Genomic DNA, 71,596 nt, shown 5'->3' with positions numbered 1-71,596 from the left:
GCCCAGACGTGGGTCTCGGGCTCACTGTGCCACTGGAATCAAGCTATCCTGGCTGAAGAAGGGTGAAACCCCGAAACCGGTCCTAGGATGCTTGTTTCCGGTCCAGGGAGGACCTGGCTTAGCAGTTTGGGCTGGACTGTTCCCATGAGGCACAGGGTCAAGACTGATTTGCATATGGCCTGGTCTAAACTGGAGTGGCATGGTGAGGAAAAGAATGATGGATTTAACCCAGATCTCTTGACTGTGGGTGAATGTTTTGATTTGTTCTGCATTCCGTCCATCAATTGTGTCTTTTGCTTTCTCACCCTAAGTGCGCCGGGTATGCCCAGACGTGGGTCCTGGGCTCACTGTGCCACTGGAATCAAGCTATCCTGGCTGAAGAGGGATGAAACCCCGAAACCGGTCCTAGGATGCTTATTTCCGGTCCAGGGAGGACCTGGCTTAGCAGCTCGGGCTGGACTGTTCCCATGAGGCACAGGGTCAAAATTGATTTGCATATTGCCAGGTCTAAACTGGGGTGGCATGGTGAGCAAAAGAATTATGGATTTAAGCCAGATCTCTTGACTGGGGGTGAATGTTTTGATTTGTTCTGCATTCCGTCCATCAATTGTGTGTCTTTTGCTTTCTCGCCCTAAGTGCGCCTGGTATGCCCAGACAGGGGTCCCGGGATCACTGTGCCACTGGAATCAAGCTATACTGGCTGAAGAAGGGTGAGACCCCGAAACCGGTCCTAGGATGCTTGTTTCCGGTCCAGGGAGGACCTGGCTTAGCAGTTTGGGCTGGACTGTTCCCATGAGGCACAGGGTCATGACTGATTTGCATATGGCCAGGTCTAAACTGGGGTGGCATGGTGAGCAAATGAATGATGGATTTAACCCAGATCTCTTGACTGGGGGTGAATGTTTTGATTTGTTCTGCATTCTGTCCATCAATTGTGTGTCTTTTGCTTTCTCGCCCTAAGTGCACCGGGTATGCCCAGACGTGGGTCCCGGGCTCACTGTGCCACTGCAATCAAGCTAACCGGGCTGAAGAGGGGTGAAACCCCGAAACCGGTCCTAGGATGCTTGTTTCCGGTTCAGGGAGGACCTGGCTTAGCAGTTCAGGCTGGACTGTTCCCATGAGGCACAGGGTCAAGACTGATTTGCATATGGCCAGATCGAAACTGGGATGGCATGGTGAGCAAAAGAATGATGGATTTAACCAAGATCTCTTGACTGGGGGTGAATGTTTTGATTTGTTCTGCATTCCGTCCATTAATTGTGTGTCTTTGCTTTCTCGCCCTAAGTGCACCGGGTATGCCCAGACGTGGGTCCCGGGCTCACTGTGCCACTGGAATCAAGCTAACCTGGCTGCAGAGGGGTGAAACCCCGAAACCCGTCCTAGGATGCTTGTTTCCGGTCCAGGGAGGACCTGGCTTAGCAGTTCGGGCTGGACTGTTTCCATGAGGCACAGGGTCAAGACTGATTTGCATATGGCCAGATCTAAACTGGGGTGGCATGGTGAACAAAAGAATGATGGATTTAACCCAGATCTCTTGACTGGGGGTGAATGTTTTGATTTGTTCTGCATTCCGTCCATTAATTGTGTGTCTTTTGCTTTCTCGCCCTAAGTGCACCGGGTATGCCCAGACGTGGGTCCCGGCCTCACTGTGCCACTGGAATCAAGCTAACCTGGCTGAAGAGGGGTGAATCCCCGAAACCGGTCCTAGGATGCTTGTTTCCGGTCCAGGGAGGACCTGGATTAGCAGTTCAGGCTGGACTGTTCCCATGAGGCACAGGGTCAAGACTGATTTGCATATGGCCAGGTCTAAACTGGGGTGGCATGGTGAGCAAAAGAATGATGGATTTAACCTAGATCTCTTGACTGGGGGTGAATGTTTTGATTTGTTCTGCATTCCGTCCATCAATTGTGTGTCTTTGCTTTCTCGCCCTAAGTGCACCGGGTATGCCCAGACGTGGGTCCCGGGCTCACTGTGCCACTGGAATCAAGCTAACCTGGCTGCAGAGGGGTGAAACCCCGAAACCGGTCCTAGGATGCTTGTTTCCGGTCCAGGGAGGACCTTGCTTAGCAGTTTGGGCTGAACTGTTCCCATGAGGCACAGGGTCAAGACTGATTGGCATATGGCCAGGTCTAAACTGGGGTGGCATGGTGAGAAAAAGAATGTTGGATGTAACCCAGATCTCTTGACTGTGGGTGAATGTTTTGATTTGTTCTGCATTCCGTCCATCAATTGTGTGTCTTTTGCTTTCTCGCCCAAAGTGCGCCGGGTATGCCCAGACGTGGGTCTCGGGCTCACTGTGCCACTGGAATCAAGCTATTCTGCCTGAAGAAGGGTGAAACCCCGAAACCGGTCGTAGGATGCTTGTTTCCGGTCCAGGGAGGACCTGGCTTAGCAGTTTGGGCTGGACTGTTCCCATGAGGCACAGGGTCAAGACTGATTTGCATATGGCCTGGTCTAAACTGGAGTGGCATGGTGAGCAAAAGTATGATGGATTTAACCCAGATCTCTTGACTGTGGGTGAATGTTTTGATTTGTTCTGCATTCCGTCCATCAATTGTGTCTTTTGCTTTCTCGCCCTAAGTGCGACGGGTATTCCCAGACGTGGGTCCTGGGCTCACTGTGCCACTGGAATCAAGCTATCCTGGCTGAAGAGGGATGAAACCCCGAAAGCGGTCCTAGGATGCTTATTTCCGGTCCAGGGAGGATCTGGCTTAGCAGTTCGGGCTGGACTGTTCCCATGAGGCACAAGGTCAAAATTGATTTGCATATTGCCAGGTCTAAACTGGGGTGGCATGGTGAGCAAAAGAATTATGGATTTAACCCAGATCTCTTGACTGGGGGTGAATGTTTTGATTTGTTCTGCATTCCGTCCATCAATTGTGTGTCTTTTGCTTTCTCGCCTCAAGTGCGCCTGGTATGCCCAGACGTGGGTCCCGGGCTCACTGTGCCACTGGAATCAAGCTAACCTGGCTGAAGAGGGGTGAAACCCCAAAACCGGTCCTAGGATGCTTGTTTCCGGTCCAGGGAGGACCTGGCTTAGCAGTTCAGGCTGGACTGTTCCCATGAGGCACAGGGTCAAGACTGATTTGCATATGGCCATATCTAAACTGGGGTGGCATAGTGAGCAAAAGAATGATGGATCTAACCAAGATATCTTGACTGGGGGTGAATGTTTTGATTTGTTCTGCATTCCATCCATTAATATTGTGTCTTTTGCTTTCTCGCCCTAAGTGCGCCGGGTATGCCCAGACGTGGGTCCCGGGCTCACTGTGCCACTGGAATCAAGCTAACCTGGCTGCAGAGGGGTGAAACCCCAAAACCGGTCCTAGGATGCTTGTTTCCGGTCCAGGGAGGACCTGGCTTAGCAGTTCGGGCTGGACTGTTTCCATGAGGCACAGGGTCAAGACTGATGAGCATATGGCCAGATCTAAACTGGGGTGGCATGGTGAACAAAAGAATGATGGATTTAACCCAGATCTCTTGACTGGGGGTGAATGTTTTTATTTGTTATCCATTCCGTCCATCAATTGTATGTCTTTTGCTTTCTCGCCGTAAGTGTGCCGGGTATGCCCAGACGTGGGTCCCGGGCTCACTGTGCCACTGGAATCAAGCTATCCTGGCTGACGAGGGGTTAAACCCCGAAACCGGTCCTAGGATGCTTGTTTCCGGTCCAGGGAGGACCTGGCTTAGCAGTTTGGGCTGGACTGTTCCCATGAGGCACAGGGTCAAGACTGATTTGCATATGGCCTGGTCTAAACTGGATTGGCATGGTGAGCAAAAGTATGATGGATTTAACCCAGATCTCTTGACTGTGGGTGAATGTTTTGATTTGTTCTGCATTCCGTCCATCAATTGTGTCTTTTGCTTTCTCGCCCTAAGGGCGCCGGGTATGCCCAGACGTGGGTCCTGGGCTCACTGTGCCACTGGAATCAAGCTATCCTGGCTGAAGAGGGATGAAACCCCGAAACCGGTCCTAGGATGCTTATTGCATGTCCAGGGAGGACCTGGCTTAGCAGTTCGGGCTGGACTGTTCCCATGAGGCACAGGGTCAAAACTGATTTGCATATTGCCAGGTCTAAACTGGGGTGGCATGGTGAGCAAAAGAATTATGGATTTAACCCAGATCTCTTGACTGGGGTTGAATGTTTTGATTTGTTCTCCATTCCGTCCATCAATTGTGTGTCTTTTGCTTTCTCGCCCTAAGTTCGCCTGGTATGCCCAGACGTGGGTCCCGGACTCACTTTGCCACTGGAATCAAGCTAACCTGGCTGAAGAGGGGTGAATCCCCGAAACCGGTCCTAGGATGCTTGTTTCCGGTCCAGGGAGGACCTGGCTTAGCAGTTCAGGCTGGACTGTTCCCATGAGGCACAGGGTCAAGACTGATTTGCATATGGCCAGGTCTAAACTGGGGTGGCATGGTGAGCAAAAGAATGATGGATTTAACCTAGATCTCTTGACTGGGGGTGAATGTTTTGATTTGTTCTGCATTCCGTCCATCAATTGTGTGTCTTTGCTTTCTCGCCCTAAGTGCACCGGGTATGCCCAGACGTGGGTCCCGGGCTCACTGTGCCACTGGAATCAAGCTAACCTGGCTGCAGAGGGGTGAAACCCCGAAACCGGTCCTAGGATGCTTGTTTCCGGTCCAGGGAGGACCTTGCTTAGCAGTTTGGGCTGGACTGTTCCCATGAGGCACAGGGTCAAGACTGATTGGCATATGGCCAGGTCTAAACTGGGGTGGCATGGTAAGAAAAAGAATGTTGGATGTAACCCAGATCTCTTGACTGTGGGTGAATGTTTTGATTTGTTCTGCATTCTGTCCATCAATTGTGTGTCTTTTGCTTTCTCGCCCAAAGTGCGCCGTGTATGCCCAGACGTGGGTCTCGGGCTCACTGTGCCACTGGAATCAAGCTATCCTGCCTGAAGAAGGGTGAAACCCCGAAACCGGTCGTAGGATGCTTGTTTCCGGTCCAGGGAGGACCTGGCTTAGCAGTTTGGGCTGGACTGTTCCCATGAGGCACAGGGTCAAGACTGATTTGCATATGGCCTGGTCTAAACTGGAGTGGCATGGTGAGCAAAAGTATGATGGATTTAACCCAGATCTCTTGACTGTGGGTGAATGTTTTGATTTGTTCTGCATTCCGTCCATCAATTGTGTCTTTTGCTTTCTCGCACTAAGTGCAACGGGTATTCCCAGACGTGGGTCCTGGGCTCACTGTGCCACTGGAATCAAGCTATCCTGGCTGAAGAGGGATGAAACCCCGAAAGCGGTCCTAGGATGCTTATTTCCGGTCCAGGGTGGACCTGGCTTAGCAGTTTGGGCTGGACTGTTCCCATGAGGCACAGGGTCAAGACTGATGAGCATATGGCCAGATCTAAACTGGGGTGGCATGGTGAGCAAAAGAATTATGGATTTAACCCAGATCTCTTGACTGGGGTGAATGTTTTGATTTGTTCTGCATTCCGTCCATCAATTGTGTGTCTATTGCTTTCTCGCCCTAAGTGCGCCTGGTATGCCCAGACGTGGGTCCCGGGCTCACTGTGCCACTGGAATCAAGCTATCCTGGCTGAAGAAGGGTGAGACCCCGAAACCGGTCCTAGGATGCTTGTTTCCGGTCCAGGGAGGACCTGGCTTAGCAGTTTGGGCTGGACTGTTCCCATGAGGCACAGGGTCATGACTGATTTGCATATGGCCAGATCGAAACTGGGGTGGCATGGTGAGCAAAAGATAGATGGATTTAACCAAGATCTCTTGACTGGGGGTGAATGTTTTGATTTGTTCTGCATTCCGTCCATTAATTGTGTGTCTTTTGCTTTCTCGCCCTAAGTGCGCCGGGTATGCCCAGACGTGGGTCCCGGGCTCACTGTGCCACTGGAATCAAGCTAACCTGGCTGCAGAGGGGTGAAACCCCGAAACCGGTCCTAGGATGCTTGTTTCCGGTCCAGGGAGGACCTGGCTTAGCAGTTCGGGCTGGACTGTTTCCATGAGGCACAGGGTCAAGACTGATGAGCATATGGCCAGATCTAAACTGGGGTGGCATGGTGAACAAAAGAATGATGGATTTAACCCAGATCTCTTGACTGGGGGTGAATGTTTTGATTTGTTCTGCATTCCGTCCATTAATTGTGTGTCTTTTGCTTTCTCGCCCTAAGTGCGCCGGGTATGCCCAGACGTGGGTCTCGGGCTCACTGTGCCACTGGAATCAAGCTATCCTGCCTGAAGAAGGGTGAAACCCCGAAACCGGTCCTAGGATGCTTGTTTCCGGTCCAGGGAGGACCTGGCTTAGCAGTTTGGGCAGGACTGTTCCCATGAGGCACAGGGTCAAGACTGATTTGCATATGGCCTGGTCTAAACTGGAGTGGCATGGTGAGGAAAAGAATGATGGATTTAACCCAGATCTCTTGACTGTGGGTGAATGTTTTGATTTGTTCTGCATTCCGTCCATCAATTGTGTCTTTTGCTTTCTCACCCTAAGTGCGCCGGGTATGCCCAGACGTGGGTCCTGGGCTCACTGTGCCACTGGAATCAAGCTATCCTGGCTGAAGAGGGATGAAACCCCGAAACCGGTCCTAGGATGCTTATTTCCGGTCCAGGGAGGACCTGGCTTAGCAGCTCGGGCTGGACTGTTCCCATGAGGCACAGGGTCAAAATTGATTTGCATATTGCCAGGTCTAAACTGGGGTGGCATGGTGAGCAAAAGAATTATGGATTTAACCCAGATCTCTTGACTGGGGGTGAATGTTTTGATTTGTTCTGCATTCCGTCCATCAATTGTGTGTCTATTGCTTTCTCGCCCTAAGTGCGCCTGGTATGCCCAGACGTGGGTCCCGGGCTCACTGTGCCACTGGAATCAAGCTATCCTGGCTGAAGAAGGGTGAGACCCCGAAACCGGTCCTAGGATGCTTGTTTCCGGTCCAGGGAGGACCTGGCTTAGCAGTTTGGGCTGGACTGTTCCCATGAGGCACAGGGTCATGACTGATTTGCATATGGCCAGATCGAAACTGGGGTGGCATGGTGAGCAAAAGAATGATGGATTTAACCAAGATCTCTTGACTGGGGGTGAATGTTTTGATTTGTTCTGCATTCCGTCCATTAATTGTGTGTCTTTTGCTTTCTCGCCCTAAGTGCACCGGGTATGCCCAGACGTGGGTCCCAGCCTCACTGTGCCACTGGAATCAAGCTATCCTGGCTGAAGAGGGGTGAAACCCCAAAACCGGTCCTAGGATGCTTGTTTCCGGTCCAGGGAGGACCTGGCTTAGCAGTTCAGGCTGGACTGTTCCCATGAGGCACAGGGTCAAGACTGATTTGCATATGTCCAGGTCTAACTGGGGTGGCATGGTGAGCAAAAGAATGATGGATTTAACCTAGATCACTTGACTGGGGGTGAATGTTTTGATTTGTTCTGCATTCCGTCCATCAATTGTGTGTCTTTAGCTTTCTCGCCCTAAGTGCACCGGGTATGCCCAGACGTGGGTCCCGGGCTCACTGTGCCACTGGAATCTAGCTAACCTGGCTGCAGAGGGGTGAAACCCCGAAACCGGTCCTAGGATGCTTGTTTCCGGTCCAGGGAGGACCTGGCTTAGCAGTTCAGGCTGGACTGTTCCCATGAGGCACAGGGTCAAGACTGATTTGCATATGGCCAGGTCTAAACTGGGGTGGCATGGTGAGCAAAAGAATGATGGATTTAACCTAGATCTCTTGACTGGGGGTGAATGTTTTGATTTGTTCTGCATTCCGTCCATCAATTGTGTGTCTTTGCTTTCTCGCCCTAAGTGCACCGGGTATGCCCAGACGTGGGTCCCGGGCTCACTGTGCCACTGGAATCAAGCTATCCTGGCTGAAGAGGGATGAAACCCCGAAAGCGGTCCTAGGATGCTTATTTCCGGTCCAGGGAGGACCTGGCTTAGCAGTTCGGGCTGGACTGTTCCCATGAGGCACAGGGTCAAGACTGATGAGCATATGGCCAGATCTAAACTGGGGTGGCATGGTGAGCAAAAGAATTATGGATTTAACCCAGATCTCTTGACTGGGGGTGAATGTTTTGATTTGTTCTGCATTCCGTCCATCAATTGTGTGTCTATTGCTTTCTCGCCCTAAGTGCGCCTGGTATGCCCAGACGTGGGTCCCGGGCTCACTGTGCCACTGGAATCAAGCTATCCTGGCTGAAGAAGGGTGAGACCCCGAAACCGGTCCTAGGATGCTTGTTTCCGGTCCAGGGAGGACCTGGCTTAGCAGTTTGGGCTGGACTGTTCCCATGAGGCACAGGGTCATGACTGATTTGCATATGGCCAGATCGAAACTGGGGTGGCATGGTGAGCAAAAGATAGATGGATTTAACCAAGATCTCTTGAATGGGGGTGAATGTTTTGATTTGTTCTGCATTCCGTCCATTAATTGTGTGTCTTTTGCTTTCTCGCCCTAAGTGCGCCGGGTATGCCCAGACGTGGGTCCCGGGCTCACTGTGCCACTGGAATCAAGCTAACCTGGCTGCAGAGGGGTGAAACCCCGAAACCGGTCCTAGGATGCTTGTTTCCGGTGCAGGGAGGACCTGGCTTAGCAGTTCGGGCTGGACTGTTTCCATGAGGCACAGGGTCAAGACTGATGAGCATATGGCCAGATCTAAACTGGGGTGGCATGGTGAACAAAAGAATGATGGATTTAACCCAGATCTCTTGACTGGGGGTGAATGTTTTTATTTGTTCTCCATTCCGTCCATCAATTGTATGTCTTTTGCTTTCTCGCCGTAAGTGTGCCGGGTATGCCCAGACGTGGGTCCCGGGCTCACTGTGCCACTGGAATCAAGCTATCCTGGCTGACGAGGGGTTAAACCCCGAAACCGGTCCTAGGATGCTTGTTTCCGGTCCAGGGAGGACCTGGCTTAGCAGTTTGGGCTGGACTGTTCCCATGAGGCACAGGGTCAAGACTGATTTGCATATGGCCTGGTCTAAACTGGATTGGCATGGTGAGCAAAAGTATGATGGATTTAACCCAGATCTCTTGACTGTGGGTGAATGTTTTGATTTGTTCTGCATTCCGTCCATCAATTGTGTCTTTTGCTTTCTCGCCCTAAGGGCGCCGGGTATGCCCAGACGTGGGTCCTGGGCTCACTGTGCCACTGGAATCAAGCTATCCTGGCTGAAGAGGGATGAAACCCCGAAACCGGTCCTAGGATGCTTATTGCATGTCCAGGGAGGACCTGGCTTAGCAGTTCGGGCTGGACTGTTCCCATGAGGCACAGGGTCAAAACTGATTTGCATATTGCCAGGTCTAAACTGGGGTGGCATGGTGAGCAAAAGAATTATGGATTTAACCCAGATCTCTTGACTGGGGTTGAATGTTTTGATTTGTTCTCCATTCCGTCCCTCAATTGTGTGTCTTTTGCTTTCTCGCCCTAAGTTCGCCTGGTATGCCCAGACGTGGGTCCCGGGCTCACTTTGCCACTGGAATCAAGCTAACCTGGCTGAAGAGGGGTGAATCCCCGAAACCGGTCCTAGGATGCTTGTTTCCGGTCCAGGGAGGACCTGGCTTAGCAGTTCAGGCTGGACTGTTCCCATGAGGCACAGGGTCAAGACTGATTTGCATATGTCCAGGTCTAACTGGGGTGGCATGGTGAGCAAAAGAATGATGGATTTAACCTAGATCACTTGACTGGGGGTGAATGTTTTGATTTGTTCTGCATTCCGTCCATCAATTGTGTGTCTTTGCTTTCTCGCCCTAAGTGCACCGGGTAACCCCAGACGTGGGTCCCGGGCTCACTGTGCCACTGGAATCAAGCTAACCTGGCTGCAGAGGGGTGAAACCCCGAAACCGGTCCTAGGATGCTTGTTTCCGGTCCAGGGAGGACCTTGCTTAGCAGTTTGGGCTGGACTGTTCCCATGAGGCACAGGGTCAAGACTGATTGGCATATGGCCAGGTCTAAACTGGGGTGGCATGGTGAGCAAAAGAATTATGGATTTAAGCCAGATCTCTTGACTGTGGGTGAATGTTTTGATTTGTTCTGCATTCCGTCCATCAATTGTGTGTCTTTTGCTTTCTCGCCCTAAGGGCGCCGGGAATGCCCAGACGTGGGTCCTGGGCTCACTGTGCCACTGGAATCAAGCTATCCTGGCTGAAGAGGGATGAAACCCCGAAACCGGTCCTAGGATGCTTATTGCATGTCCAGGGAGGACCTGGCTTAGCAGTTCGGGCTGGACTGTTCCCATGAGGCACAGGGTCAAAACTGATTTGCATATGGCCAGGTCTAAACTGGGGTGGCATGGTGAGCAAAAGAATGATGGATTTAACCTAGATCTCTTGACTGGGGGTGAATGTTTTGATTTGTTCTGCATTCCGTCCATCAATTGTGTGTCTTTGCTTTCTCGCCCTAAGTGCACCGGGTATGCCCAGACGTGGGTCCCGGGCTCACTGTGCCACTGGAATCAAGCTATCCTGGCTGAAGAGGGATGAAACCCCGAAAGCGGTCCTAGGATGCTTATTTCCGGTCCAGGGAGGACCTGGCTTAGCAGTTCGGGCTGGACTGTTCCCATGAGGCACAGGGTCAAGACTGATGAGCATATGGCCAGATCTAAACTGGGGTGGCATGGTGAGCAAAAGAATTATGGATTTAACCCAGATCTCTTGACTGGGGGTGAATGTTTTGATTTGTTCTGCATTCCGTCCATCAATTGTGTGTCTATTGCTTTCTCGCCCTAAGTGCGCCTGGTATGCCCAGACGTGGGTCCCGGGCTCACTGTGCCACTGGAATCAAGCTATCCTGGCTGAAGAAGGGTGAGACCCCGAAACCGGTCCTAGGATGCTTGTTTCCGGTCCAGGGAGGACCTGGCTTAGCAGTTTGGGCTGGACTGTTCCCATGAGGCACAGGGTCATGACTGATTTGCATATGGCCAGATCGAAACTGGGGTGGCATGGTGAGCAAAAGATAGATGGATTTAACCAAGATCTCTTGACTGGGGGTGAATGTTTTGATTTGTTCTGCATTCCGTCCATTAATTGTGTGTCTTTTGCTTTCTCGCCCTAAGTGCGCCGGGTATGCCCAGACGTGGGTCCCGGGCTCACTGTGCCACTGGAATCAAGCTAACCTGGCTGCAGAGGGGTGAAACCCCGAAACCGGTCCTAGGATGCTTGTTTCCGGTCCAGGGAGGACCTGGCTTAGCAGTTCGGGCTGGACTGTTTCCATGAGGCACAGGGTCAAGACTGATGAGCATATGGCCAGATCTAAACTGGGGTGGCATGGTGAACAAAAGAATGATGGATTTAACCAAGATCTCTTGACTGGGGGTGAATGTTTTGATTTGTTCTGCATTCCGTCCATTAATTGTGTGTCTTTTGCTTTCTCGCCCTAAGTGCGCCGGGTATGCCCAGACGTGGGTCTCGGGCTCACTGTGCCACTGGAATCAAGCTATCCTGCCTGAAGAAGGGTGAAACCCCGAAACCGGTCCTAGGATGCTTGTTTCCGGTCCAGGGAGGACCTGGCTTAGCAGTTTGGGCAGGACTGTTCCCATGAGGCACAGGGTCAAGACTGATTTGCATATGGCATGGTCTAAACTGGAGTGGCATGGTGAGGAAAAGAATGATGGATTTAACCCAGATCTCTTGACTGTGGGTGAATGTTTTGATTTGTTCTGCATTCCGTCCATCAATTGTGTCTTTTGCTTTCTCACCCTAAGTGCGCCGGGTATGCCCAGACGTGGGTCCTGGGCTCACTGTGCCACTGGAATCAATCTATCCTGGCTGAAGAGGGATGAAACCCCGAAACCGGTCCTAGGATGCTTATTTCCGGTCCAGGGAGGACCTGGCTTAGCAGCTCGGGCTGGACTGTTCCCATGAGGCACAGGGTCAAAATTGATTTGCATATTGCCAGGTCTAAACTGGGGTGGCATGGTGAGCAAAAGAATTATGGATTTAACCCAGATCTCTTGACTGGGGGTGAATGTTTTGATTTGTTCTGCATTCCGTCCATCAATTGTGTGTCTATTGCTTTCTCGCTCTAAGTGCGCCTGGTATGCCCAGACGTGGGTCCCGGGCTCACTGTGCCACTGGAATCAAGCTATCCTGGCTGAAGAAGGGTGAGACCCCGAAACCGGTCCTAGGATGCTTGTTTCCGGTCCAGGGAGGACCTGGCTTAGCAGTTTGGGCTGGACTGTTCCCATGAGGCACAGGGTCATGACTGATTTGCATATGGCCAGATCGAAACTGGGGTGGCATGGTGAGCAAAAGAATGATGGATTTAACCAAGATCTCTTGACTGGGGGTGAATGTTTTGATTTGTTCTGCATTCCGTCCATTAATTGTGTGTCTTTTGCTTTCTCGCCCTAAGTGCACCGGGTATGCCCAGACGCAGGTCCCAGCCTCACTGTGCCACTGGAATCAAGCTAACCTGGCTGAAGAGGGGTGAAACCCCGAAACCGGTCCTAGGATGCTTGTTTCCGGTCCAGGGAGGACCTGGCTTAGCAGTTCAGGCTGGACTGTTCCCATGAGGCACAGGGTCAAGACTGATTTGCATATGTCCAGGTCTAACTGGGGTGGCATGGTGAGCAAAAGAATGATGGATTTAACCTAGATCACTTGACTGGGGGTGAATGTTTTGATTTGTTCTGCATTCCGTCCATCAATTGTGTGTCTTTGCTTTCTCGCCCTAAGTGCACCGGGTATGCCCAGACGTGGGTCCCGGGCTCACTGTGCCACTGGAATCAAGCTAACCTGGCTGCAGAGGGGTGAAACCCCGAAACCGGTCCTAGGATGCTTGTTTCCGGTCCAGGGAGGACCTTGCTTAGCAGTTTGGGCTGGACTGTTCCCATGAGGCACAGGGTCAAGACTGATTGGCATATGGCCAGGTCTAAACTGGGGTGGCATGGTGAGCAAAAGAATTATGGATTTAAGCCAGATCTCTTGACTGTGGGTGAATGTTTTGATTTGTTCTGCATTCCGTCCATCAATTGTGTGTCTTTTGCTTTCTCGCCCTAAGGGCGCCGGGTATGCCCAGACGTGGGTCCTGGGCTCACTGTGCCACTGGAATCAAGCTATCCTGGCTGAAGAGGGATGAAACCCCGAAACCGGTCCTAGGATGCTTATTGCATGTCCAGGGAGGACCTGGCTTAGCAGTTCGGGCTGGACTGTTCCCATGAGGCACAGGGTCAAAACTGATTTGCATATTGCCAGGTCTAAACTGGGGTGGCATGGTGAGCAAAAGAATTATGGATTTAACCCAGATCTCTTGACTGGGGGTGAATGTTTTGATTTGTTCTGCATTCCGTCCATCAATTGTGTGTCTTTTGCTTTCTCGCCCTAAGTTCGCCTGGTATGCCCAGACGTGGGTCCCGGGCTCACTTTGCCACTGGAATCAAGCTATCCTGGCTGAAGAAGGGTGAGACCCCGAAACCGGTCCTAGGATGCTTGTTTCCGGTCCAGGGAGGACCTGGCTTAGCAGTTTGGGCTGGACTGTTCCCATTAGGCACAGGGTCATGACTGATTTGCATATGGCCAGGTCTAAACTGGGGTGGCATGGTGAGCAAAAGAATGATGGATTTAACCCAGATCTCTTGACTGGGGGTGAATGTTTTCATTTGTTCTGCATTCCGTCCATCAATTGTGTGTCTTTAGCTTTCTCGCCCTAAGTGCACCGGGTATGCCCAGACGTGGGTCCCGGGCTCACTGTGCCACTGGAATCAAGCTAACCTGGCTGAAGAGGGGTGAAACCCCGAAACCGGTCCTAGGATGCTTGTTTCCGGTCCAGGGAGGACCTGGCTTAGCAGTTCAGGCTGGACTGTTCCCATGAGGCACAGGGTCAAGACTGATTTGCATATGGCCAGGTCTAAACTGGGGTGGCATGGTGAGCAAAAGAATGATGGATTTAACCTAGATCTCTTGACTGGGGGTGAATGTTTTGATTTGTTCTGCATTCCGTCCATCAATTGTGTGTCTTTGCTTTCTCGCCCTAAGTGCACCGGGTATGCCCAGACGTGGGTCCCGGGCTCACTGTGCCACTGGAATCAAGCTAACCTGGCTGCAGAGGGGTGAAACCCCGAAACCGGTCCTAGGATGCTTGTTTCCGGTCCAGGGAGGACCTTGCTTAGCAGTTTGGGCTGGACTGTTCCCATGAGGCACAGGGTCAAGACTGATTGGCATATGGCCAGGTCTAAACTGGGGTGGCATGGTGAGCAAAAGAATGTTGGATGTAACCCAGATCTCTTGACTGTGGGTGAATGTTTTGATTTGTTCTGCATTCCGTCCATCAATTGTGTGTCTTTTGCTTTCTCGCCCAAAGTGCGCCGGGTATGCCCAGACGTGGGTCTCGGGCTCACTGTGCCACTGGAATCAAGCTATCCTGCCTGAAGAAGGGTGAAACCCCGAAACCGGTCGTAGGATGCTTGTTTCCGGTCCACGGAGGACCTGGCTTAGCAGTTTGGGCTGGACTGTTCCCATGAGGCACAGGGTCAAGACTGATTTGCATATGGCCTGGTCTAAACTGGAGTGGCATGGTGAGCAAAAGTATGATGGATTTAACCCAGATCTCTTGACTGTGGGTGAATGTTTTGATTTGTTCTGCATTCCGTCCATCAATTGTGTCTTTTGCTTTCTCGCCCTAAGTGCGACGGGTATTCCCAGACGTGGGTCCTGGGCTCACTGTGCCACTGGAATCAAGCTATCCTGGATGAAGAGGGATGAAACCCCGAAAGCGGTCCTAGGATGCTTATTTCCGGTCCAGGGAGGACCTGGCTTAGCAGTTCGGGCTGGACTGTTCCCATGAGGCACAGGGTCAAAATTGATTTGCATATTGCCAGGTCTAAACTGGGGTGGCATGGTGAGCAAAAGAATTATGGATTTAACCCAGATCTCTTGACTGGGGGTGAATGTTTTGATTTGTTCTGCATTCCGTCCATCAATTGTGTGTCTTTTGCTTTCTCGCCCTAAGTGCGCCTGGTATGCCCAGACGTGGGTCCCGGGCTCACTGTGCCACTGGAATCAAGCTAACCTGGCTGAAGAGGGGTGAAACCCCAAAACCGGTCCTAGGATGCTTGTTTCCGGTCCAGGGAGGACCTGGCTTAGCAGTTCAGGCTGGACTGTTCCCATGAGGCACAGGGTCAAGACTGATTTGCATATGGCCAGATCTAAACTGGGGTGGCATGGTGAGCAAAAGAATGATGGATCTAACCAGGATCTCTTGACTGGGGGTGAATGTTTTGATTTGTTCTGCATTCCATCCATTAATATTGTGTCTTTTGCTTTCTCGCCCTAAGTGCGCCGGGTATGCCCAGACGTGGGTCCCGGGCTCACTGTGCCACTGGAATCAAGCTAACCTGGCTGCAGAGGGGTGAAACCCCAAAACCAGTCCTAGGATGCTTGTTTCCGGTCCAGGGAGGACCTGGCTTAGCAGTTCGGGCTGGACTGTTTCCATGAGGCACAGGGTCAAGACTGATGAGCATATGGCCAGATCTAAACTGGGGTGGCATGGTGAACAAAAGAATGATGGATTTAACCCAGATCTCTTGACTGGGGGTGAATGTTTTTATTTGTTCTCCATTCCGTCCATCAATTGTATGTCTTTTGCTTTCTCGCTGTAAGTGTGCCGGGTATGCCCAGACGTGGGTCCCGGGCTCACTGTGCCACTGGAATCAAGCTATCCTGGCTGACGAGGGGTGAAACCCCGAAACCGGTCCTAGGATGCTTGTTTCCGGTCCAGGGAGGACCTGGCTTAGCAATTTGGGCTGGACTGTTCCCATGAGGCACAGGGTCAAGACTGATTTGCATATGGCCTGGTCTAAACTGGATTGGCATGGTGAGCAAAAGTATGATGGATTTAACCCAGATCTCTTGACTGTGGGTGAATGTTTTGATTTGTTCTGCATTCCGTCCATCAATTGTGTGTTTTGCTTTCTCGCCCTAAGGGTGCCGGGTATGCCCAGACGTGGGTCCTGGGCTCACTGTGCCACTGGAATCAAGCTATCCTGGCTGAAGAGGGATGAAACCCCGAAACCGGTCCTAGGATGCTTATTGCATGTCCAGGGAGGACCTGGCTTAGCAGTTCGGGCTGGACTGTTCCCATGAGGCACAGGGTCAAAACTGATTTGCATATTGCCAGGTCTAAACTGGGGTGGCATGGTGAGCAAAAGAATTATGGATTTAACCCAGATCTCTTGACTGGGGTTGAATGTTTTGATTTGTTCTCCATTCCGTCCATCAATTGTGTGTCTTTTGCTTTCTCGCCCTAAGTTCGCCTGGTATGCCCAGACGTGGGTCCCGGGCTCACTTTGCCACTGGAATCAAGCTATCCTGGCTGAAGAAGGGTGAGACCCCGAAACCGGTCCTAGGATGCTTGTTTCCGGTCCAGGGAGGACCTGGCTTAGCAGTTTGGGCTGGACTGTTCCCATGAGGCACAGGGTCATGACTGATTTGCATATGGCCAGGTCTAAACTGGGGTGGCATGGTGAGCAAAAGAATGATGGATTTAACCCAGATCTCTTGACTGGGGGTGAATGTTTTGATTTGTTCTGCATTCCGTCCATCAATTGTGTGTCTTTAGCTTTCACGCCCTAAGTGCACCGGGTATGCCCAGACGTGGGTCCCGGGCTCACTGTGCCACTGGAATCAAGCTAACCTGGCTGAAGAGGGGTGAAATCCCAAAACCGGTCCTAGGATGCTTGTTTCCGGTCCAGGAAGGACCTGGCTTAGCAGTTCAGGCTGGACTGTTCCCATGAGGCACAGGGTCAAGACTGATTTGCATATGGCCAGATCTATACTGGGGTGGCATGGTGAGCAAAAGAATGATGGATTTAACCAAGATTTCTTGACTGGGGGTGAATGTTTTGATTTGTTCTGCATTCCGTCCATTAATTGTGTGTCTTTTGCTTTCTCGCCCTAAGTGCGCCGGGTATGCCCAGACGTGGGTCCCGGGCTCACTGTGCCACTGGAATCAAGCTAACCTGGCTGCAGAGGGGTGAAACCCCGAAACCGGTCCTAGGATGCTTGTTTCCGGTCCAGGGAGGACCTGGCTTAGCAGTTCGGGCTGGACTGTTTCCATGAGGCACAGGGTCAAGACTGATGAGCATATGGCCAGATCTAAACTGGGGTGGCATGGTGAACAAAAGAATGATGGATTTAACCCAGATCTCTTGACTGGGGGTGAATGTTTTGATTTGTTCTGCATTCCGTCCATCAATTGTGTCTTTTGCTTTCTCACCCTAAGTGTGCCGGGTATGCCCAGACGTGGGTCCTGGGCTCACTGTGCCACTGGAATCAAGCTATCCTGGCTGAAGAGGGATGAAACCCCGAAACCGGTCCTAGGATGCTTATTTCCGGTCCAGGGAGGACCTGGCTTAGCAGCTCGGGCTGGACTGTTCCCATGAGGCACAGGGTCAAAATTGATTTGCATATTGCCAGGTCTAAACTGGGGTGGCATGGTGAGCAAAATAATTATGGATTTAACCCAGATCTCTTGACTGGGGGTGAATGTTTTGATTTGTTCTGCATTCCGTCCATCAATTGTGTGTCTATTGCTTTCTCGCCCTAAGTGCGCCTGGTATGCCCAGACGTGGGTCCCGGGCTCACTGTGCCACTGGAATCAAGCTATCCTGGCTGAAGAAGGGTGAGACCCCGAAACCGGTCCTAGGATGCTTGTTTCCGGTCCAGGGAGGACCTGGCTTAGCAGTTTGGGCTGGACTGTTCCCATGAGGCACAGGGTCATGACTGATTTGCATATGGCCAGGTCTAAACTGGGGTGGCATGGTGAGCAAATGAATGATGGATTTAACCCAGATCTCTTGACTGGGGGTGAATGTTTTGATTTGTTCTGCATTCTGTCCATCAATTGTGTGTCTTTTGCTTTCTCGCCCTAAGTGCACCGGGTATGCCCAGACGTGGGTCCCGGGCTCACTGTGCCACTGGAATCAAGCTAACCTGGCTGAAGAGGGGTGAAACCCCGAAACCGGTCCTAGGATGCTTGTTTCCGGTTCAGGGAGGACCTGGCTTAGCAGTTCAGGCTGGACTGTTCCCATGAGGCACAGGGTCAAGACTGATTTGCATATGGCCAGATCGAAACTGGGGTGGCATGGTGAGCAAAAGAATGATGGATTTAACCAAGATCTCTTGACTGGGGGTGAATGTTTTGATTTGTTCTGCATCCCGTCCATTAATTGTGTGTCTTTGCTTTCTCGCCCTAAGTGCACCGGGTATGCCCAGACGTGGGTCCCGGGCTCACTGTGCCACTGGAATCAAGCTAACCTGGCTGCAGAGGGGTGAAACCCCGAAACCCGTCCTAGGATGCTTGTTTCCGGTCCAGGGAGGACCTGGCTTAGCAGTTCGGGCTGTACTGTTTCCATGAGGCACAGGGTCAAGACTGATTTGCATATGGCCAGATCTAAACTGGGGTGGCATGGTGAACAAAAGAATGATGGATTTAACCCAGATCTCTTGACTGGGGGTGAATGTTTTGATTTGTTCTGCATTCCGTCCATTAATTGTGTGTCTTTTGCTTTCTCGCCCTAAGTGCACCGGGTATGCCCAGACGTGGGTCCCGGCCTCACTGTGCCACTGGAATCAAGCTAACCTGGCTGAAGAGGGGTGAAACCCCGAAACCGGTCCTAGGATGCTTGTTTCCGGTCCAGGGAGGACCTGGCTTAGCAGTTCAGGCTGGACTGTTCCCATGAGGCACAGGGTCAAGACTGATTTGCTTATGGCCAGGTCTAACTGGGGTGGCATGGTGAGCAAAAGAATGATGGATTTAACCTAGATCTCTTGACTGGGGGTGAATGTTTTGATTTGTTCTGCATTCCGTCCATCAATTGTGTGTCTTTGCTTTCTCGCCCTAAGTGCACCGGGTATGCCCAGACGTGGGTCCCGGGCTCACTGTGCCACTGGAATCAAGCTAACCTGGCTGCAGAGGGGTGAAACCCCGAAACCGGTCCTAGGATGCTTATTGCATGTCCAGGGAGGACCTGGCTTAGCAGTTCGGGCTGGACTGTTCCCATGAGGCACAGGGTCAAAACTGATTTGCATATTGCCAGGTCTAAACTGGGGTGGCATGGTGAGCAAAATAATTATGGATTTAACCCAGATCTCTTGACTGGGGGTGAATGTTTTGATTTGTTCTGCATTCCGTCCATCAATTGTGTGTCTTTTGCTTTCTCGCCCTAAGTTCGCCTGGTATGCCCAGACGTGGGTCCCGGGCTCACTTTGCCACTGGAATCAAGCTATCCTGGCTGAAGAAGGGTGAGACCCCGAAACCGGTCCTAGGATGCTTGTTTCCGGTCCAGGGAGGACCTGGTTTAGCAGTTTGGGCTGGACTGTTCCCATGAGGCACAGGGTCATGACTGATTTTCATATGGCCAGGTCTAAACTGGGGTGGCATGGTGAGCAAAAGAATGATGGATTTAACCCAGATCTCTTGACTGGGGGTGAATGTTTTGATTTGTTCTGCATTCCGTCCTTCAATTGTGTGTCTTTAGCTTTCTCGCCCTAAGTGCACCGGGTATGCCCAGACGTGGGTCCCGGGCTCACTGTGCCACTGGAATCAAGCTAACCTGGCTGAAGAGGGGTGAAATCCCAAAACCGGTCCTAGGATGCATGTTTCCGGTCCAGGGAGGACCTGGCTTAGCAGTTCAGGCTGGACTTTTCCCATGAGGCACAGGGTCAAGACTGATTTGCATATGGCCAGATCTAAACTGGGGTGGCATGGTGAGCAAAAGAATGATGGATTTAACCAAGATCTCTTGACTGGGGGTGAATGTTTTGATTTGTTCTGCATTCCGTCCATTAATTGTGTGTCTTTTGCTTTCTCGCCCTAAGTGCGCCGGGTATGCCCAGACGTGGGTCCCGGGCTCACTGTGCCACTGGAATCAAGCTAACCTGGCTGAAGAGGGGTGAAACCCCGAAACCGGTCCTAGGATGCTTGTTTCCGGTCCAGGGAGGACCTGGCTTAGCAGTTCGGGCTGGACTGTTTCCATGAGGGACAGGGTCAAGACTGATGAGCATATGGCCAGATCTAAACTGGGGTGGCATGGTGAACAAAAGAATGATGGATTTAACCCAGATCTCTTGACTGGGGGTGAATGTTTTGATTTGTTCTGCATTCCGTCCATTAATTGTGTGCCTTTTGCTTTCTTGCCCTAAGTGCGCCGGGTATGCCCAGACGTGGGTCTCGGGCTCACTGTGCCACTGGAATCAAGCTATCCTGGCTGAAGAAGGGTGAAACCCCGAAACCTGTCCTAGGATGCTTGTTTCCGGTCCAGGGAGGACCTGGCTTAGCAGTTTGGGCTGGACTGTTCCCATGAGGCACAGGGTCAAGACTGATTTGCATATGGCCTGGTCTAAACTGGAGTGGCATGGTGAGGAAAAGAATGATGGATTTAACCCAGATCTCTTGACTGTGGGTGAATGTTTTGATTTGTTCTGCATTCCGTCCATCAATTGTGTCTTTTGCTTTCTCACCCTAAGTGCGCCGGGTATGCCCAGACGTGGGTCCTGGGCTCACTGTGCCACTGGAATCAAGCTATCCTGGCTGAAGAGGGATGAAACCCCGAAACCGGTCCTAGGATGCTTATTTCCGGTCCAGGGAGGACCTGGCTTAGCAGCTCGGGCTGGACTGTTCCCATGAGGCACAGGGTCAAAATTGATTAGCATATTGCCAGGTCTAAACTGGGGTGGCATGGTGAGCAAAAGAATTATGGATTCAACCCAGATCTCTTGACTGGGGGTGAATGTTTTGATTTGTTCTGCATTCCGTCCATCAATTGTGTCTTTTGCTTTCTCGCCCTAAGTGCGCCGGGTATGCCCAGACGTGGGTCTCGGGCTCACTGTGCCACTGGAATCAAGCTATCCTGCCTGAAGAAGGGTGAAACCCCGAAACCGGTTGTAGGATGCTTGTTTCCGGTCCAGGGAGGACCTGGCTTAGCAGTTTGGGCTGGACTGTTCCCATGAGGCACAGGGTCAAAACTGATTTGCATATGGCCTGGTCTAAACTGGAGTGGCATGGTGAGCAAAAGTATGATGGATTTAACCCAGATCTCTTGACTGTGGGTGAATGTTTTGATTTGTTCTGCATTCCGTCCATCAATTGTGTCTTTTGCTTTCTCGCCCTAAGTGCGACGGGTATTCCCAGACGTGGGTCCTGGGCTCACTGTGCCACTGTAATCAAGCTATCCTGGCTGAAGAGGGATGAAACCCCGAAAGCGGTCCTAGGATGCTTATTTCTGGTCCAGGGAGGACCTGGCTCAGCAGTTCGGGCTGGACTGTTCCCATGAGGCACAGGGTCAAAATTGATTTGCATATTGCCAGGTCTAAACTGGGGTGGCATGGTGAGCAAAAGAAATATGGATTTAACCCAGATCTCTTGACTGGGGGTGAATGTTTTGATTTGTTCTGCATTCCGTCCATCAATTGAGTGTCTATTGCTTTCTCGCCCTAAGTGCGCCTGGTATGCCCAGACGTGGGTCCCGGGCTCACTGTGCCACTGGAATCAAGCTAACCTGGCTGAAGAGGGGTGAAACCCCAAAACCGGTCCTAGGATGCTTGTTTCCGGTCCAGGGAGGACCTGGCTTAGCAGTTCAGGCTGGACTGTTCCCATGAGGCACAGGGTCAAGACTGATTTGCATATGGCCAGATCTAAACTGGGGTGGCATGGTGAGCAAAAGAATGATAGATCTAACCAAGATCTCTTGACTGGGGGTGAATGTTTTGATTTGTTCTGTATTCCATCCATTAATATTGTGTCTTTTGCTATCTCGCCCTAAGTGCGCCGGGTATGCCCAGACGTGGGTCCCGGGCTCACTGTGCCACTGGAATCAAGCTAACCTGGCTGCAGAGGGGTGAAACCCCAAAACCGGTCCTAGGATGCTTGTTTCCGGTCCAGGGAGGACCTGGCTTAGCAGTTCGGGCTGGACTGTTTCCATGAGGCACAGGGTCAAGACTGATGAGCATATGGCCAGATCTAAACTGGGGTGGCATGGTGAACAAAAGAATGATGGATTTAACCCAGATCTCTTGACTGGGGGTGAATGTTTTTATTTGTTCTCCATTCCGTCCATCAATTGTATGTCTTTTGCTTTCTCGCCGTAAGTGTGCCGGGTATGCCCAGACGTGGGTCCCGGGCTCACTGTGCCACTGGAATCAAGCTATCCTGGCTGACGAGGGGTGAAACCCCGAAACCGGTCCTAGGATGCTTGTTTCCGGTCCAGGGAGGACCTGGCTTAGCAGTTTGGGCTGGACTGTTCCCATGAGGCACAGGGTCAAGACTGATTTGCATATGGCCTGGTCTAAACTGGATTGGCCTGGTGAGCAAAAGTATGATGGATTTAACCCAGATCTCTTGACTGTGGGTGAATGTTTTGATTTGTTCTGCATTCCGTCCATCAATTGTGTCTTTTGCTTTCTCGCCCTAAGGGCACCGGGTATGCCCAGACGTGGGTCCTGGGCTCACTGTGCCACTGGAATCAAGCTATCCTGGCTGAAGAGGGATGAAACCCCGAAACCGGTCCTAGGATGCTTATTGCATGTCCAGGGAGGACCTGGCTTAGCAGTTCGGGCTGGACTGTTCCCATGAGGCACAGGGTCAAAACTGATTTGCATATTGCCAGGTCTAAACTGGGGTGGCATGGTGAGCAAAAGAATTATGGATTTAACCCAGATCTCTTGACTGGGGTTGAATGTTTTGATTTGTTCTCCATTCCGTCCATCAATTGTGTGTCTTTTGCTTTCTCGCCCTAAGTTCGCCTGGTATGCCCAGACGTGGGTCCCGGGCTCACTTTGCCACTGGAATCAAGCTATCCTGGCTGAAGAAGGGTGAGACCCCGAAACCGGTCCTAGGATGCTTGTTTCCGGTCCAGGGAGGACCTGGCTTAGCAGTTTGGGCTGGACTGTTCCCATGAGGCACAGGGTCATGACTGATTTGCATATGGCCAGGTCTAAACTGGGGTGGCATGGTGAGCAAAAGAATGATGGATATAACCCAGATCTCTTGACTGAGGGTGAATGTTTTGATTTGTTCTGCATTCCGTCCATCAATTGTGTGTCTTTAGATTTCTCGCCCTAAGTGCACCGGGTATGCCCAGACGTGGGTCCCGGGCTCACTGTGCCACTGGAATCAAGCTAACCTGGCTGAAGAGGGGTGAAATCCCAAAACCGGTCCTAGGATGCTTGTTTCCGGTCCAGGGAGGACCTGGCTTAGCAGTTCAGGATGGACTGTTCCCATGAGGCACAGGGTCAAGACTGATTTGCATATGGCCAGATCTAAACTGGGGTGGCATGGTGAGCAAAAGAATGATGGATTTAACCAAGATCTCTTGACTGGGGGTGAATGTTTTGATTTGTTCTGCATTCCGTCCATTAATTGTGTGTCTTTTGCTTTCTCGCCCTAAGTGCGCCGGGTATGCCCAGACGTGGGTCCCGGGCTCACTGTGCCACTGGAATCAAGCTAACCTGGCTGCAGAGGGGTGAAACCCCGAAACCGGTCCTAGGATGCTTGTTTCCGGTCCAGGGAGGACCTGGCTTAGCAGTTCGGGCTGGACTGTTTCCATGAGGCACAGGGTCAAGACTGATGAGCATATGGCCAGATCTAAACTGGGGTGGCATGGTGAACAAAAGAATGATGGATTTAACCCAGATCTCTTGACTGGGGGTGAATGTTTTGATTTGTTCTGCATTCCGTCCATTAATTGTGTGTCTTTTGCTTTCTCGCCCTAAGTGCGCCGGGTATGCCCAGACGTGGGTCTCGGGCTCACTGTGCCACTGGAATCAAGCTATCCTGGCTGAAGAAGGGTGAAACCCCGAAACCGGTCCTAGGATGCTTGTTTCCGGTCCAGGGAGGACCTGGCTTAGCAGTTTGGGCTGGACTGTTCCCATGAGGCACAGGGTCAAGACTGATTTGCATATGGCCTGGTCTAAACTGGAGTGGCATGGTGAGGAAAAGAATGATGGATTTAACCCAGATCTCTTGACTGTGGGTGAATGTTTTGATTTGTTCTGCATTCCGTCCATCAATTGTGTCTTTTGCTTTCTCACCCTAAGTGCGCCGGGTATGCCCAGACGTGGGTCCTGGGCTCACTGTGCCACTGGAATCAAGCTATCCTGGCTGAAGAGGGATGAAACCCCAAAACCGGTCCTAGGATGCTTATTTCCGGTCCAGGGAGGACCTGGCTTAGCAGCTCGGGCTGGACTGTTCCCATGAGGCACAGGGTCAAAATTGATTTGCATATTGCCAGGTCTAAACTGGGGTGGCATGGTGAGCAAAAGAATTATGGATTTAACCCAGATCTCTTGACTGGGGGTGAATGTTTTGATTTGTTCTGCATTCCGTCCATCAATTGAGTGTCTATTGCTTTCTCACCCTAAGTGCGCCTGGTATGCCCAGACGTGGGTCCCGGGCTCACTGTGCCACTGGAATCAAGCTATCCTGGCTGAAGAAGGGTGAGACCCCGAAAACGGTCCTAGGATGCTTGTTTCCGGTCCAGGGAGGACCTGGCTTAGCAGCTCGGGCTGGACTGTTCCCATGAGGCACAGGGTCAAAATTGATTTGCATATTGCCAGGTCTAAACTGGGGTGGCATGGTGAGCAAAAGAATTATGGATTTAACCCAGATCTCTTGACTGGGGGTGAATGTTTTGATTTGTTCTGCATTCCGTCCATTAATTGTGTGTCTTTGCTTTCTCGCCCTAAGTGCACCAGGTATGCCCAGACGTGGGTCCCGGGCTCACTGTGCCACTGGAATCAAGCTAACCTGGCTGCAGAGGGGTGAAACCCCGAAACCCGTCCTAGGATGCTTGTTTCCGGTCCAGGGAGGACCTGGCTTAGCAGTTCGGGCTGGACTGTTTCCATGAAGCACAGGGTCAAGACTGATTTGCATATGGCCAGATCTAAACTGGGGTGGCATGGTGAACAAAAGAATGATGGATTTAACCCAGATCTCTTGACTGGGGGTGAATGTTTTGATTTGTTCTGCATTCCGTCCATTAATTGTGTGTCTTTTGCTTTCTCGCCCTAAGTGCGCCGGGTATGCCCAGACGTGGGTCTCGGGTTCACTGTGCCACTGGAATCAAGCTATCCTGGCTGAAGAAGGGTGAAACCCCGAAACCGGTCCTAGGATGCTTGTTTCCGGTCCAGGGAGGACCTGGCTTAGCAGTTTGGGCTGGACTGTTCCCATGAGGCACAGGGTCAAGACTGATTTGCATATGGCCTGGTCTAAACTGGAGTGGCATGGTGAGGAAAAGAATGATGGATTTAACCCAGATCTCTTGACTGTGGGTGAATGTTTTGATTTGTTCTGCATTCCGTCCATCAATTGTGTGTCTATTGCTTTCTCGCCCTAAGTGCGCCTGGTATGCCCAGACGTGGGTCCCGGGCTCACTGTGCCACTGGAATCAAGCTATCCTGGCTGAAGAAGGGTGAGACCCCGAAACCGGTCCTAGGATGCTTGTTTCCGGTCCAGGGAGCACCTGGCTTAGCAGTTTGGGCTGGACTGTTCCCATGAGGCACAGGGTCAAGACTGATTTGCATATGGCCTGGTCTAAACTGGAGTGGCATGGTGAGGAAAAGAATGATGGATTTAACCCAGATCTCTTGACTGTGGGTGAATGTTTTGATTTGTTCTGCATTCCGTCCATCAATTGTGTCTTTTGCTTTCTCACCCTAAGTGCCCCGGGTATGCCCAGACGTGGGTCCTGGGCTCACTGTGCCACTGGAATTAAGCTATCCTGGCTGAAGAGGGATGAAACCCCAAAACCGGTCCTAGGATGCTTATTTCCGGTCCAGGGAGGACCTGGCTTAGCAGCTCGGGCTGGACTGTTCCCATGAGGCACAGGGTCAAAATTGATTTGCATATTGCCAGGTCTAAACTGGGGTGGCATGGTGAGCAAAAGAATTATGGATTTAACCCAGATCTCTTGACTGGGGGTGAATGTTTTGATTTGTTCTGCATTCCGTCCATCAATTGTGTGTCTATTGCTTTCTCGCCCTAAGTGCGCCTGGTATGCCCAGACGTGGGTCCCGGGCTCACTGTGCCACTGGAATCAAGCTATCCCGGCTGAAGAAGGGTGAGACCCCGAAACCGGTCCTAGGATGCTTGTTTCCGGTCCAGGGAGGACCTGGCTTAGCAGCTCGGGCTGGACTGTTCCCATGAGGCACAGGGTCAAAATTGATTTGCATATTGCCAGGTCTAAACTGGGGTGGCATGGTGAGCAAAAGAATTATGGATTTAACCCAGATCTCTTGACTGGGGGTGAATGTTTTGATTTGTTCTGCATTCCGTCCATTAATTGTGTGTCTTTGCTTTCTCGCCCTAAGTGCACCAGGTATGCCCAGACGTGGGTCCCGGGCTCACTGTGCCACTGGAATCAAGCTAACCTGGCTGCAGAGGGGTGAAACCCCGAAACCCGTCCTAGGATGCTTGTTTCCGGTCCAGGGAGGACCTGGCTTAGCAGTTCGGGCTGGACTGTTTCCATGAAGCACAGGGTCAAGACTGATTTGCATATGGCCAGATCTAAACTGGGGTGGCATGGTGAACAAAAGAATGATGGATTTAACCCAGATCTCTTGACTGGGGGTGAATGTTTTGATTTGTTCTGCATTCCGTCCATTAATTGTGTGTCTTTTGCTTTCTCGCCCTAAGTGCGCCGGGTATGCCCAGACGTGGGTCTCGGGCTCACTGTGCCACTGGAATCAAGCTATCCTGGCTGAAGAAGGGTGAAACCCCGAAACCGGTCCTAGGATGCTTGTTTACGGTCCAGGGAGGACCTGGCTTAGCAGTTTGGGCTGGACTGTTCCCATGAGGCACAGGGTCAAGACTGATTTGCATATGGCCTGGTCTAAACTGGAGTGGCATGGTGAGGAAAAGAATGATGGATTTAACCCAGATCTCTTGACTGTGGGTGAATGTTTTGATTTGTTCTGCATTCCGTCCATCAATTGTGTCTTTTGCTTTCTCACCCTAAGTGCGCCGGGTATGCCCAGACGTGGGTCCTGGGCTCACTGTGCCACTGGAATCAAGCTAACCTGGCTGCAGAGGGGTGAAACCCCAAAACCGGTCCTAGGATGCTTGTTTCCGGTCCAGGGAGGACCTGGCTTAGCAGTTCGGGCTGGACTGTTTCCATGAGTCACAGGGTCAAGACTGATGAGCATATGGCCAGATCTAAACTGGGGTGGCATGGTGAACAAAAGAATGATGGATTTAACCCAGATCTCTTGACTGGGGGTGAATGTTTTTATTTGTTCTCCATTCCGTCCATCAATTGTATGTCTTTTGCTTTCTCGCCGTAAGTGTGCCGGGTATGCCCAGACGTGGGTCCCGGGCTCACTGTGCCACTGGAATCAAGCTATCCTGGCTGACGAGGGGTGAAACCCCGAAACCGGTCCTAGGATGCTTTTTTTCCGGTCCAGGGAGGACCTGGCTTAGCAGTTTGGGCTGGACTGTTCTCATGAGGCACAGGGTCAAGACTGATTTGCATATGGCCTGGTCTAAACTGGATTGGCCTGGTGAGCAAAAGTATGATGGATTTAACCCAGATCTCTTGACTGTGGGTGAATGTTTTGATTTGTTCTGCATTCCGTCCATCAATTGTGTCTTTTGCTTTCTCGCCCTAAGGGCGCCGGGTATGCCCAGACGTGGGTCCTGGGCTCACTGTGCCACTGGAATCAAGCTATCCTGGCTGAAGAGGGATGAAACCCCGAAACCGGTCCTAGGATGCTTATTGCATGTCCAGGGAGGACCTGGCTTAGCAGTTCGGGCTGGACTGTTCCCATGAGGCACAGGGTCAAAACTGATTTGCATATTGCCAGGTCTAAACTGGGGTGGCATGGTGAGCAAAAGAATTATGGATTTAACCCAGATCTCTTGACTGGGGTTGAATGTTTTGATTTGTTCTCCATTCCGTCCATCAATTGTGTGTCTTTTGCTTTCTCGCCCTAAGTTCGCCTGGTATGCCCAGACGTGGGTCCCGGGCTCACTTTGCCACTGGAATCAAGCTATCCTGGCTGAAGAAGGGTGAGACCCCGAAACCGGTCCTAGGATGCTTGTTTCCGGTCCAGGGAGGACCTGGCTTAGCAGTTTGGGCTGGACTGTTCCCATGAGGCACAGGGTCATGACTGATTTGCATATGGCCAGGTCTAAACTGGGGTGGCATGGTGAGCAAAAGAATGATGGATTTAACCCAGATCTCTTGACTGAGGGTGAATGTTTTGATTTGTTCTGCATTCCGTCCATCAATTGTGTGTCTTTAGATTTCTCGCCCTAAGTGCACCGGGTATGCCCAGACGTGGGTCCCGGGCTCACTGTGCCACTGGAATCAAGCTAACCTGGCTGAAGAGGGGTGAAATCCCAAAACCGGTCCTAGGATGCTTGTTTCCGGTCCAGGGAGGACCTGGCTTAGCAGTTCAGGATGGACTGTTCCCATGAGGCACAGGGTCAAGACTGATTTGCATATGGCCAGATCTAAACTGGGGTGGCATGGTGAGCAAAAGAATGATGGATTTAACCAAGATCTCTTGACTGGGGGTGAATGTTTTGATTTGTTCTGCATTCCGTCCATTAATTGTGTGTCTTTTGCTTTCTCGCCCTAAGTGCGCCGGGTATGCCCAGACGTGGGTCCCGGGCTCACTGTGCCACTGGAATCAAGCTAACCTGGCTGCAGAGGGGTGAAACCCCGAAACCGGTCCTAGGATGCTTGTTTCCGGTCCAGGGAGGACCTGGCTTAGCAGTTTGGGCTGGACTGTTCCCATGAGGCACAGGGTCAAGACTGATTTGCATATGGCCTGGTCTAAACTGGAGTGGCATGGTGAGGAAAAGAATGATGGATTTAACCCAGATCTCTTGACTGTGGGTGAATGTTTTGATTTGTTCTGCATTCCGTCCATCAATTGTGTCTTTTGCTTTCTCACCCTAAGTGCGCCGGGTATGCCCAGACGTGGGTCCTGGGCTCACTGTGCCACTGGAATCAAGCTATCCTGGCTGAAGAGGGATGAAACCCCAAAACCGGTCCTAGGATGCTTATTTCCGGTCCAGGGAGGACCTGGCTTAGCAGCTCAGGCTGGACTGTTCCCATGAGGCACAGGGTCAAAATTGATTTGCATATTGCCAGGTCTAAACTGGGGTGGCATGGTGAGCAAAAGAATTATGGATTTAACCCAGATCTCTTGACTGGGGGTGAATGTTTTGATTTGTTCTGCATTCCGTCCATCAATTGTGTGTCTATTGCTTTCTCGCCCTAAGTGCGCCTGGAATGCCCAGACGTGGGTCCCGGGCTCACTGTGCCACTGGAATCAAGCTATCCTGGCTGAAGAAGGGTGAGACCCCGAAACCGGTCCTAGGATGCTTGTTTCCGGTCCAGGGAGGACCTGGCTTAGCAGTTTGGGCTGGACTGTTCCCATGAGGCACAGGGTCATGACTGATTTGCATATGGCCAGGTCTAAACTGGGGTGGCATGGTGAGCAAATGAATGATGGATTTAACCCAGATCTCTTGACTGGGGGTGAATGTTTTGATTTGTTCTGCATTCCGTCCATTCATTGTGTGTCTTTGCTTTCTCGCCCTAAGTGCACCAGGTATGCCCAGACGTGGGTCCCGGGCTCACTGTGCCACTGGAATCAAGCTAACCTGGCTGCAGAGGGGTGAAACCCCGAAACCCGTCCTAGGATGCTTGTTTCCGGTCCAGGGAGGACCTGGCTTAGCAGTTCGGGCTGGACTGTTTCCATGAAGCACAGGGTCAAGACTGATTTGCATATGGCCAGATCTAAACTGGGGTGGCATGGTGAACAAAAGAATGATGGATTTAACCCAGATCTCTTGACTGGGGGTGAATGTTTTGATTTGTTCTGCATTCCGTCCATTAATTGTGTGTCTTTTGCTTTCTCGCCCTAAGTGCACCGGGTATGCCCAGACGTGGGTCCCGGCCTCACTGTGCCACTGGAATCAAGCTAACCTGGCTGAAGAGGGGTGAAACCTCGAAACCGGTCCTAGGATGCTTGTTTCCGGTCCAGGGAGGACCTGGCTTAGCAGTTCAGGCTGGACTGTTCCCATGAGGCACAGGGTCAAGACTGATTTGCATATGGCCAGGTCTAACTGGGGTGGCATGGTGAGGAAAAGAATGATGGATTTAACCCAGATCTCTTGACTGTGGGTGAATGTTTTGATTTGTTCTGCATTCCGTCCATCAATTGTGTCTTTTGCTTTCTCACCCTAAGTGCGCCGGGTATGCCCAGACGTGGGTCCTGGGCTCACTGTGCCACTGGAATCAAGCTATCCTGGCTGAAGAGGGATGAAACCCCAAAACCGGTCCTAGGATGCTTATTTCCGGTCCAGGGAGGACCTGGCTTAGCAGCTCGGGCTGGACTGTTCCCATGAGGCACAGGGTCAAAATTGATTTGCATATTGCCAGGTCTAAACTGGGGTGGCATGGTGAGCAAAAGAATTATGGATTTAACCCAGATCTCTTGACTGGGGGTGAATGTTTTCATTTGTTCTGCATTCCGTCCATCAATTGTGTGTCTATTGCTTTCTCGCCCTAAGTGCGCCTGGTATGCCCAGACGTGGGTCCCGGGCTCACTGTGCCACTGGAATCAAGCTATCCTGGCTGAAGAAGGGTGAGACCCCGAAACCGGTCCTAGGATGCTTGTTTCCGGTCCAGGGAGGACCTGGCTTAGCAGTTTGGGCTGGACTTTTCCCATGAGGCACAGGGTCATGACTGATTTGCATATGGCCAGGTCTAAACTGGGGTGGCATGGTGAGCAAATGAATGATGGATTTAACCCAGATCTCTTGACTGGGGGTGAATGTTTTGATTTGTTCTGCATTCCGTCCATTAATTGTGTGTCTTTGCTTTCTCGCCCTAAGTGCACCAGGTATGCCCAGACGTGGGTCCCGGGCTCACTGTGCCACTGGAATAAAGCTAACCTGGCTGCAGAGGGGTGAAACCCCGAAACCCGTCCTAGGATGCTTGTTTCCGGTCAAGGGAGGACCTGGCTTAGCAGTTCGGGCTGGACTGTTTCCATGAAGCACAGGGTCAAGACTGATTTGCATATGGCCAGATCTAAACTGGGGTGGCATGGTGAACAAAAGAATGATGGATTTAACCCAGATCTCTTGACTGGGGGTGAATGTTTTGATTTGTTCTGCATTCCGTCCATTAATTGTGTGTCTTTTGCTTTCTCGCCCTAAGTGCACCGGGTATGCCCAGACGTGGGTCCCGGCCTCACTGTGCCACTGGAATCAAGCTAACCTGGCTGAAGAGGGGTGAAACCTCGAAACCGGTCCTAGGATGCTTGTTTCCGGTCCAGGGAGGACCTGGCTTAGCAGTTCAGGCTGGACTGTTCCCATGAGGCACAGGGTCAAGACTGATTTGCATATGGCCAGGTCTAACTGGGGTGGCATGGTGAGCAAAAGAATGATGGATTTAACCTAGATCTCTTGACTGGGGGTGAATGTTTTGATTTGTTCTGCATTCCGTCCAACAATTGTGTGTCTTTGCTTTCTCGCCCTAAGTGCACCGGGTATGCCCAGACTTGGGTCCCGGGCTCACTGTGCCACTGGAATCAAACTAACCTGGCTGCAGAGGGGTGAAACCCCGAAACTGGTCCTAGGATGCTTGTTTCCTGTCCAGGGAGGACCTTGCTTAGCAGTTTGGGCTGGACTGTTCCCATGAGGCACAGGGTCAAGACTGATTGGCATATGGCCAGGTCTAAACTGGGGTGGCATGGTGAGCAAAAGAATGTTGGATGTAACCCAGATCTCTTGACTGTGGGTGAATGTTTTGATTTGTTCTGCATTCCGTCCATCAATTGTGTGTCTTTTGCTTTCTCGCCCTGAGTGCGGCGGGTATGCCCAGATGTGGGTTCCGGGCTCACTGTGCCACTGGAATCAAGCTATCCTGGCTGAAGAGGGGTGAAACCCCGAAACCAGTCCTAGGATGCTTGTTTCCGGTCCAGGGAGGACCTGGCTTAGCAGTTCGGGCTGGACTGTTTCCATGAGGCACAGGGTCAAGACTGATGAGCATATTGCCTGATCTAAACTGGGGTGGCATGGTGAACAAAAGAATGATGGATTTAACCCAGATCTCTTGACTGGGGGTGAATGTTTTGATTTGTTCTGCATTCTGTCCATCAATTGTGTGTCTTTTGCTTTCTCGCCCTAAGTGCACCGGGTATGCCCAGACGTGGGTCCCGGGCTCACTGTGCTACTGGAATCAAGCTAACCTGGCTGAAGAGGGGTGAAACCCCGAAACCGGTCCTAGGATGCTTGTTTCCGGTCCAGGGAGGACCTGGCTTAGCAGTTCAGGCTGGACTGTTCCCATGAGGCACAGGGTCAAGACTGATTTCCATATGGCCAGGTCTAAACTGGTGTGGCATGGTGAGCAAAAGAATGATGGATTTAACCTAGATCTCTTGACTGGGGGTGAATGTTTTGATTTGTTCTGCATTCCGTCCATCAATTGTGTGTCTTTGCTTTCTCACCCTCAATGCACCGGGTAATCCCAGACGCGGGTCCCGGGCTCACTGTGCCACTGGAATCAAGCTAACCTGGCTGCAGAGGGGTGAAACCCCGAAACCGGTCCTAGGATGCCTGTTTCCGGTCCAGGGAGGACCTGGCTTAGCAGTTCGGGCTGGACTGTTTCCATGAGGCACAGGGTCAAGACTGATGAGCATATGGCCAGATCTAAACTGGGGTGGCATGGTGAACAAAAGAATGATGGATTTAACCCAGATCTCTTGACTGGGGGTGAATGTTTTGATTTGTTCTGCATTCCGTCCATTAATTGTGTGTCTTTTGCTTTCTCGCCCTAAGTGCACCGGGTATGCCCAGACGTGGGTCCCGGGCTCACTGTGCCACTGGAATCAAGCTAACCTGGCTACAGAGGGGTGAAACCCCGAAACCGCTCCTAGGATGCTTGTTTCCGGTCCAGGGAGGACCTGGCTTAGCAGTTCGGGCTGGACTGTTTCCATGAGGCACAGGGTCAAGACTGATGAGCATATGGCCAGTTCTAAACTGGGGTGGCATGGTGAACAAAAGAATGATGGATTTAACCCAGATCTCTTGACTGGGGGTTAATGTTTTGATTTGTTTTGCATTCCGTCCATTAATTGTGTGTCTTTCGCTTTCTCGCCCTAAGTGCGCCGGGTATGCCCAGATGTGGGTCCCGGCCTCACTGTGCCACTGGAATCAAGCTATCCTGGCTGAAGAAGGGTGAGACCCCGAAACCGGTCCTAGGATGCTTGTTTCCGGTCCAGGGAGGACCTGGCTTAGCAGTTCGGACTGGACTGTTCCCATGAGGCACAGGGTCAAGACTGATTTGCATATGGCCAGGTCTAAACTGGGGTGGCATGGTGAGCAAAAGAATGATGGATTTAACCCAGATCTCTTGACTGGGGGTGAATGTTTTGATTTGTTCTGCATTCCGTCCATCAATTGTGTGTCTTTGCTTTCTCGCCCTAAGTGCACCGGGTATGCCCAGAAGTGGGTCCCGGGCTCACTGTGCCACTGGAATCAAGCTAACCTGGCTGAAGAGGGGTGAAACCCCGAAACAGGTCCTAGGATGCTTGTTTCCGGTCCAGGGAGGACCTGGCTTAGCAGTTCAGGCTGGACTGTCCCCATGAGGCACAGGTTCAAGACTGATTTACATATGGCCAGATCTTAACTGGGGTGGCATGGTGAGCAAAAGAATGATGGATTTAACCCAGATCTCTTGACTGGGGGTGAATGTTTTGATTTGTTCTGCATTCTGTCCATCAATTGTGTGTCTTTTGCTTTCTCACCCTAAGTGCGCCGGGTATACCCAGACGTGCGTCCCGGTCTCACTGTGCCACTGGAATCAAGCCATCCTGGCTGAAGAGAGGTGAAACTCCGAAACTGGTCCTAGGATGCTTGTTTCCGGCCCAGGGAGGACCTGGCTTAGGAGTTCGGGCTGGACTGTTCCCATGAGGCACAGAGTCAAGACTGATTTCCATATTGCCAGGTCTAAACTGGGGTGGTATGGTTAGCAAAAGAATGATGGATTTAACCCAGATCTCTTGACTGGGGGTGAATGTTTTGATTTGTTCTGCATTCTGTCCATCAACTGTGTGTCTTTTGCTTTCTCGCCCTAAGTGCACCGGGTATGCCCAGACGTGGGTCCCGGGCTCACTGTGCCACTGGAATCAAGCTAACCTGGCTGAAGAGGGGTGAAACCCCAAAACCGGTCCTAGGATGCTTGTTTCCGGTCCAGGGAGGACCTGGCTTAGCAGTTCAGGCTGGACTGTCCCCATGAGGCACAGGGTCAAGACTGATTTGCATATGGCCAGATCTAAACTGGGGTGGCATGGTGAGCAAAAGAATGATGGATTTAACCCAGATCTCTTGACTGGGGGTGAATGTTTTGATTTGTTCTGCATTCCGTCCATCAATTGTGTGTCTTTTGCTTTGTCGCCCTAAGTGCGCCGGGTATGCCCAGACGTGCGTCCCGGACTCACTATGCCACTGGAATCACGCTATCCTGGCTGAAGAGGGGTGAAACTCTGAAACCGGTCCTAGGATGCTTGTTTCCGGTCCAGGGAAGACCTGGCTTAGAAGTTCGGGCTGGACTGTTTCCATGAGGCACAGGGTCAAGACTGATTTGCATATGGCCAGATCTAAACTGGGGTGGCATGGTGAACAAAAGAATGATGGATTTAACCCAGATCTCTTGACTGGGGGTGAATGTTTTCATTTGTTCTGCATTCCGTCCATCAATTGTGTGTCTATTGCTTTCTCGCCCTAAGTGCGCCTGGTATGCCCAGACGTGGGTCCCGGGCTCACTGTGCCACTGGAATCAAGCTATCCTGGCTGAAGAAGGGTGAGACCCCGAAACCGGTCCTAGGATGCTTGTTTCCGGTCCAGGGAGGACCTGGCTTAGCAGTTTGGGCTGGACTTTTCCCATGAGGCACAGGGTCATGACTGATTTGCATATGGCCAGGTCTAAACTGGGGTGGCATGGTGAGCAAATGAATGATGGATTTAACCCAGATCTCTTGACTGGGGGTGAATGTTTTGATTTGTTCTGCATTCCGTCCATTAATTGTGTGTCTTTGCTTTCTCGCCCTAAGTGCACCAGGTATGCCCAGACGTGGGTCCCGGGCTCACTGTGCCACTGGAATAAAGCTAACCTGGCTGCAGAGGGGTGAAACCCCGAAACCCGTCCTAGGATGCTTGTTTCCGGTCAAGGGAGGACCTGGCTTAGCAGTTCGGGCTGGACTGTTTCCATGAAGCACAGGGTCAAGACTGATTTGCATATGGCCAGATCTAAACTGGGGTGGCATGGTGAACAAAAGAATGATGGATTTAACCCAGATCTCTTGACTGGGGGTGAATGTTTTGATTTGTTCTGCATTCCGTCCATTAATTGTGTGTCTTTTGCTTTCTCGCCCTAAGTGCACCGGGTATGCCCAGACGTGGGTCCCGGCCTCACTGTGCCACTGGAATCAAGCTAACCTGGCTGAAGAGGGGTGAAACCTCGAAACCGGTCCTAGGATGCTTGTTTCCGGTCCAGGGAGGACCTGGCTTAGCAGTTCAGGCTGGACTGTTCCCATGAGGCACAGGGTCAAGACTGATTTGCATATGGCCAGGTCTAACTGGGGTGGCATGGTGAGCAAAAGAATGATGGATTTAACCTAGATCTCTTGACTGGGGGTGAATGTTTTGATTTGTTCTGCATTCCGTCCAACAATTGTGTGTCTTTGCTTTCTCGCCCTAAGTGCACCGGGTATGCCCAGACTTGGGTCCCGGGCTCACTGTGCCACTGGAATCAAACTAACCTGGCTGCAGAGGGGTGAAACCCCGAAACTGGTCCTAGGATGCTTGTTTCCTGTCCAGGGAGGACCTTGCTTAGCAGTTTGGGCTGGACTGTTCCCATGAGGCACAGGGTCAAGACTGATTGGCATATGGCCAGGTCTAAACTGGGGTGGCATGGTGAGCAAAAGAATGTTGGATGTAACCCAGATCTCTTGACTGTGGGTGAATGTTTTGATTTGTTCTGCATTCCGTCCATCAATTGTGTGTCTTTTGCTTTCTCGCCCTGAGTGCGGCGGGTATGCCCAGATGTGGGTTCCGGGCTCACTGTGCCACTGGAATCAAGCTATCCTGGCTGAAGAGGGGTGAAACCCCGAAACCAGTCCTAGGATGCTTGTTTCCGGTCCAGGGAGGACCTGGCTTAGCAGTTCGGGCTGGACTGTTTCCATGAGGCACAGGGTCAAGACTGATGAGCATATTGCCTGATCTAAACTGGGGTGGCATGGTGAACAAAAGAATGATGGATTTAACCCAGATCTCTTGACTGGGGGTGAATGTTTTGATTTGTTCTGCATTCTGTCCATCAATTGTGTGTCTTTTGCTTTCTCGCCCTAAGTGCACCGGGTATGCCCAGACGTGGGTCCCGGGCTCACTGTGCTACTGGAATCAAGCTAACCTGGCTGAAGAGGGGTGAAACCCCGAAACCGGTCCTAGGATGCTTGTTTCCGGTCCAGGGAGGACCTGGCTTAGCAGTTCAGGCTGGACTGTTCCCATGAGGCACAGGGTCAAGACTGATTTCCATATGGCCAGGTCTAAACTGGTGTGGCATGGTGAGCAAAAGAATGATGGATTTAACCTAGATCTCTTGACTGGGGGTGAATGTTTTGATTTGTTCTGCATTCCGTCCATCAATTGTGTGTCTTTGCTTTCTCACCCTCAATGCACCGGGTAATCCCAGACGCGGGTCCCGGGCTCACTGTGCCACTGGAATCAAGCTAACCTGGCTGCAGAGGGGTGAAACCCCGAAACCGGTCCTAGGATGCCTGTTTCCGGTCCAGGGAGGACCTGGCTTAGCAGTTCGGGCTGGACTGTTTCCATGAGGCACAGGGTCAAGACTGATGAGCATATGGCCAGATCTAAACTGGGGTGGCATGGTGAACAAAAGAATGATGGATTTAACCCAGATCTCTTGACTGGGGGTGAATGTTTTGATTTGTTCTGCATTCCGTCCATTAATTGTGTGTCTTTTGCTTTCTCGCCCTAAGTGCACCGGGTATGCCCAGACGTGGGTCCCGGGCTCACTGTGCCACTGGAATCAAGCTAACCTGGCTACAGAGGGGTGAAACCCCGAAACCGCTCCTAGGATGCTTGTTTCCGGTCCAGGGAGGACCTGGCTTAGCAGTTCGGGCTGGACTGTTTCCATGAGGCACAGGGTCAAGACTGATGAGCATATGGCCAGTTCTAAACTGGGGTGGCATGGTGAACAAAAGAATGATGGATTTAACCCAGATCTCTTGACTGGGGGTTAATGTTTTGATTTGTTTTGCATTCCGTCCATTAATTGTGTGTCTTTCGCTTTCTCGCCCTAAGTGCGCCGGGTATGCCCAGATGTGGGTCCCGGCCTCACTGTGCCACTGGAATCAAGCTATCCTGGCTGAAGAAGGGTGAGACCCCGAAACCGGTCCTAGGATGCTTGTTTCCGGTCCAGGGAGGACCTGGCTTAGCAGTTCGGACTGGACTGTTCCCATGAGGCACAGGGTCAAGACTGATTTGCATATGGCCAGGTCTAAACTGGGGTGGCATGGTGAGCAAAAGAATGATGGATTTAACCCAGATCTCTTGACTGGGGGTGAATGTTTTGATTTGTTCTGCATTCCGTCCATCAATTGTGTGTCTTTGCTTTCTCGCCCTAAGTGCACCGGGTATGCCCAGAAGTGGGTCCCGGGCTCACTGTGCCACTGGAATCAAGCTAACCTGGCTGAAGAGGGGTGAAACCCCGAAACAGGTCCTAGGATGCTTGTTTCCGGTCCAGGGAGGACCTGGCTTAGCAGTTCAGGCTGGACTGTCCCCATGAGGCACAGGTTCAAGACTGATTTACATATGGCCAGATCTTAACTGGGGTGGCATGGTGAGCAAAAGAATGATGGATTTAACCCAGATCTCTTGACTGGGGGTGAATGTTTTGATTTGTTCTGCATTCTGTCCATCAATTGTGTGTCTTTTGCTTTCTCACCCTAAGTGCGCCGGGTATACCCAGACGTGCGTCCCGGTCTCACTGTGCCACTGGAATCAAGCCATCCTGGCTGAAGAGAGGTGAAACTTCGAAACTGGTCCTAGGATGCTTGTTTCCGGCCCAGGGAGGACCTGGCTTAGGAGTTCGGGCTGGACTGTTCCCATGAGGCACAGAGTCAAGACTGATTTCCATATTGCCAGGTCTAAACTGGGGTGGTATGGTTAGCAAAAGAATGATGGATTTAACCCAGATCTCTTGACTGGGGGTGAATGTTTTGATTTGTTCTGCATTCTGTCCATCAACTGTGTGTCTTTTGCTTTCTCGCCCTAAGTGCACCGGGTATGCCCAGACGTGGGTCCCGGGCTCACTGTGCCACTGGAATCAAGCTAACCTGGCTGAAGAGGGGTGAAACCCCAAAACCGGTCCTAGGATGCTTGTTTCCGGTCCAGGGAGGACCTGGCTTAGCAGTTCAGGCTGGACTGTCCCCATGAGGCACAGGGTCAAGACTGATTTGCATATGGCCAGATCTAAACTGGGGTGGCATGGTGAGCAAAAGAATGATGGATTTAACCCAGATCTCTTGACTGGGGGTGAATGTTTTGATTTGTTCTGCATTCCGTCCATCAATTGTGTGTCTTTTGCTTTGTCGCCCTAAGTGCGCCGGGTATGCCCAGACGTGCGTCCCGGACTCACTATGCCACTGGAATCACGCTATCCTGGCTGAAGAGGGGTGAAACTCTGAAACCGGTCCTAGGATGCTTGTTTCCGGTCCAGGGAAGACCTGGCTTAGAAGTTCGGGCTGGACTGTTTCCATGAGGCACAGGGTCAAGACTGATTTGCATATGGCCAGATCTAAACTGGGGTGGCATGGTGAACAAAAGAATGATGGATTTAACCCAGATCTCTTGACTGGGGGTGAATGTTTTGATTTGTTCTGCATTCCGTCCATTAATTGTGTGTCTTTTGCTTTCTCGCCCTAAGTGCACCGGGTATGCCCAGACGTGGGTCCCGGCCTCACTGTGCCACTGGAATCAAGCTAACCTGGCTGAAGAGGGGTGAAACCCCGAAACCGGTCCTAGGATGCTTGTTTCCGGTCCAGGGAGGACCTGGCTTAGCAGTTCAGGCTGGACTGTTCCCATGAGGCACAGGGTCAAGACTGATTTCCATATGGCCAGGTCTAAACTGGTGTGGCATGGTGCGCAAAAGAATGATGGATTTAACCTAGATCTCTTGACTGGGGGTGAATGTTTTGATTTGTTCTGCATTCCGTCCATCAATTGTGTGTCTTTGCTTTCTCACCCTCAATGCACCGGGTAATCCCAGACGCGGGTCCCGGGCTCACTGTGCCACTGGAATCAAGCTACCCTGGCTGCAGAGGGGTGAAACCCCGAAACCGGTCCTAGGATGCCTGTTTCCGGTCCAGGGAGGACCTGGCTTAGCAGTTCGGGCTGGACTGTTTCCATGAGGCACAGGGTCAAGACTGATGAGCATATGGCCAGATCTAAACTGGGGTGGCATGGTGAACAAAAGAATGATGGATTTAACCCAGATCTCTTGACTGGGGGTGAATGTTTTGATTTGTTCTGCATTCCGTCCATTAATTGTGTGTCTTTTGCTTTCTCGCCCTAAGTGCACCGGGTATGCCCAGACGTGGGTCCCGGGCTCACTGTGCCACTGGAATCAAGCTAACCTGGCTACAGAGGGGTGAAACCCCGAAACCGGTCCTAGGATGCTTGTTTCCGGTCCAGGGAGGACCTGGCTTAGCAGTTCGGGCTGGACTGTTTCCATGAGGCACAGGGTCAAGACTGATGAGCATATGGCCAGATCTAAACTGGGGTGGCATGGTGAACAAAAGAATGATAGATTTAACCCAGATCTCTTGACTGGGGGTTAATGTTTTGATTTGTTTTGCATTCCGTCCATTAATTGTGTGTCTTTTGCTTTCTCACCCTAAGTGCGCCGGGTATGCCCAGATGTGGGTCCCGGCCTCACTGTGCCACTGGAATCAAGCTATCCTGGCTGAAGAAGGGTGAGACCCCGAAACCGGTCCTAGGATGCTTGTTTCCGGTCCAGGGAGGACCTGGCTTAGCAGTTCGGGCTGGACTGTTCCCATGAGGCACAGGGTCAAGACTGATTTGCATATGGCCAGGTCTAAACTGGGGTGGCATGGTGAGCAAAAGAATGATGGATTTAACCCAGATCTCTTGACTGGGGGTGAATGTTTTGATTTGTTCTGCATTCCGTCCATCAATTGTGTGTCTTTGCTTTCTCGCCCTAAGTGCACCGGGTATGCCCAGACGTGGGTCCCGGGCTCACTGTGCCACTGGAATCAAGCTAACCTGGCTGAAGAGGGGTGAAACGCCGAAACCGGTCCTAGGATGCTTGTTTCCGGTCCAGGGAGGACCTGGCTTAGCAGTTCAGGCTGGACTGTCCCCATGAGGCACAGGGTCAAGACTGATTTGCATATGGCCAGATCTAAACTGGGGTGGCATGGTGAGCAAAAGAATGATGGATTTAACCCAGATATCTTGACGGGGGGTGAATGTTTTGATTTGTTCTGCATTCCGTCCATCAATTGTGTGTCTTTTGCTTTGTCGCCCTAAGTGCGCCGGGTATGCCCAGACGTGCGTCCCGGACTCACTATGCCACTGGAATCACGCTATCCTGGCTGAAGAGGGGTGAAACTCCGAAACCGGTCCTAGGATGCTTGTTTCCGGTCCAGGGAGGACCTGGCTTAGCAGTTCGGGCTGGACTGTTTCCATGAGGCACAGGGTCAAGACTGATTTGCATATGGCCAGATCTAAACTGGGGTGGCATGGTGAACAAAAGAATGATGGATTTAACCTAGATCTCTTGACTGGGGGTGAATGTTTTGATTTGTTCTGCATTCCGTCCATCAATTGTGTGTCTTTGCTTTCTCGCCCTAAGTGCACCGGGTATGCCCAGACGTGGGTCCCGGGCTCACTGTGCCACTGGAATCAAGCTAACCTGGCTGCAGAGGGGTGAAACCCCGAAACCGGTCCTAGGATGCTTGTTTCCGGTCCAGGGAGGACCTTGCTTAGCAGTTTGGGCTGGACTGTTCCCATGAGGCACAGGGTCAAGACTGATTGGCATATGGCCAGGTCTAAACTGGGGTGGCATGGTGAGCAAAAGAATGTTGGATGTAACCCAGATCTCTTGACTGTGGGTGAATGTTTTGATTTGTTCTGCAGTCCGTCCATCAATTGTGTGTCTTTTGCTTTCTAGCCCAAAGTGCGCCGGGTATGCCCAGACGTGGGTCTCGGGCTCACTGTGCCACTGGAATCAAGCTATCCTGCCTGAAGACGGGTGAAACCCCGAAACCGGTCGTAGGATGCTTGTTTCCGGTCCAGGGAGGACCTGGCTTAGCAGTTTGGGCTGGACTGTTCCCATGAGGCACAGGGTCAAAACTGATTTGCATATGGCCTGGTCTAAACTGGAGTGGCATGGTGAGCAAAAGTATGATGGATTTAACCCAGATCTCTTGACTGTGGGTGAATGTTTTGATTTGTTCTGCATTCCGTCCATCAATTGTGTCTTTTGCTTTCTCGCCCTAAGTGCGACGGGTATTACCAGATGTGGGTCCTGGGCTCACTGTGCCACTGGAATCAAGCTATCCTGGCTGAAGAGGGATGAAACCCCGAAAGCGGTCCTAGGATGCTTATTTCTGGTCCAGGGAGGACCTGGCTCAGCAGTTCGGGCTGGACTGTTCCCATGAGGCACAGGGTCAAAATTGATTTGCATATTGCCAGGTCTAAACTGGGGTGGCATGGTGAGCAAAAGAAATATGGATTTAACCCAGATCTCTTGACTGGGGGTGAATGTTTTGATTTGTTCTGCATTCCGTCCATCAATTGTGTGTCTTTTGCTTTCTCGCCCTAAGTGCGCCTGGTATGCCCAGACGTGGGTCCCGGGCTCACTGTGCCACTGGAATCAAGCTAACCTGGCTGAAGAGGGGTGAAACCCCAAAACTGGTCCTAGGATGCTTGTTTCCGGTCCAGGGAGGACCTGGCTTAGCAGTTCGGGCTGGACTGTTTCCATGAGGCACAGGGTCAAGACTGATGAGCATATGGCCAGATCTAAACTGGGGTGGCATGGTGAACAAAAGAATGATGGATTTAACCCAGATCTCTTGACTGGGGGTGAATGTTTTTATTTGTTCTCCATTCCGTCCATCAATTGTATGTCTTTTGCTTTCTCGCCGTAAGTGTGCCGGGTATGCCCAGACGTTGGTCCCGGGCTCACTGTGCCACTGGAATCAAGCTATCCTGGCTGACGAGGGGTGAAACCCCGAAACCGGTCCTAGGATGCTTGTTTCCGGTCCAGGGAGGACCTGGCTTAGCAGTTTGGGCTGGACTGTTCCCATGAGGCACAGGGTCAAGACTGATTTGCATATGGCCTGGTCTAAACTGGATTGGCCTGGTGAGCAAAAGTATGATGGATTTAACCCAGATCTCTTGACTGTGGGTGAATGTTTTGATTTGTTCTGCATTCCGTCCATCAATTGTGTCTTTTGCTTTCTCGCCCTAAGTGCGCCTGGTATGCCCAGACGTGGGTCCCGGGCTCACTGTGCCACTGGAATCAAGCTAACCTGGCTGAAGAGGGGTGAAACCCCAAAACTGGTCCTAGGATGCTTGTTTCCGGTCCAGGGAGGACCTGGCTTAGCAGTTCGGGCTGGACTGTTTCCATGAGGCACAGGGTCAAGACTGATGAGCATATGGCCAGATCTAAACTGGGGTGGCATGGTGAACAAAAGAATGATGGATTTAACCCAGATCTCTTGACTGGGGGTGAATGTTTTTATTTGTTCTCCATTCCGTCCATCAATTGTATGTCTTTTGCTTTCTCGCCGTAAGTGTGCCGGGTATGCCCAGACGTGGGTCCTGGGCTCACTGTGCCACTGGAATCAAGCTATCCTGGCTGAAGAGGGATGAAACCCCGAAACCGGTCCTAGGATGCTTATTGCATGTCCAGGGAGGACCTGGCTTAGCAGTTCGGGCTGGACTGTTCCCATGAGGCACAGGGTCAAAACTGATTTGCATATTGCCAGGTCTAAACTGGGGTGGCATGGTGAGCAAAAGAATTATGGATTTAACCCAGATCTCTTGACTGGGGTTGAATGTTTTGATTTGTTCTCCATTCCGTCCATCAATTGTGTGTCTTTTGCTTTCTCGCCCTAAGTTCGCCTGGTATGCCCAGACGTGGGTCCCGGGCTCACTTTGCCACTGGAATCAAGCTATCCTGGCTGAAGAAGGGTGAGACCCCGAAACCGGTCCTAGGATGCTTGTTTCCGGTCCAGGGAGGACCTGGCTTAGCAGTTTGGGCTGGACTGTTCCCATGAGGCACAGGGTCATGACTGATTTGCATATGGCCAGGTCTAAACTGGGGTGGCATGGTGAGCAAAAGAATGATGGATTTAACCCAGATCTCTTGACTGGGGGTGAATGTTTTGATTTGTTCTGCATTCCGTCCATCAATTGTGTGTCTTTAGCTTTCTCGCCCTAAGTGCACCGGGTATGCCCAGACGTGGGTCCCGGGCTCACTGTGCCACTGGAATCAAGCTAACCTGGCTGAAGAGGGGTGAAATCCCAAAACCGGTCCTAGGATGCTTGTTTCCGGTCCAGGGAGGACCTGGCTTAGCAGATCAGGATGGACTGTTCCCATGAGGCACAGGGTCAAGACTGATTTGCATATGGCCAGATCTAAACTGGGGTGGCATGGTGAGCAAAAGAATGATGGATTTAACCAAGATCTCTTGACTGGGGGTGAATGTTTTGATTTGTTCTGCATTCCGTCCATTAATTGTGTGTCTTTTGCTTTCTCGCACTAAGTGCGCCGGGTATGCCCAGACGTGGGTCCCGGGCTCACTGTGCCACTGGAATCAAGCTAACCTGGCTGCAGAGGGGTGAAACCCCGAAACCGGTCCTAGGATGCTTGTTTCTGGTCCAGGGAGGACCTGGCTTAGCAGTTCGGGCTGGACTGTTTCCATGAGGCACAGGGTCAAGACTGATGAGCATATGGCCAGATCTAAACTGGGGTGGCATGGTGAACAAAAGAATGATGGATTTAACCCAGATCTCTTGACTGGGGGTGAATGTTTTGATTTGTTCTGCATTCCGTCCATTAATTGTGTGTCTTTTGCTTTCTCGCCCTAAGTGCGCCGGGTATGCCCAGACGTGGGTCTCGGGCTCACTGTGCCACTGGAATCAAGCTATCCTGGCTGAAGAAGGGTGAAACCCCGAAACCGGTCCTAGGATGCTTGTTTCCGGTCCAGGGAGGACCTGGCTTAGCAGTTTGGGCTGGACTGTTCCCATGAGGCACAGGGTCAAGACTGATTTGCATATGGCCTGGTCTAAACTGGAGTGGCATGGTGAGGAAAAGAATGATGGATTTAACCCAGATCTCTTGACTGTGGGTGAATGTTTTGATTTGTTCTGCATTCCGTCCATCAATTGTGTCTTTTGCTTTCTCACCCTAAGTGCGCCGGGTATGCCCAGACGTGGGTCCTGGGCTCACTGTGCCACTGGAATCAAGCTATCCTGGCTGAAGAGGGATGAAACCCCGAAACCGGTCCTAGGATGCTTATTTCCGGTCCAGGGAGGACCTGGCTTAGCAGCTCGGGCTGGACTGTTCCCATGAGGCACAGGGTCAAAATTGATTTGCATATTGCCAGGTCTAAACTGGGGTGGCATGGTGAGCAAAAGAATTATGGATTTAACCCAGATCTCTTGACTGGGGGTGAATGTTTTGATTTGTTCTGCATTCCGTCCATCAATTGTGTGTCTATTGCTTTCTCGCCCTAAGTGCGCCTGGTATGCCCAGACGTGGGTCCCGGGCTCACTGTGCCACTGGAATCAAGCTATCCTGGCTGAAGAGGGGTGAAACTCCGAAACCGGTCCTAGGATGCTTGTTTCCGGTCCAGGGAGGACCTGGCTTAGCAGTTCGGGCTGGACTGTTCCCATGAGGCACAGGGTCATGACTGATTTGCATATGGCCAGGTCTAAACTGGGGTGGCATGGTGAGCAAAAGAATGATGGATTTAACCTAGATCTCTTGACTGGGGGTGAATGTTTCGATTTGTTCTGCATTCCGTCCATCAATTGTGTGTCTTTGCTTTCTCACCCTCAATGCACCGGGTAATCCCAGACGCGGGTCCCGGGCTCACTGTGCCACTGGAATCACGCTATCCTGGCTGAAGAGGGGTGAAACTCCGAAACCGGTCCTAGGATGCTTGTTTCCGGTCCAGGGAGGACCTGGCTTAGCAGTTCGGGCTGGACTGTTTCCATGAGGCACAGGGTCAAGACTGATTTGCATATGGCCAGATCTAAACTGGGGTGGCATGGTGAACAAAAGAATGATGGATTTAACCCAGATCTCTTGACTGGGGGTGAATGTTTTGATTTGTTCTGCATTCCGTCCATTAATTGTGTGTCTTTTGCTTTCTCGCCCTAAGTGCACCGGGTATGCCCAGACGTGGGTCCCGGCCTCACTGTGCCACTGGAATCAAGCTAACCTGGCTGAAGAGGGATGAAACCCCGAAACCGGTCCTAGGATGCTTGTTTCCGGTCCAGGGAGGACCTGGCTTAGCAGTTCAGGCTGGACTGTTCCCATGAGGCACAGGGTCAAGACTGATTTGCATATGGCCAGGTCTAAACTGGGGTGGCATGGTGAGCAAAAGAATGATGGATTTAACCTAGATCTCTTGACTGGGGGTGAATGTTTTGATTTGTTCTGCATTCCGTCCATCAATTGTGTGTCTTTGCTTTCTCGCCCTAAGTGCACCGGGTATGCCCAGACGTGGGTCCCGGGCTCACTGTGCCACTGGAATCAAGCTAACCTGGCTGCAGAGGGGTGAAACCCCGAAACCGGTCCTAGGATGCTTGTTTCCGGTCCAGGGAGGACCTTGCTTAGCAGTTTGGGCTGGACTGTTCCCATGAGGCACAGGGTCAAGACTGATTGGCATATGGCCAGGTCTAAACTGGGGTGGCATGGTGAGCAAAAGAATGTTGGATGTAACCCAGATCTCTTGACTGTGGGTGAATGTTTTGATTTGTTCTGCATTCCGTCCATCAATTGTGTGTCTTTTGCTTTCTCGCCCAAAGTGCGCCGGGTATGCCCAGACGTGGGTCCTGGGCTCACTGTGCCACTGGAATCAAGCTAACCTGGCTGAAGAGGGGTGAAACCCCAAAACCGGTCCTAGGATGCTTGTTTCCGGCCCAGGGAGGACCTGGCTTAGCAGTTCGGGCTGGACTGTTTCCATGAGGCACAGGGTCAAGACTGATGAGCATATGGCCAGATCTAAACTGGGGTGGCATGGTGAACAAAAGAATGATGGATTTAACCCAGATCTCTTGACTGGGGGTGAATGTTTTTATTTGTTCTCCATTCCGTCCATCAATTGTATGTCTTTTGCTTTCTCGCCGTAAGTGTGCCGGGTATGCCCAGACGTGGGTCCCGGGCTCACTGTGCCACTGGAATCAAGCTATCCTGGCTGACGAGGGGTGAAACCCCGAAACCGGTCCTAGGATGCTTGTTTCCGGTCCAGGGAGGACCTGGCTTAGCAGTTTGGGCTGGACTGTTCCCATGAGGCACAGGGTCAAGACTGATTTGCATATGGCCTGGTCTAAACTGGATTGGCCTGGTGAGCAAAAGTATGATGGATTTAACCCAGATCTCTTGACTGTGGGTGAATGTTTTGATTTGTTCTGCATTCCATCCATCAATTGTGTCTTTTGCTTTCTCGCCCTAAGGGCGCCGGGTATGCCCAGACGTGGGTCCTGGGCTCACTGTGCCACTGGAATCAAGCTATCCTGGCTGAAGAGGGATGAAACCCCGAAACCGGTCCTAGGATGCTTATTGCATGTCCAGGGAGGACCTGGCTTAGCAGTTCGGGCTGGACTGTTCCCATGAGGCACAGGGTCAAAACTGATTTGCATATTGCCAGGTCTAAACTGGGGTGGCATGGTGAGCAAAAGAATTATGGATTTAACCCAGATCTCTTGACTGGGGTTGAATGTTTTGATTTGTTCTCCATTCCGTCCATCAATTGTGTGTCTTTTGCTTTCTCGCCCTAAGTTCGCCTGGTATGCCCAGACGTGGGTCCCGGGCTCACTTTGCCACTGGAATCCAGCTATCCTGGCTGAAGAAGGGTGAGACCCCGAAACCGGTCCTAGGATGCTTGTTTCCGGTCCAGGGAGGACCTGGCTTAGCAGTTTGGGCTGGACTGTTCCCATGAGGCACAGGGTCATGACTGATTTGCATATGGCCAGGTCTAAACTGGGGTGGCATGGTGAGCAAAAGAATGATGGATTTAACCCAGATCTCTTGACTGGGGGTGAATGTTTTGATTTGTTCTGCATTCCGTCCATTAATTGTGTGTCTTTTGCTTTCTCGCACTAAGTGCGCCGGGTATGCCCAGACGTGGGTCCCGGGCTCACTGTGCCACTGGAATCAAGCTAACCTGGCTGCAGAGGGGTGAAACCCCGAAACCGGTCCTAGGATGCTTGTTTCTGGTCCAGGGAGGACCTGGCTTAGCAGTTCGGGCTGGACTGTTTCCATGAGGCACAGGGTCAAGACTGATGAGCATATGGCCAGATCTAAACTGGGGTGGCATGGTGAACAAAAGAATGATGGATTTAACCCAGATCTCTTGACTGGGGGTGAATGTTTTGATTTGTTCTGCATTCCGTCCATTAATTGTGTGTCTTTTGCTTTCTCGCCCTAAGTGCGCCGGGTATGCCCAGACGTGGGTCTCGGGCTCACTGTGCCACTGGAATCAAGCTATCCTGGCTGAAGAAGGGTGAAACCCCGAAACCGGTCCTAGGATGCTTGTTTCCGGTCCAGGGAGGACCTGGCTTAGCAGTTTGGGCTGGACTGTTCCCATGAGGCACAGGGTCAAGACTGATTTGCATATGGCCTGGTCTAAACTGGAGTGGCATGGTGAGGAAAAGAATGATGGATTTAACCCAGATCTCTTGACTGTGGGTGAATGTTTTGATTTGTTCTGCATTCCGTCCATCAATTGTGTCTTTTGCTTTCTCACCCTAAGTGCGCCGGGTATGCCCAGACGTGGGTCCTGGGCTCACTGTGCCACTGGAATCAAGCTATCCTGGCTGAAGAGGGATGAAACCCCGAAACCGGTCTTAGGATGCTTATTTCCGGTCCAGGGAGGACCTGGCTTAGCAGCTCGGGCTGGACTGTTCCCATGAGGCACAGGGTCAAAATTGATTTGCATATTGCCAGGTCTAAACTGGGGTGGCATGGTGAGCAAAAGAATTATGGATTTAACCCAGATCTCTTGACTGGGGGTGAATGTTTTGATTTGTTCTGCATTCCGTCCATCAATTGTGTGTCTATTGCTTTCTCGCCCTAAGTGCGCCTGGTATGCCCAGACGTGGGTCCCGGGCTCACTGTGCCACTGGAATCAAGCTATCCTGGCCGAAGAAGGGTGAGACCCCGAAACCGGTCCTAGGATGCTTGTTTCCGGTCCAGGGAGGACCTGGCTTAGCAGTTTGGGCTGGACTGTTCCCATGAGGCACAGGGTCATGACTGATTTGCATATGGCCAGGTCTAAACTGGGGTGGCATGGTGAGCAAATGAATGATGGATTTAACCCAGATCTCTTGACTGGGGGTGAATGTTTTGATTTGTTCTGCATTCTGTCCATCAATTGTGTGTCTTTTGCTTTCTCGCCCTAAGTGCACCGGGTATGCCCAGACGTGGGCCCCGGGCTCACTGTGCCACTGGAATCAAGCTAACCTGGCTGAAGAGGGGTGAAACCCCGAAACCGGTCCTAGGATGCTTGTTTCCGGTTCAGGGAGGACCTGGCTTAGCAGTTCAGGCTGGACTGTTCCCATGAGGCACAGGGTCAAGACTGATTTGCATATGGCCAGATCGAAACTGGGGTGGCATGGTGAGCAAAAGAATGATGGATTTAACCAAGATCTCTTGACTGGGGGTGAATGTTTTGATTTGTTCTGCATTCCGTCCATTAATTGTGTGTCTTTGCTTTCTCGCCCTAAGTGCACCACGTATGCCCAGACGTGGGTCCCGGGCTCACTGTGCCACTGGAATCAAGCTAACCTGGCTGCAGAGGGGTGAAACCCCGAAACACGTCCTAGGATGCTTGTTTCCGGTCCAGGGAGGACCTGGCTTAGCAGTTCGGGCTGGACTGTTTCCATGAAGCACAGGGTCAAGACTGATTTGCATATGGCCAGATCTAAACTGGGGTGGCATGGTGAACAAAAGAATGATGGATTTAACCCAGATCTCTTGACTGGGGGTGAATGTTTTGATTTGTTCTGCATTCCGTCCATTAATTGTGTGTCTTTTGCTTTCTCGCCCTAAGTGTACCGGGTATGCCCAGACGTGGGTCCCGGCCTCACTGTGCCACTGGAATCAAGCTAACCTGGCTGAAGAGGGGTGAAACCCCGAAACCGGTCCTAGGATGCTTGTTTCCGGTCCGGGGAGGACCTGGCTTAGCAGTTCAGGATGGACTGTTCCCATGAGGCACAGGGTCAAGACTGATTTGCATATGGCCAGGTCTAACTGGGGTGGCATGGTGAGCAAAAGAATGATGGATTTAACCTAGATCTCTTGACTGGGGGTGAATGTTTTGATTTGTTCTGCATTCCGTCCATCAATTGTGTGTCTTTGCTTTCTCGCCCTAAGTGCACCGGGTATGCCCAGACGTGGGTCCCGGGCTCACTGTGCCACTGGAATCAAACTAACCTGGCTGCAGAGGGGTGAAACCCCGAAACCAGTCCTAGGATGCTTGTTTCCTGTCCAGGGAGGACCTTGCTTAGCAGTTTGGGCTGGACTGTTCCCATGAGGCACAGGGTCAAGACTGATTGGCATATGGCCAGGTCTAAACTGGGGTGGCATGGTGAGCAAAAGAATGTTGGATGTAACCCAGATCTCTTGACTGTGGGTGAATGTTTTGATTTGTTCTGCATTCCGTCCATCAATTGTGTGTCTTTTGCTTTCTCGCCCTGAGTGCGGCGGGTATGCCCAGATGTGGGTCCCGGGCTCACTGTGCCACTGGAATCAAGCTATCCTGGCTGAAGAGGGGTGAAACCCAGAAACCAGTCCTAGGATGCTTGTTTCCGGTCCAGGGAGGACCTGGCTTAGCAGTCCGGGCTGGACTGTTTCCATGAGGCACAGGGTCAAGACTGATGAGCATATGGCCTGATCTAAACTGGGGTGGCATGGTGAACAAAAGAATGATGGATTTAACCCAGATCTCTTGACTGGGGGTGAATGTTTTGATTTGTTCTGCATTCTGTCCATCAATTGTGTGTCTTTTGCTTTCTCGCCCTAAGTGCACCGGGTATGCCCAGACGTGGGTCCCGGGCTCACTGTGCCACTGGAATCAAGCTAACCTGGCTGAAGAGGGGTGAAACCCCGAAACCGGTCCTAGGATGCTTGTTTCCGGTCCAGGGAGGACCTGGCTTAGCAGTTCAGGCTGGACTGTTCCCATGAGGCACAGGGTCAAGACTGATTTCCATATGGCCAGGTCTAAACTGGTGTGGCATGTTGAGCAAAAGAATGATGGATTTAACCTAGATCTCTTGACTGGGGGTGAATGTTTTGATTTGTTCTGCATTCCGTCCATCAATTGTGTGTCTTTGCTTTCTCACCCTCAATGCACCGGGTAATCCCAGACGCGGGTCCCGGGCTCACTGTGCCACTGGAATCAAGCTAACCTGGCTGCAGAGGGGTGAAACCCCGAAACCGGTCCTAGGATGCCTGTTTCCGGTCCAGGGAGGACCTGGCTTAGCAGTTCGGGCTGGACTGTTTCCATGAGGCACAGGGTCAAGACTGATGAGCATATGGCCAGATCTAAACTGGGGTGGCATGGTGAACAAAAGAATGATGGGTTTAACCCAGATCTCTTGACTGGGGGTGAATGTTTTGATTTGTTCTGCATTCCGTCCATTAATTGTGTGTCTTTTGCTTTCTCGCCCTAAGTGCACCGGGTATGCCCAGACGTGGGTCCCGGGCTCACTGTGCCACTGGAATCAAGCTAACCTGGCTACAGAGGAGTGAAACCCCGAAACCGGTCCTAGGATGCTTGTTTCCGGTCCAGGGAGGACCTGGCTTAGAAGTTCGGGCTGGACTGTTTCCATGAGGCACAGGGTCAAGACTGATGAGCATATGGCCAGATCTAAACTGGGGTGGCATGGTGAACAAAAGAATGATGGATTTAACCCAGATCTCTTGACTGGGGGTGAATGTTTTGATTTGTTCTGCATTCTGTCCATCAATTGTGTGTCTTTTGCTTTCTCGCCCTAAGTGCACCGGGTATGCCCAGACGTGGGCCCCGGGCTCACTGTGCCACTGGAATCAAGCTAACCTGGCTGAAGAGGGGTGAAACCCCGAAACCGGTCTTGGATGCTTGTTTCCGGTTCAGGGAGGACCTGGCTTAGCAGTTCAGGCTGGACTGTTCCCATGAGGCACAGGGTCAAGACTGATTTGCATATGGCCAGATCGAAACTGGGGTGGCATGGTGAGCAAAAGAATGATGGATGTAACCCAGATCTCTTGACTGTGGGTGAATGTTTTGATTTGTTCTGCATTCCGTCCATCAATTGTGTGTCTTTTGCTTTCTCGCCCAAAGTGCGCCGGGTATGCCCAGACGTGGGTCTCGGGCTCACTGTGCCACTGGAATCAAGCTATCCTGCCTGAAGAAGGGTGAAACCCCGAAACCGGTCGTAGGATGCTTGTTTCCGGTCCAGGGAGGACCTGGCTTAGCAGTTTGGGCTGGACTGTTCCCATGAGGCACAGGGTCAAAACTGATTTGCATATGGCCTGGTCTAAACTGGAGTGGCATGGTGAGCAAAAGTATGATGGATTTAACCCAGATCTCTTGACTGTGGGTGAATGTTTTGATTTGTTCTGCATTCCGTCCATCAATTGTGTCTTTTGCTTTCTCGCCCTAAGTGCGACGGGTATTCCCAGACGTGGGTCCTGGGCTCACTGTGCCACTGGAATCAAGCTATCCTGGCTGAAGAGGGATGAAACCCCGAAAGCGGTCCTAGGATGCTTATTTCTGGTCCAGGGAGGACCTGGCTCAGCAGTTCGGGCTGGACTGTTCCCATGAGGCACAGGGTCAAAATTGATTTGCATATTGCCAGGTCTAAACTGGGGTGGCATGGTGAGCAAAAGAAATATGGATTTAACCCAGATCTCTTGACTGGGGGTGAATGTTTTGATTTGTTCTGCATTCCGTCCATCAATTGTGTGTCTTTTGCTTTCTCGCCCTAAGTGCGCCTGGTATGCCCAGACGTGGGTCCCGGGCTCACTGTGCCACTGGAATCAAGCTAACCTGGCTGAAGAGGGGTGAAACCCCAAAACCGGTCCTAGGATGCTTGTTTCCGGTCCAGGGAGGACCTGGCTTAGCAGTTCGGGCTGGACTGTTTCCATGAGGCACAGGGTCAAGACTGATGAGCATATGGCCAGATCTAAACTGGGGTGGCATGGTGAACAAAAGAATGATGGATTTAACCCAGATCTCTTGACTGGGGGTGAATGTTTTTATTTGTTCTCCATTCCGTCCATCAATTGTATGTCTTTTGCTTTCTCGCCGTAAGTGTGCCGGGTATGCCCAGACGTGGGTCCCGGGCTCACTGTGCCACTGGAATCAAGCTATCCTGGCTGACGAGGGGTGAAACCCCGAAACCGGTCCTAGGATGCTTGTTTCCGGTCCAGGGAGGACCTGGCTTAGCAGTTTGGGCTGGACTGTTCCCATGAGGCACAGGGTCAAGACTGATTTGCATATGGCCTGGTCTAAACTGGATTGGCCTGGTGAGCAAAAGTATGATGGATTTAACCCAGATCTCTTGACTGTGGGTGAATGTTTTGATTTGTTCTGCATTCCGTCCATCAATTGTGTCTTTTGCTTTCTCGCCCTAAGGGCGCCGGGTATGCCCAGACGTGGGTCCTGGGCTCACTGTGCCACTGGAATCAAGCTATCCTGGCTGAAGAGGGATGAAACCCCGAAACCGGTCCTAGGATGCTTATTGCATGTCCAGGGAGGACCTGGCTTAGCAGTTCGGGCTGGACTGTTCCCATGAGGCACAGGGTCAAAACTGATTTGCATATTGCCAGGTCTAAACTGGGGTGGCATGGTGAGCAAAAGAATTATGGATTTAACCCAGATCTCTTGACTGGGGTTGAATGTTTTGATTTGTTCTCCATTCCGTCCATCAATTGTGTGTCTTTTGCTTTCTCGCCCTAAGTTCGCCTGGTATGCCCAGACGTGGGTCCCGGGCTCACTTTGCCACTGGAATCAAGCTATCCTGGCTGAAGAAGGATGAGACCCCGAAACCGGTCCTAGGATGCTTGTTTCCGGTCCAGGGAGGACCTGGCTTAGCAGTTTGGGCTGGACTGTTCCCATGAGGCACAGGGTCATGACTGATTTGCATATGGCCAGGTCTAAACTGGGGTGGCATGGTGAGCAAAAGAATGATGGATTTAACCCAGATCTCTTGACTGGGGGTGAATGTTTTGATTTGTTCTGCATTCCGTCCATCAATTGTGTGTCTTTAGCTTTCTCGCCCTAAGTGCACCGGGTATGCCCAGACGTGGGTCCCGGGCTCACTGTGCCACTGGAATCAAGCTAACCTGGCTGAAGAGGGATGAAACCCCGAAACCGGTCCTAGGATGCTTATTTCCGGTCCAGGGAGGACCTGGCTTAGCAGCTCGGGCTGGACTGTTCCCATGAGGCACAGGGTCAAACTTGATTTGCATATTGCCAGGTCTAAACTGGGGTGGCATGGTGAGCAAAAGAATTATGGATTTAACCCAGATCTCTTGACTGGGGGTGAATGTTTTGATTTGTTCTGCATTCCGTCCATCAATTGTGTGTCTATTGCTTTCTCGCCCTAAGTGCGCCTGGTATGCCCAGACGTGGGTCCCGGGCTCACTGTGCCACTGGAATCAAGCTATCCTTGCTGAAGAAGGGTGAGACCCCGAAACCGGTCCTAGGATGCTTGTTTCCGGTCCAGGGAGGACCTGGCTTAGCAGTTTGGGCTGGACTGTTCCCATGAGGCACAGGGTCATGACTGATTTGCATATGGCCAGGTCTAAAATGGGGTGGCATGGTGAGCAAATGAACGATGGATTTAACCCAGATCTCTTGACTGGGGGTGAATGTTTTGATTTGTTCTGCATTCTGTCCATCAATTGTGTGTCTTTTGCTTTCTCGCCCTAAGTGCACCGGGTATGCCCAGACGTGGGCCCCGGGCTCACTGTGCCACTGGAATCAAGCTAACCTGGCTGAAGAGGGGTGAAACCCCGAAACCGGTCCTAGGATGCTTGTTTCCGGTTCAGGGAGGACCTGGCTTAGCAGTTCAGGCTGGACTGTTCCCATGAGGCACAGGGTCAAGACTGATTTGCATATGGCCAGATCGAAACTGGGGTGGCATGGTGAGCAAAAGAATGATGGATTTAACCAAGATCTCTTGACTGGGGGTGAATGTTTTGATTTGTTCTGCATTCCGTCCATTAATTGTGTGTCTTTGCTTTCTCGCCCTAAGTGCACCAGGTATGCCCAGACGTGGGTCCCGGGCTCACTGTGCCACTGGAATCAAGCTAACCTGGCTGCAGAGGGGTGAAACCCCGAAACCCGTCCTAGGATGCTTGTTTCCGGTCCAGGGAGGACCTGGCTTAGCAGTTCGGGCTGGACTGTTTCCATGAAGCACAGGGTCAAGACTGATTTGCATATGGCCAGATCTAAACTGGGGTGGCATGGTGAACAAAAGAATGATGGATTTAACCCAGATCTCTTGACTGGGGGTGAATGTTTTGATTTGTTCTGCATTCCGTCCATTAATTGTGTGTCTTTTGCTTTCTCGCCCTAAGTGCACCGGGTATGCCCAGACGTGGGTCCCGGCCTCACTGTGCCACTGGAATCAAGCTAACCTGGCTGAAGAGGGGTGAAACCCCGAAACCGGTCCTAGGATGCTTGTTTCCGGTCCAGGGAGGACCTGCCTTAGCAGTTCAGGCTGGACTGTTCCCATGAGGCACAGGGTCAAGACTGATTTGCATATGGCCAGGTCTAACTGGGGTGGCATGGTGAGCAAAAGAATGATGGATTTAACCTAGATCTCTTGACTGGGGGTGAATGTTTTGATTTGTTCTGCATTCCGTCCATCAATTGTGTGTCTTTGCTTTCTCGCCCTAAGTGCACCGGGTATGCCCAGACGTGGGTCCCGGGCTCACTGTGCCACTGGAATCAAACTAACCTGGCTGCAGAGGGGTGAAACCCCGAAACCAGTCCTAGGATGCTTGTTTCCTGTCCAGGGAGGACCTTGCTTAGCAGTTTGGGCTGGACTGTTCCCATGAGGCACAGGGTCAAGACTGATTGGCATATGGCCAGGTCTAAACTGGGGTGGCATGGTGAGCAAAAGAATGTTGGATGTAACCCAGATCTCTTGACTGTGGGTGAATGTTTTGATTTGTTCTGCATTCCGTCCATCAATTGTGTGTCTTTTGCTTTCTCGCCCTGAGTGCGGCGGGTATGCCCAGATGTGGGTCCCGGGCTCACTGTGCCACTGGAATCAAGCTATCCTGGCTGAAGAGGGGTGAAACCCCGAAACCAGTCCTAGGATGCTTGTTTCCGGTCCAGGGAGGACCTGGCTTAGCAGTCCGGGCTGGACTGTTTCCATGAGGCACAGGGTCAAGACTGATGAGCATATGGCCTGATCTAAACTGGGGTGGCATGGTGAACAAAAGAATGATGGATTTAACCCAGATCTCTTGACTGGGGGTAAATGTTTTGATTTGTTCTGCATTCTGTCCATCAATTGTGTGTCTTTTGCTTTCTCGCCCTAAGTGCACCGGGTATGCCCAGACGTGGGTCCCGGGCTCACTGTGCCACTGGAATCAAGCTAACCTGGCTGAAGAGGGGTGAAACCCCGAAACCGGTCCTAGGATGCTTGTTTCCGGTCCAGGGAGGACCTGGCTTAGCAGTTCAGGCTGGACTGTTCCCATGAGGCACAGGGTCAAGACTGATTTCCATATGGCCAGGTCTAAACTGGTGTGGCATGGTGAGCAAAAGAATGATGGATTTAACCTAGATCTCTTGACTGGGGGTGAATGTTTTGATTTGTTCTGCATTCCGTTCATCAATTGTGTGTCTTTGCTTTCTCACCCTCAATGCACCGGGTAATCCCAGACGCGGGTCCCGGGCTCACTGTGCCACTGGAATCAAGCTAACCTGGCTGCAGAGGGGTGAAACCCCGAAACCGGTCCTAGGATGCCTGTTTCCGGTCCAGGGAGGACCTGGCTTAGCAGTTCGGGCTGGACTGTTTCCATGAGGCACAGGGTCAAGACTGATGAGCATATGGCCAGATCTAAACTGGGGTGGCATGGTGAACAAAAGAATGATGGATTTAACCCAGATCTCTTGACTGGGGGTGAATGTTTTGATTTGTTCTGCATTCCGTCCATTAATTGTGTGTCTTTTGCTTTCTCGCCCTAAGTGCACCGGGTATGCCCAGACGTGGGTCCCGGGCTCACTGTGCCACTGGAATCAAGCTAACCTGGCTACAGAGGGGTGAAACCCCGAAACCGGTCCTAGGATGCTTGTTTCCGGTCCAGTGATGACCTGGCTTAGCAGTTCGGGCTGGACTGTTTCCATGAGGCACAGGGTCAAGACTGATGAGCATATGGCCAGATCTAAACTGGGGTGGCATGGTGAACAAAAGAATGATGGATTTAACCCAGATCTCTTGACTGGGGGTGAATGTTTTGATTTGTTCTGCATTCTGTCCATCAATTGTGTGTCTTTTGCTTTCTCGCCCTAAGTGCACCGGGTATGCCCAGACGTGGGCCCCGGGCTCACTGTGCCACTGGAATCAAGCTAACCTGGCTGAAGAGGGGTGAAACCCCGAAACCGGTCTTGGATGCTTGTTTCCGGTTCAGGGAGGACCTGGCTTAGCAGTTCAGGCTGGACTGTTCCCATGAGGCACAGGGTCAAGACTGATTTGCATATGGCCAGATCGAAACTGGGGTGGCATGGTGAGCAAAAGAATGATGGATTTAACCAAGATCTCTTGACTGGGAGTGAATGTTTTGATTTGTTCTGCATTCCGTCCATTAATTGTGTGTCTTTGCTTTCTCGCCCTAAGTGCACCAGGTATGCCCAGACATGGGTCCCGGGCTCACTGTGCCACTGGAATCAAGCTAACCTGGCTGCAGAGGGGTGAAACCCCGAAACCCGTCCTAGGATGCTTGTTTCCGGTCCAGGGAGGACCTGGCTTAGCAGTTCGGGCTGGACTGTTTCCATGAAGCACAGGGTCAAGACTGATTTGCATATGGCCAGATCTAAACTGGGGTGGCATGGTGAACAAAAGAATGATGGATTTAACCCAGATCTCTTGACTGGGGGTGAATGTTTTGATTTGTTCTGCATTCCGTCCATTAATTGTGTGTCTTTTGCTTTCTCGCCCTAAGTGCACCGGGTATGCCCAGACGCGGGTCCCGGGCTCACTGTGCCACTGGAATCAAGCTAACCTGGCTGCAGAGGGGTGAAACCCCGAAACCGGTCCTAGGATGCCTGTTTCCGGTCCAGGGAGGACCTGGCTTAGCAGTTCGGGCTGGACAGTTTCCATGAGGCACAGGGTCAAGACTGATGAGTATATGGCCAGATCTAAACTGGGGTGGCATGGTGAACAAAAGAATGATTGATTTAACCCAGATCTCTTGACTGGGGGTGAATGTTTTGATTTGTTCTGCATTCCGTCCATTAATTGTGTGTCTTTTGCTTTCTCGCCCTAAGTGCACCGGGTATGCCCAGACGTGGGTCCCGGGCTCACTGTGCCACTGGAATCAAGCTAACCTGGCTACAGAGGGGTGAAACCCCGAAACCGGTCCTAGGATGCTTGTTTCCGGTCCAGGGATGACCTGTCTTAGCAGTTCGGGCTGGACTGTTTCCATGAGGCACAGGGTCAAGACTGATTTGCATATGGCCAGGTCTAACTGGGGTGGCATGGTGAGCAAAAGAATGATGGATTTAACCTAGATCTCTTGACTGGGGGTGAATGTTTTGATTTGTTCTGCATTCCGTCCATCAATTGTGTGTCTTTGCTTTCTCGCCCTAAGTGCACCGGGTATGCCCAGACGTGGGTCCCGGGCTCACTGTGCCACTGGAATCAAACTAACCTGGCTGCAGAGGGGTGAAACCCCGAAACCAGTCCTAGGATGCTTGTTTCCTGTCCAGGGAGGACCTTGCTTAGCAGTTTGGGCTGGACTGTTCCCATGAGGCACAGGGTCAAGACTGATTGGCATATGGCCAGGTCTAAACTGGGGTGGCATGGTGAGCAAAAGAATGTTGGATGTAACCCAGATCTCTTGACTGTGGGTGAATGTTTTGATTTGTTCTGCATTCCGTCCATCAATTGTGTGTCTTTTGCTTTCTCGCCCTGAGTGCGGCGGGTATGCCCAGATGTGGGTCCCGGGCTCACTGTGCCACTGGAATCAAGCTATCCTGGCTGAAGAGGGGTGAAACCCCGAAACCAGTCCTAGGATGCTTGTTTCCGGTCCAGGGAGGACCTGGCTTAGCAATCCGGGCTGGACTGTTTCCATGAGGCACAGGGTCAAGACTGATGAGCATATGGCCTGATCTAAACTGGGGTGGCATGGTGAACAAAAGAATGATGGATTTAACCCAGATCTCTTGACTGGGGGTGAATGTTTTGATTTGTTCTGCATTCTGTCCATCAATTGTGTGTCTTTTGCTTTCTCGCCCTAAGTGCACCGGGTATGCCCAGACGTGGGTCCCGGGCTCACTGTGCCACTGGAATCAAGCTAACCTGGCTGAAGAGGGGTGAAACCCCGAAACCGGTCCTAGGATGCTTGTTTCCGGTCCAGGGAGGACCTGGCTTAGCAGTTCAGGCTGGACTGTTCCCATGAGGCACAGGGTCAAGACTGATTTCCATATGGCCAGGTCTAAACTGGTGTGGCATGTTGAGCAAAAGAATGATGGATTTAACCTAGATCTCTTGACTGGGGGTGAATGTTTTGATTTGTTCTGCATTCCGTCCATCAATTGTGTGTCTTTGCTTTCTCACCCTCAATGCACCGGGTAATCCCAGACGCGGGTCCCGGGCTCACTGTGCCACTGGAATCAAGCTAACCTGGCTGCAGAGGGGTGAAACCCCGAAACCGGTCCTAGGATGCCTGTTTCCGGTCCAGGGAGGACCTGGCTTAGCAGTTCGGGCTGGACTGTTTCCATGAGGCACAGGGTCAAGACTGATGAGCATATGGCCAGATCTAAACTGGGGTGGCATGGTGAACAAAAGAATGATGGATTTAACCCAGATCTCTTGACTGGGGGTGAATGTTTTGATTTGTTCTGCATTCCGTCCATTAATTGTGTGTCTTTTGCTTTCTCGCCCTAAGTGCACCGGGTATGCCCAGACGTGGGTCCCGGGCTCACTGTGCCACTGGAATCAAGCTAACCTGGCTACAGAGGGGTGAAACCCCGAAACCGGTCCTAGGATGCTTGTTTCCGGTCCAGGGAGGACCTGGCTTAGAAGTTCGGGCTGGACTGTTTCCATGAGGCACAGGGTCAAGACTGATGAGCATATGGCCAGATCTAAACTGGGGTGGCATGGTGAACAAAAGAATGATGGATTTAACCCAGATCTCTTGACTGGGGGTGAATGTTTTGATTTGTTCTGCATTCTGTCCATCAATTGTGTGTCTTTTGCTTTCTCGCCCTAAGTGCACCGGGTATGCCCAGACGTGGGCCCCGGGCTCACTGTGCCACTGGAATCAAGCTAACCTGGCTGAAGAGGGGTGAAACCCCGAAACCGGTCTTGGATGCTTGTTTCCGGTTCAGGGAGGACCTGGCTTAGCAGTTCAGGCTGGACTGTTCCCATGAGGCACAGGGTCAAGACTGATTTGCATATGGCCAGATCGAAACTAGGGTGGCATGGTGAGCAAAAGAATGATGGATGTAACCCAGATCTCTTGACTGTGGGTGAATGTTTTGATTTGTTCTGCATTCCGTCCATCAATTGTGTGTCTTTTGCTTTCTCGCCCAAAGTGCGCCGGGTATGCCCAGACGTGGGTCTCGGGCTCACTGTGCCACTGGAATCAAGCTATCCTGCCTGAAGAAGGGTGAAACCCCGAAACCGGTCGTAGGATGCTTGTTTCCGGTCCAGGGAGGACCTGGCTTAGCAGTTTGGGCTGGACTGTTCCCATGAGGCACAGGGTCAAAACTGATTTGCATATGGCCTGGTCTAAACTGGAGTGGCATGGTTAGCAAAAGTATGATGGATTTAACCCAGATCTCTTGACTGTGGGTGAATGTTTTGATTTGTTCTGCATTCCGTCCATCAATTGTGTCTTTTGCTTTCTCGCCCTAAGTGCGACGGGTATTCCCAGACGTGGGTCCTGGGCTCACTGTGCCACTGGAATCAAGCTATCCTGGCTGAAGAGGGATGAAACCCCGAAAGCGGTCCTAGGATGCTTATTTCTGGTCCAGGGAGGACCTGGCTCAGCAGTTCGGGCTGGACTGTTCCCATGAGGCACAGGGTCAAAATTGATTTGCATATTGCCAGGTCTAAACTGGGGTGGCATGGTGAGCAAAAGAAATATGGATTTAACCCAGATCTCTTGACTGGGGGTGAATGTTTTGATTTGTTCTGCATTCCGTCCATCAATTGTGTGTCTTTTGCTTTCTCGCCCTAAGTGCGCCTGGTATGCCCAGACGTGGGTCCCGGGCTCACTGTGCCACTGGAATCAAGCTAACCTGGCTGAAGAGGGGTGAAACCCCAAAACCGGTCCTAGGATGCTTGTTTCCGGTCCAGGGAGGACCTGGCTTAGCAGTTCGGGCTGGACTGTTTCCATGAGGCACAGGGTCAAGACTGATGAGCATATGGCCAGATCTAAACTGGGGTGGCATGGTGAACAAAAGAATGATGGATTTAACCCAGATCTCTTGACTTGGGGTGAATGTTTTTATTTGTTCTCCATTCCGTCCATCAATTGTATGTCTTTTGCTTTCTCGCCGTGAGTGTGCCGGGTATGCCCAGACGTGGGTCCCGGGCTCACTGTGCCACTGGAATCAAGCTATCCTGGCTGACGAGGGGTGAAACCCCGAAACCGGTCCTAGGATGCTTGTTTCCGGTCCAGGGAGGACCTGGCTTAGCAGTTTGGGCTGGACTGTTCCCATGAGGCACAGGGTCAAGACTGATTTGCATATGGCCTGGTCTAAACTGGATTGGCCTGGTGAGCAAAAGTATGATGGATTTAACCCAGATCTCTTGACTGTGGGTGAATGTTTTGATTTGTTCTGCATTCCGTCCATCAATTGTGTCTTTTGCTTTCTCGCCCTAAGGGCGCCGGGTATGCCCAGACGTGGGTCCTGGGCTCACTGTGCCACTGGAATCAAGCTATCCTGGCTGAAGAGGGATGAAACCCCGAAACCGGTCCTAGGATGCTTATTGCATGTCCAGGGAGGACCTGGCTTAGCAGTTCGGGCTGGACTGTTCCCATGAGGCACAGGGTCAAAACTGATTTGCATATTGCCAGGTCTAAACTGGGGTGGCATGGTGAGCAAAAGAATTATGGATTTAACCCAGATCTCTTGACTGGGGTTGAATGTTTTGATTTGTTCTCCATTCCGTCCATCAATTGTGTGTCTTTTGCTTTCTCGCCCTAAGTTCGCCTGGTATGCCCAGACGTGGGTCCCGGGCTCACTTTGCCACTGGAATCAAGCTATCCTGGCTGAAGAAGGGTGAGACCCCGAAACCGGTCCTAGGATGCTTGTTTCCGGTCCAGGGAGGACCTGGCTTAGCAGTTTGGGCTGGACTGTTCCCATGAGGCACAGGGTCATGACTGATTTGCATATGGCCAGGTCTAAACTGGGGTGGCATGGTGAGCAAAAGAATGATGGATTTAACCCAGATCTCTTGACTGGGGGTGAATGTTTTGATTTGTTCTGCATTCCGTCCATCAATTGTGTGTCTTTAGCTTTCTCGCCCTAAGTGCACCGGGTATGCCCAGACGTGGGTCCCGGGCTCACTGTGCCACTGGAATCAAGCTAACCTGGCTGAAGAGGGATGAAACCCCGAAACCGGTCCTAGGATGCTTATTTCCGGTCCAGGGAGGACCTGGCTTAGGAGCTCGGGCTGGACTGTTCCCATGAGGCACAGGTTCAAACTTGATTTGCATATTGCCAGGTCTAAACTGGGGTGGCATGGTGAGCAAAAGAATTATGGATTTAACCCAGATCTCTTGACTGGGGGTGAATGTTTTGATTTGTTCTGCATTCCGTCCATCAATTGTGTGTCTATTGCTTTCTCGCCCTAAGTGCGCCTGGTATGCCCAGACGTGGGTCCCGGGCTCACTGTGCCACTGGAATCAAGCTATCCTTGCTGAAGAAGGGTGAGACCCCGAAACCGGTCCTAGGATGCTTGTTTCCGGTCCAGGGAGGACCTGGCTTAGCAGTTTGGGCTGGACTGTTCCCATGAGGCACAGGGTCATGACTGATTTGCATATGGCCAGGTCTAAACTGGGGTGGCATGGTGAGCAAATGAATGATGGATTTAACCCAGATCTCTTGACTGGGGGTGAATGTTTTGATTTGTTCTGCATTCTGTCCATCAATTGTGTGTCTTTTGCTTTCTCGCCCTAAGTGCACCGGGTATGCCCAGACGTGGGCCCCGGGCTCACTGTGCCACTGGAATCAAGCTAACCTGGCTGAAGAGGGGTGAAACCCCGAAACCGGTCCTAGGATGCTTGTTTCCGGTTCAGGGAGGACCTGGCTTAGCAGTTCAGGCTGGACTGTTCCCATGAGGCACAGGGTCAAGACTGATTTGCATATGGCCAGATCGAAACTGGGGTGGCATGGTGAGCAAAAGAATGATGGATTTAACCAAGATCTCTTAACTGGGGGTGAATGTTTTGATTTGTTCTGCATTCCGTCCATTAATTGTGTGTCTTTGCTTTCTCGCCCTAAGTGCACCAGGTATGCCCAGACGTGGGTCCCGGGCTCACTGTGCCACTGGAATCAAGCTAACCTGGCTGCAGAGGGGTGAAACCCCGAAACCCGTCCTAGGATGCTTGTTTCCGGTCCAGGGAGGACCTGGCTTAGCAGTTCGGGCTGGACTGTTTCCATGAAGCACAGGGTCAAGACTGATTTGCATATGGCCAGATCTAAACTGGGGTGGCATGGTGAACAAAAGAATGATGGATTTAACCCAGATCTCTTGACTGGGGGTGAATGTTTTGATTTGTTCTGCATTCCGTCCATTAATTGTGTGTCTTTTGCTTTCTCGCCCTAAGTGCACCGGGTATGCCCAGACGTGGGTCCCGGCCTCACTGTGCCACTGGAATCAAGCTAACCTGGCTGAAGAGGGGTGAAACCCCGAAACCGGTCCTAGGATGCTTGTTTCCGGTCCAGGGAGGACCTGGCTTAGCAGTTCAGGCTGGACTGTTCCCATGAGGCACAGGGTCAAGACTGATTTGCATATGGCCAGGTCTAACTGGGGTGGCATGGTGAGCAAAAGAATGATGGATTTAACCTAGATCTCTTGACTGGGGGTGAATGTTTTGATTTGTTCTGCATTCCGTCCATCAATTGTGTGTCTTTGCTTTCTCGCCCTAAGTGCACCGGGTATGCCCAGACGTGGGTCCCGGGCTCACTGTGCCACTGGAATCAAACTAACCTGGCTGCAGAGGGGTGAAACCCCGAAACCAGTCCTAGGATGCTTGTTTCCTGTCCAGGGAGGACCTTGCTTAGCAGTTTGGGCTGGACTGTTCCCATGAGGCACAGGGTCAAGACTGATTGGCATATGGCCAGGTCTAAACTGGGGTGGCATGGTGAGCAAAAGAATGTTGGATGTAACCCAGATCTCTTGACTGTGGGTGAATGTTTTGATTTGTTCTGCATTCCGTCCATCAATTGTGTGTCTTTTGCTTTCTCGCCCTGAGTGCGGCGGGTATGCCCAGATGTGGGTCCCGGGCTCACTGTGCCACTGGAATCAAGCTATCCTGGCTGAAGAGGGGTGAAACCCCGAAATCAGTCCTAGGATGCTTGTTTCCGGTCCAGGGAGGACCTGGCTTAGCAGTCCGGGCTGGACTGTTTCCATGAGGCACAGGGTCAAGACTGATGAGCATATGGCCTGATCTAAACTGGGGTGGCATGGTGAACAAAAGAATGATGGATTTAACCCAGATCTCTTGACTGGGGGTGAATGTTTTGATTTGTTCTGCATTCTGTCCATCAATTGTGTGTCTTTTGCTTTCTCGCCCTAAGTGCACCGGGTATGCCCAGACGTGGGTCCCGGGCTCACTGTGCCACTGGAATCAAGCTAACCTGGCTGAAGAGGGGTGAAACCCCTAAACCGGTCCTAGGATGCTTGTTTCCCGTCCAGGGAGGACCTGGCTTAGCAGTTCAGGCTGGACTGTTCCCATGAGGCACAGGGTCAAGACTGATTTCCATATGGCCAGGTCTAAACTGGTGTGGCATGGTGAGCAAAAGAATGATGGATTTAACCTAGATCTCTTGACTGGGGGTGAATGTTTTGATTTGTTCTGCATTCCGTCCATCAATTGTGTGTCTTTGCTTTCTCACCCTCAATGCACCGGGTAATCCCAGACGCGGGTCCCGGGCTCACTGTGCCACTGGAATCAAGCTAACCTGGCTGCAGAGGGGTGAAACCCCGAAACCGGTCCTAGGATGCCTGTTTCCGGTCCAGGGAGGACCTGGCTTAGCAGTTCGGGCTGGACTGTTTCCATGAGGCACAGGGTCAAGACTGATGAGCATATGGCCAGATCTAAACTGGGGTGGCATGGTGAACAAAAGAATAATGGATTTAACCCAGATCTCTTGACTGGGGGTGAATGTTTTGATTTGTTCTGCATTCCGTCCATTAATTGTGTGTCTTTTGCTTTCTCGCCCTAAGTGCACCGGGTATGCCCAGACGTGGGTCCCGGGCTCACTGTGCCACTGGAATCAAGCTAACCTGGCTACAGAGGGGTGAAACCCCGAAACCGGTCCTAGGATGCTTGTTTCCGGTCCAGGGATGACCTGGCTTAGCAGTTCGGGCTGGACTGTTTCCATGAGGCACAGGGTCAAGACTGATGAGCATATGGCCAGATCTAAACTGGGGTGGCATGGTGAACAAAAGAATGATGGATTTAACCCAGATCTCTTGACTGGGGGTGAATGTTTTGATTTGTTCTGCATTCTGTCCATCAATTGTGTGTCTTTTGCTTTCTCGCCCTAAGTGCACCGGGTATGCCCAGACGTGGGCCCCGGGCTCACTGTGCCACTGGAATCAAGCTAACCTGGCTGAAGAGGGGTGAAACCCCGAAACCGGTCTTGGATGCTTGTTTCCGGTTCAGGGAGGACCTGGCTTAGCAGTTCAGGCTGGACTGTTCCCATGAGGCACAGGGTCAAGACTGATTTGCATATGGCCAGATCGAAACTGGGGTGGCATGGTGAGCAAAAGAATGATGGATTTAACCAAGATCTCTTGACTGGGGGTGAATGTTTTGATTTGTTCTGCATTCCGTCCATTAATTGTGTGTCTTTGCTTTCTCGCCCTAAGTGCACCAGGTATGCCCAGACGTGGGTCCCGGGCTCACTGTGCCACTGGAATCAAGCTAACCTGGCTGCAGAGGGGTGAAACCCCGAAACCCGTCCTAGGATGCTTGTTTCCGGTCCAGGGAGGACCTGGCTTAGCAGTTCGGGCTGGACTGTTTCCATGAAGCACAGGGTCAAGACTGATTTGCATATGGCCAGATCTAAACTGGGGTGGCATGGTGAACAAAAGAATGATGGATTTAACCCAGATCTCTTGACTGGGGGTGAATGTTTTGATTTGTTCTGCATTCCGTCCATTAATTGTGTGTCTTTTGCTTTCTCGCCCTAAGTGCACCGGGTATGCCCAGACGCGGGTCCCGGGCTCACTGTGCCACTGGAATCAAGCTAACCTGGCTGCAGAGGGGTGAAACCCCGAAACCGGTCCTAGGATGCCTGTTTCCGGTCCAGGGAGGACCTGGCTTAGCAGTTCGGGCTGGACTGTTTCCATGAGGCACAGGGTCAAGACTGATGAGCATATGGCCAGATCTAAACTGGGGTGGCATGGTGAACAAAAGAATGATGGATTTAACCCAGATCTCTTGACTGGGGGTGAATGTTTTGATTTGTTCTGCATTCCGTCCATTAATTGTGTGTCTTTTGCTTTCTCGCCCTAAGTGCACCGGGTATGCCCAGACGTGGGTCCCGGGCTCACTGTGCCACTGGAATCAAGCTAACCTGGCTACAGAGGGGTGAAACCCCGAAACCGGTCCTAGGATGCTTGTTTCCGGTCCAGGGATGACCTGGCTTAGCAGTTCGGGCTGGACTGTTTCCATGAGGCACAGGGTCAAGACTGATGAGCATATGGCCAGATCTAAACTGGGGTGGCATGGTGAACAAAAGAATGATGGATTTAACCCAGCTCTCTTGACTGGGGGTGAATGTTTTGATTTGTTCTGCATTCTGTCCATCAATTGTGTGTCTTTTGCTTTCTCGCCCTAAGTGCACCGGGTATGCCCAGACGTGGGCCCCGGGCTCACTGTGCCACTGGAATCAAGCTAACCTGGCTGAAGAGGGGTGAAACCCCGAAACCGGTCTTGGATGCTTGTTTCCGGTTCAGGGAGGACCTGGCTTAGCAGTTCAGGCTGGACTGTTCCCATGAGGCACAGGGTCAAGACTGATTTGCATATGGCCAGATCGAAACTGGGGTGGCATGGTGAGCAAAAGAATGATGGATTTAACCAAGATCTCTTGACTGGGGGTGAATGTTTTGATTTGTTCTGCATTCCGTCCATTAATTGTGTGTCTTTGCTTTCTCGCCCTAAGTGCACCAGGTATGCCCAGACGTGGGTCCCGGGCTCACTGTGCCACTGGAATCAAGCTAACCTGGCTGCAGAGGGGTGAAACCCCGAAACCCGTCCTAGGATGCTTGTTTCCGGTCCAGGGAGGACCTGGCTTAGCAGTTCGGGCTGGACTGTTTCCATGAAGCACAGGGTCAAGACTGATTTGCATATGGCCAGATCTAAACTGGGGTGGCATGGTGAACAAAAGAATGATGGATTTAACCCAGATCTCTTGACTGGGGGTGAATGTTTTGATTTGTTCTGCATTCCGTCCATTAATTGTGTGTCTTTTGCTTTCTCGCCCTAAGTGCACCGGGTATGCCCAGACGTGGGTCCCGGCCTCACTGTGCCACTGGAATCAAGCTAACCTGGCTGAAGAGGGGTGAAACCCCGAAACCGGTCCTAGGATGCTTGTTTCCGGTCCAGGGAGGACCTGGCTTAGCAGTTCAGGCTGGACTGTTCCCATGAGGCACAGGGTCAAGACTGATTTGCATATGGCCAGGTCTAACTGGGGTGGCATGGTGAGCAAAAGAATGATGGATTTAACCTAGATCTCTTGACTGGGGGTGAATGTTTTGATTTGTTCTGCATTCCGTCCATCAATTGTGTGTCTTTGCTTTCTCGCCCTAAGTGCACCAGGTATGCCCAGACGTGGGTCCCGGGCTCACTGTGCCACTGGAATCAAACTAACCTAGCTGCAGAGGGGTGAAACCCCGAAACCGGTCCTAGGATGCTTGTTTCCTGTCCAGGGAGGACCTTGCTTAGCAGTTTGGGCTGGACTGTTCCCATGAGGCACAGGGTCAAGACTGATTGGCATATTGCCAGGTCTAAACTGGGGTGGCATGGTGAGCAAAAGAATGTTGGATGTAACCCAGATCTCTTGACTGTGGGTGAATGTTTTGATTTGTTCTGCATTCCGTCCATCAATTGTGTGTCTTTTGCTTTCTCGCCCTGAGTGCGGCGGGTATGCCCAGATGTGGGTCCCGGGCTCACTGTGCCACTGGAATCAAGCTATCCTGGCTGAAGAGGGGTGAAACCCCGAAACCAGTCCTAGGATGCTTGTTTCCGGTCCAGGGAGGACCTGGCTTAGCAGTCCGGGCTGGACTGTTTCCATGAGGCACAGGGTCAAGACTGATGAGCATATGGCCTGATCTAAACTGGGGTGGCATGGTGAACAAAAGAATGATGGATTTAACCCAGATCTCTTGACTGGGGGTGAATGTTTTGATTTGTTCTGCATTCTGTCCATCAATTGTGTGTCTTTTGCTTTCTCGCCCTAAGTGCACCGGGTATGCCCAGACGTGGGTCCCGGGCTCACTGTGCCACTGGAATCAAGCTAACCTGGCTGAAGAGGGGTGAAACCCCGAAACCGGTCCTAGGATGCTTGTTTCCGGTCCAGGGAGGACCTGGCTTAGCAGTTCAGGCTGGACTGTTCCCATGAGGCACAGGGTCAAGACTGATTTCCATATGGCCAGGTCTAAACTGGTGTGGCATGGTGAGCAAAAGAATGATGGATTTAACCTAGATCTCTTGACTGGGGGTGAATGTTTTGATTTGTTCTGCATTCTGTCCATCAATTGTGTGTCTTTGCTTTCTCACCCTCAATGCACCGGGTAATCCCAGACGTGGGTCCCGGGCTCACTGTGCCACTGGAATCAAGCTAACCTGGCTGCAGAGGGGTGAAACCCCGAAACCGGTCCTAGGATGCCTGTTTCCGGTCCAGGGAGGACCTGGCTTAGCAGTTCGGGCTGGACTGTTTCCATGAGGCACAGGGTCAAGACTGATGAGCATATGGCCAGATCTAAACTGGGGTGGCATGGTGAACAAAAGAATTATGGATTTAACCCAGATCTCTTGACTGGGGGTGAATGTTTTGATTTGTTCTGCATTCCGTCCATTAATTGTGTGTCTTTTGCTTTCTCGCCCTAAGTGCACCGGGTATGCCCAGACGTGGGTCCCGGGCTCACTGTGCCACTGGAATCAAGCTAACCTGGCTACAGAGGGGTGAAACCCCGAAACCGGTCCTAGGATGCTTGTTTCCGGTCCAGGGAGGACCTGGCTTAGCAGTTCAGGCTGGACTGTTCCCATGAGGCACAGGGTCAAGACTGATTTCCATATGGCCAGGTCTAAACTGGGGTGGCATGGTGAGTAAAAGAATGATGGATTTAACCCAGATCTCTTGACTGGAGGTGAATGTTTTGATTTGTTCTGCATTCCGTCCATCAATTGTGTGTCTTTGCTTTCTCACCCTCAATGCACCGGGTAATCCCAGACGCGGGTCCCGGGCTCACTGTGCCACTGGAATCAAGCTAACCTGGCTGCAGAGGGGTGAAACCCCGAAACCGGTCCTAGGATGCCTGTTTCCGGTCCAGGGAGGACCTGGCTTAGCAGTTCGGGCTGGACTGTTTCCATGAGGCACAGGGTCAAGACTGATGAGCATATGGCCAGATCTAAACTGGGGTGGCATGGTGAACAAAAGAATGATGGATTTAACCTAGATCTCTTGACTGGGGGTGAATGTTTTGATTTGTTCTGCATTCCGTCCATCAATTGTGTGTCTTTGCTTTCTCGCCCTAAGTGCACCGGGTATGCCCAGACGTGGGTCCCGGGCTCACTGTGCCACTGGAATCAAACTAACCTGGCTGCAGAGGGGTGAAACCCTGAAACCAGTCCTAGGATGCTTGTTTCCTGTCCAGGGAGGACCTTGCTTAGCAGTTTGGGCTGGACTGTTCCCATGAGGCACAGGGTCAAGACTGATTGGCATATGGCCAGGTCTAAACTGGGGTGGCATGGTGAGCAAAAGAATGTTGGATGTAACCCAGATCTCTTGACTGTGGGTGAATGTTTTGATTTGTTCTGCATTCCGTCCATCAATTGTGTGTCTTTTGCTTTCTCGCCCTGAGTGCGGCGGGTATGCCCAGATGTGGGTCCCGGGCTCACTGTGCCACTGGAATCAAGCTATCCTGGCTGAAGAGGGGTGAAACCCCGAAACCAGTTGTTTCCGGTCCAGGGAGGACCTGGCTTAGCAGTCCGGGCTGGACTGTTTCCATGAGGCACAGGGTCAAGACTGATGAGCATATGGCCTGATCTAAACTGGGGTGGCATGGTGAACAAAAGAATGATGGATTTAACCCAGATCTCTTGACTGGGGGTGAATGTTTTGATTTGTTCTGCATTCCGTCCATCAATTGTGTGTCTTTGCTTTCTCACCCTCAATGCACCGGGTAATCCCAGACGCGGGTCCCACTGTGCCACTGGAATCAAGCTAACCTGGCTGCAGAGGGGTGAAACCCCGAAACCGGTCCTAGGATGCCTGTTTCCGGTCCAGGGAGGACCTGGCTTAGCAGTTCGGGCTGGACTGTTTCCATGAGGCACAGGGTCAAGACTGATGAGCATATGGCCAGATCTAAACTGGGGTGGCATGGTGAACAAAAGAATGATGGATTTAACCCAGATCTCTTGACTGGGGGTGAATGTTTTGATTTGTTCTGCATTCCGTCCATTAATTGTGTGTCTTTTGCTTTCTCGCCCTAAGTGCACCGGGTATGCCCAGACGTGGGTCCCGGGCTCACTGTGCCACTGGAATCAAGCTAACCTGGCTACAGAGGGGTGAAACCCCGAAACCGGTCCTAGGATGCTTGTTTCCGGTCCAGGGATGACCTGGCTTAGCAGTTCGGGCTGGACTGTTTCCATGAGGCACAGGGTCAAGACTGATGAGCATATGGCCAGATCTAAACTGGGGTGGCATGGTGAACAAAAGAATGATGGATTTAACCCAGATCTCTTGACTGGGGGTGAATGTTTTGATTTGTTCTGCATTCTGTCCATCAATTGTGTGTCTTTTGCTTTCTCGCCCTAAGTGCACCGGGTATGCCCAGACGTGGGCCCCGGGCTCACTGTGCCACTGGAATCAAGCTAACCTGGCTGAAGAGGGGTGAAACCCCGAAACCGGTCTTGGATGCTTGTTTCCGGTTCAGGGAGGACCTGGCTTAGCAGTTCAGGCTGGACGGTTCCCATGAGGCACAGGGTCAAGACTGATTTGCATATGGCCAGATCAAAACTGGGGTGGCATGGTGAGCAAAAGAATGATGGATTTAACCAAGATCTCTTGACTGGGGGTGAATGTTTTGATTTGTTCTGCATTCCGTCCATTAATTGTGTGTCTTTGCTTTCTCGCCCTAAGTGCACCAGGTATGCCCAGACGTGGGTCCCGGGCTCACTGTGCCACTGGAATCAAGCTAACCTGGCTGCAGAGGGGTGAAACCCCGAAACCCGTCCTAGGATGCTTGTTTCCGGTCCAGGGAGGACCTGGCTTAGCAGTTCGGGCTGGACTGTTTCCATGAAGCACAGGGTCAAGACTGATTTGCATATGGCCAGATCTAAACTGGGGTGGCATGGTGAACAAAAGAATGATGGATTTAACCCAGATCTCTTGACTGGGGGTGAATGTTTTGATTTGTTCTGCATTCCGTCCATTAATTGTGTGTCTTTTGCTTTCTCGCCCTAAGTGCACCGGGTATGCCCAGACGTGGGTCCCGGCCTCACTGTGCCACTGGAATCAAGCTAACCTGGCTGAAGAGGGGTGAAACCCCGAAACCGGTCCTAGGATGCTTGTTTCCGGTCCAGGGAGGACCTGGCTTAGCAGTTCAGGCTGGACTGTTCCCATGAGGCACAGGGTCAAGACTGATTTGCATATGGCCAGGTCTAACTGGGGTGGCATGGTGAGCAAAAGAATGATGGATTTAACCTAGATCT

This window comes from Triturus cristatus, chromosome 1_1 (assembly GCF_964204655.1).
Source record: "Triturus cristatus chromosome 1_1, aTriCri1.1, whole genome shotgun sequence".
Taxonomy (NCBI): Eukaryota; Metazoa; Chordata; class Amphibia; order Caudata; family Salamandridae; genus Triturus; species Triturus cristatus.
Note: the sequence above shows the minus strand (reverse complement) of the source record.